This window comes from Henckelia pumila, chromosome 4, assembly GCF_033568475.1.
Source record: "Henckelia pumila isolate YLH828 chromosome 4, ASM3356847v2, whole genome shotgun sequence".
Taxonomy (NCBI): Eukaryota; Viridiplantae; Streptophyta; class Magnoliopsida; order Lamiales; family Gesneriaceae; genus Henckelia; species Henckelia pumila.
In genome coordinates, this window is record NC_133123.1 from 79,731,243 (window position 1) to 79,803,331 (window position 72,089).

Here is a 72,089-nt window from a genome sequence, read left to right on the forward strand (position 1 = left end):
GTTCACTTTATCTTATTAATATAATGATATACTGTTGCTATTTTGATAAAGATCTTGACTATACTAAAGTAAGATGAGATAGTGAATATAGAGAGATCACTGTCATGAAACACATCTTATGTTCACTGTATATTCTAAACAGTTCCTAGTCAATTGAGCCGTCCACAAATAAGGATAAGGATCGCTCGAGATTGAGACTAGCATTTGCGATGCCGAGTACCACGTTTCATTGGTATGGAACATAGAGATGTTCGAAGCATGCAAATGGATATTCATATGATGAATGATCGAACTACCCTATTCGGACTTTCCAAGTGGTTATCACTTATCGAGTGGATATAGTCCGCGGTTTTGGTTGTACACCATTAGTCCTTATTACTTGAAACATCATTGAGACTCTATATGCTAGTATTGTGCTTTGACTCGTTTACCGACTCTATTAGGGTCATCAGGTGTCGGGATTGGGTACAGTTACGACACATATAGGAGTCGATGCTTTGTTGTCAAGGATTCACCGCACACTTGCGAGTATGGATATTGTTGGAGAACGGCGATCAGATCAATCAGAATTGATACCCGGTACAGCGGAAGTTTAAAATTTTTATATGGAACGATTCCATAATGGGTATCAAAACTTTACGATTAAATTGTGTGTGTAAAAATTAAATAACAATTATAAATTTTTACCTCCAATCTCGAATCGAGATTATGGATACCAACAGATTACTCAGCTCTTGTTGTATATCCCTGGAACTGATGGACGAACTGTTCTTCAATCAGGTCCACGAACAGAGATTTAATCCCTCTGATAGATTGCACTAGAAAATCTATCAGAAGTTTCTACGAAGAGAATTAACGAATTTGATCCGTTAAACCAGACTGAAAATTCAAAATTCACAGGCTGTATTTTTCCCGAGCAGAGAGGAGGGAGGCGGCCACTTTTAGAGAGAAAATCAGCTAGGGTTTTCAAAATTGTGACCTCTGTTGTTTAATTTCTGTACTGCAATAACTTATTTATAATGTGGGCTGCTAACAGCTTAGGGCCCATTAGTCATAAGTTCAAGCTTGACAAGCAAAGCCCGCATGTTCAGAAATTAATATAAAATTCATCATGACTCCGATTGATAAACTGATTTCACCAATGTGCACAGAAACCATTTCTGCACCTTTTAAAGTCAAGATAAATTTTTCTGAATCCGAATTCAGTGATTTCCAAAAATGCCCATCCCTATGTCATTTTAGGAAATCTTACTCCTCTACTCTTAAATAAGAAGTCCCACTTCTTTGTTCATTAAATTTAACTCTTTAAATTTAACTATCTCAACAGGGATTAAAAATCCATTACTCTGTGTGGCCCTCAATGGTTCAGGGATACAGCTAGCCATGGGCTCACAACTCCTTGTGACTCGGAACAACAATTTCCGACTTGCCCATCGAATCATGGTAAGAGCGCCTAGCAACATCGCCCCATGATTCCCTAGGTATCACTGATAGTGCCTACAAGAACCAATAGATTTTGGTTAGCGTACAGTACGGTCCCTTCATCCATATATCCCGATCGAATCAACAACCATTGGTAAATCGAGAGTCGCTCGAGATTCGATAACTATGCAATACATCTTGAAGATCAAATAGTGACATCGCATGTGATACTAAGAAACCATTTCTTAAAACACATCATGTACTCTGGCCAGAGATTCGTCACACTAATATCTCCTCAGATTGCATAGGATATCCACACTCGCAAGTATGTGGTGAATCCTTGACAACAAAGCATCGACTCCTATATGTGTTGTAACTGTACCCAATCTCGATACCTGATGACCCCAATAGAGTCGGTAAACGAGTCAAAGCACAGTACTAGCATATAGAGTCTCAATGATGTTTCAAGTAGTAAGGACTAATGGTGTACAACCAAAACCGCGGACTTTATCCACTCGATAAGTGATAACCACTTGGAAAGTCCGGATAGGGTAATTCGATCATTCATCGTATGAATATCCATTTGCATGCTTCGAACATCTCTATGTTCCTTACCAATGAAACGTGGTACTCTGCATCGCAAATGCTAGTCTCAAACTCGAGCGATCCTTATCCTTATTATCGGACGGCTCAATCGACTAGGAACTGTTTAGAATATACAGTGACTATAAGATGTGTTTCATGATAGTCATCCCCATGCACTACCACATGTTACATACACTATAGTATATTCAAGGTCTTTATCAAAACAACAATAGTATATCACAATATAACAATATGAAGAAAGATAAAGTCATTGCCATTAATAAAAGTGTAAATTATATTAAACAAAAGATTGTTTATACAAAGAGTCATCAAAGCCCTTAGCCACAAGTTGGATCACCGGGCACCCACTCTTTCAATCTCCCACTTGCCCTAAAGCCAACTAGTCATACTACGTAGACCCATTGCTTCGCGATGTTTGTCAAATAATGGTCCTGGCAAGGGCTTAGTAAGTGGATCAGCGATATTGTCTGTAGAGGCCACTCTTCGACAGTGATGTCTCCTCTTTCCACAATCTCCCGGATGATGTGGTATTTCCTTAGTACGTGTTTGGATCTTTGATGAGACCTTGGTTCCTTTGCCTGAGCAATGGCACCTGTGTTGTCACAGTACATCGGGACTGGACCAACAACTTCAGGAATAACGCCCAACTCTTGGACGAAATTCCTCATCCAAACGGCCTCTTTAGCAGCAGCTGATGCTGCAATGTATTCTGCCTCAGTGGTGGAATCCGCTGTGGTGTCCTTCTTGGAACTCTTCCAAGAGACAGCACCACCATTGAGCATGAACAAAAATCCAGAGGTTGACTTCGAGTCATCCACGTCACTTTGGAAGCTAGAGTCGGTATAGCCTTCCAATTTCAGTTCTCTTCCTCCATATACCATGAACATATTCTTAGTCCTTCGTAAGTACTTAAGAATGTCCTTCACGGCTATCCAATGCATTTGACTGGGATTAGCTTGATATCTGCTCGTGACACTCAGAGCAAATGCTACATCCGGTCTAGTAGATATCATCCCATACATGATACTACCTATGGCTGACGCATATGGTACATGTGTCATTTTCTCTATCTCTTCATCAGTCTTGGGACACATAGAGTTGGATAGAGAAACTCCATGACACATAGGTAGATGTCCTCTCTTGGACCCATCCATTGAAAACTTTTTCAATATGGTGTCGATGTAGGTTTCTTGAGTGAGTCCTATCATTCTCTTAGATCTATCTCTATAGATCTGTATCCCTAGAATATAGGATGCCTCACCCAAATCCTTCATCGAGAATCTACCTGATAACCATATCTTTGTTGACTGCAACATCCCTACATCATTCCCAATGAGTAGGATGTCATCAACATAAAGTACTAAGAATGTCACAGCATCCTTAACTACTTTCTTGTACACGCACGGTTCCTCCGGGTTCTTGATGAAACCAAAATCCTTTATTGTTAAATCAAATTCTGGTTCCAACTTCTTGATGCTTGTTTTAGACCATAAATTGATCTCTGAAGCTTGCATACCTTATGCTCGCTTCCCATGGATGTGTATCCCTCAGGCTGCGTCATATAGATCTCTTCCTTAATGTTTCCATTAAGAAATGGAGTCTTCACATCCATTTGCCATATCTCATAGTCATACCAAGCAGCTATGGCAATAAGGATTCTTATGGACTTGAACATTGCAACTGGTGAAAAGGTTTCATCATAGTCAACTCCTTGTCTTTGAGTATAACCTTTCGCCACCAATCGTGCCTTGTAGGTCAATACCTTACCATCAGGCCCAAGCTTTCTCTTGTAGATCCATTTACACCCTCTTGGAACAATTCCATCAGGAGGATCTACTAAAGACCAAACTTGGTTTGTATGCATCGAATCTATTTCCGACTGCATAGCTTCAAGCCATAAATTTGAATCCGCATCAGAAATTGCTTCCTTGAAGTTTCTTGGATCACATCCAACATCGGGTTCATCTTGATCCCCTTCAAGAAGAAGACCATATCGAATGTGAGGTCTAGAAGTCCTCTTGGATCTTCTAGGTATAGGCGTGTGCATCAATGGTTCCTGAGGTGTAGGATCATTATTTTGTATTTCGGGTTCTTCTCGAATTTCTTCGAGTTCCATCATCTCGCCTTTCTTATCCAATAAGAACTCCTTCTCCAAGAAGGTGGCATTCCTTGAAACAAACACCTTTGTTTCAGCAGGATGATAGAAATAATATCCGATTGAATTCTTCGGATACCCTACAAAATAACATAAGGTGGATCGACTATCCAACTTATCTTCCACTGTCTGCTTCACGTAAGCAGGACATCCCCAAATCCTCAAGTACGAATACTTAGGAGCTTTGCCATTCCATAACTCATATGGTGTTTTGTCCACTGCTTTGGTGTGGACGTTGTTCAACAACAACACCGCCGTTTCAAGCGCGTAGCCCCAAAACGAAGGTGGAAGCTCAGTGAAGCTCATCATGGATCGAACCATGTCCAAAAAAGTTCGATTACGACGCTCCGATACACCATTCAGCTGAGGTGTCATAGGAGGAGTCCACTGAGAGAGAATCCCATTCTCTTTCAGATAGTCCAAAAACTCGGTACTTAAGTATTCTCCACCTCGATCCGATCGAAGTGCTTTAATACTTTTACCTAGCTTGTTTTCTACTTCAGCCTTGAATTCTTTGAACTTTTCAAATGCTTCAGACTTATATTTCATTAAATATAAATACCCATACCTAGAATAATCATCAGTAAAGGTAATGAAGTAGGTGTGGCCATATTGAGTACCAATTCCTAATGGACCACATACATCTGTATGGATCAAATCCAACAGATTTTGACTACGCTCAGGTTTCCCCTTAAAAGGAGATTTAGTCATTTTTCCTTTCAAGCAGGACTCACAAGTAGGTAGAGAGTTAATATCAGACATATCAAACATGCCCTCTCCCACTAGCTTGTTCATCCTCCTTGAGGAAATATGACCTAGCCTAGCATGCCAAAGGTTTGCCGGGTTTTGACTATCGATTTTCCTTTTGTTCGTTGTTACCGGTTTATCAACATAATTTATTGGAACGTCTTTCAATTTTAAGTTATATAGATCATTTTCAAGTTGTCCATTTCCAATCAAACATTCATTCTTGTAAATATTGCAAATCACATTCACAAAATTGCAAGAATAACCATCTCTATCAAGCATAGAAACAGAAATAATGTTTTTAATCAAATCTGGAACAAATAAAACATCTCTCAAAAGTAACTTAAAACCGTTCTGCAAAATTAAATAAACATCTCCTATAGCTTTGGATTTATCTCTGGAACCATTCCCGAGCCTTGACTGGGTCTCACCCATCCTTAGCCTATTACTTCTTGTCATCATTTGCAACTCATTGCAAATATGAGATCTACATCTGGTATCCAATACCCAAGAAGTAGTATTAAGAAAAACATTTATTTCAATGTAAAACATACCCTTTGTAGTTCGCAACTGCTCGAGGTATTCCTTGCAGTTACGTTTCCAATGACCGGGTTTCTTGCAGTGATGGCAAACTTGTTTAGACTTGTCCAATTTTGCATGTAACATTTGGCCTTGAGATCATGGTCCAACCATTTCTCTAGTTCGGCCAACCTTTCGGCAGTTACATCAGCCGGGGCTGTTTTCGGAGAAGCCTTTTCTAACACTTAGAAAATCTTTTCCGAACTTAGGACAATCTTAACTTATGGAATCATTCTGTATTGTTTGCGCCAGTAAGTTTGTTTTGTTGGAGAATTGAAACATGTGGATTACGAAGATTCATCATAATGATATACTGAGATGAAACAGACAATTATTGATGATTGTTTAATTAATTTACTAAGACATAAAATATGGCGAAATTTATTTTATGAATCTCACTCCCACTATTTTAACGGTTTCACTACCCTCTAGTGAAAACGGGAAACTGTTTTCCTTAGTGGGAACATGGAGTCCAATTGACAAACTATGGTCCCGAATAATATCAGCCAACCATAATTTTCAAAAGGTAGAACCCAATTGCTTCCAAAGAAACCTCCACGTTTTTACCTCATGTCCAATAAGGGCCCAATAATATGACGCCGTTTATTGTGACATGTCAAGATGACCCATCAATATTAAGTTGTGATTGACGGTCGCCATGTGGATCCCCCAATAATATGAGCCGATCCCATGGGAGTTCCACCCAACTTACAACATGTGTCGATCCAATGTACAGCTTTCCGACGAACGGGCCCCCCCAATAATATGAGCCGGACCGTATCCGCGGGTAGCATCTCATACATTGATCGTTGATGGAATGTAGGAACATTTAAACAATATTTAAATTTCCTTTATTTATCTTGATATCAATTTTAAATCATATTTAAAATGAGGGATTTTAATTTTGAAAATTTGTCTCATCATTTTAAAAATTTGTATGCTTGCGGGATTCATACAATTTTGTCTAAAACATGCATACAACTATAATATCATATATTATATAGGATGATCGATTCCATTTCTAATCGACCCGTGGTTTCCAATCACGAGTCTAAGTCCAATCCTAGGTAATATGCAGGTATGCAATGCAATCCTATTACATTGAGCTTCCAATTTACATTTCTTCAGTCTTTATTGTCTGCTGGGCCCACCTCCGTCTTCAAATCTTCATCTCCCACTAAGTCTAATGTATTTACAATAAATAACCATGACAAGTAGGGGATACATTTTAAGGGGTGGGAACGGGCCATAAACCAGACCCACTTTTATTACATATGACAATTCATATTGGGCCATAAACCAGGCCCATTAATAAATCCAACAACAATAAAAACAAATGTAAATTCCTAACATACACCTACAAAATTGGTCATGGCAATCGATCATCCTTATCCAATAACATTTAATTCAAAATTAATTTATTGGATAACATGCAATGACAATTAAATTTAAAAGGATAAAATCATATTCCATATATAAAATCTTATTTTACATACAAAATCATATTTTATCTTTTTATCAAATAAAATCATATTTTATATATAAAATCCAATTTTATACATAAAATCATATTTTACTCAATATTTCCATAAGATCATATCTTATCATCAATTGTACCAAAAATAATTAATTTCATAAAATCTGATTTAACGGATAAAATCTATAAATTTTCCAAAAATTCAAATTTATCCAAAAATCAATTTTAAAATTTTCGGACTCGAACAATTCGATCCGACGCCTCGTGGACCAATCAAAACAATTTTTGATCGGACCAAAAATAGAATTTTAACATATTAAAATTTTAATTTTAAAATTAAAATTAATTTTCGCGGGCCGCCCGGGACGCTCCCGGGCTGCCCGCGCCCCAAAAGGGCTCGGGCCGGGCAGCCCGTCGCTGCCCTGCGCAGCGCCCTGCGCTGCCCGGGGCAGTGACCCTCGCTGCCCCCCGGGCAGCGAATCGCTGCCCGTGTTTTGCCCGAAAAATTTTTAATTTTAAAAAAAAATTATTTTGTTTCAAAAACCGAGGCTTAAAAATTTTTGTACAATCGATTAATTTAATCTCTTGATCTGAGCAACCTGTCTCTGATACCACTGTTGGAGAACGGCGATCAGATCAATCAGAATTGATACCCGGTGCAGCGGAAGTTTAAAATTTTTATATGGAACGATTCCATAATGGGTATCAAAACTTTACGATTAAATTGTGTGTGTAAAAATTAAATAACAATTATAAATTTTTACCTCCAATCTCGAATCGAGATTATGGATACCAACAGATTACTCAGCTCTTGTTGTATATCTCTGGAACTGATGGACAAACTGTTCTTCAATCAGGTCCACGAACAGAGATTTAATCCCTCTGATAGATTGCACTAGAAAATCTATCAGAAGTTTCTACGAAGAGAATTAACGAATTTGATCCGTTAAACCAGACTGAAAATTCAAAATTCACAGACTGAAAATTCAAAATTCACTTTTAGAGAGAAAATCAGCTAGGGTTTTCGAAAATTGTGACCTCTGTTGTTTAATTTCTGTACTGCAATAACTTATTTATAATGTGGGCTGCTAACAGCTTAGGGCCCATTAGTCATAAGTTCAAGCCTGACAAGCAAAGCCCGCATGTTCAGAAATTAATATAAAATTCATCATGACTCCGATTGATAAACTGATTTCACCAATGTGCACAGAAACCATTTTTGCACCTTTTAAAGTCAAGATAAATTTTTCTGAATCCGAATTCAGTGATTTCCAAAAATGCCCATCGCTATGTCATTTTAGGAAATCTTACTCCTCTACTCTTAAATAAGAAGTCCCACTTCTTTGTTCATTAAATTTAACTCTTTAAATTTAACTATCTCAACGGGGATTAAAAATCCATTACTCTGTATGACCCTCAATGGTTCAGGGATATAGCTAGCCGTGGGCTCACAACTCCTTGTGACTCGGAACAACAATTTCCGACTTGCCCATCGAATCATGGTAAGAGCGCCTAGCAACATCGCCCCATGATTCCCTAGGTATCACTGATAGTGCCTACAAGAACCAATAGATTTTGGTTAGCGTACAGTACGGTCCCTTCATCCATATATCCCGATCGAATCAACAACCATTGGTAAATCGAGAGTCGCTCGAGATTCGATAACTATGCAATACATCTTGAAGATCAAATAGTGACATCGCATGTGCTACTAAGAAACCATTTCTTAAAACACATCATGTACTCTGGCCAGAGATTCGTCACACTAATATCTCCTCAGATTGCATAGGATATCCACACTCGCAAGTATGTGGTGAATCCTTGACAACAAAGCATCGACTCCTATATGTGTTGTAACTGTACCCAATCCCGACACCTGATGACCCCAATAGAGTCAGTAAACGAGTCAAAGCACAGTACTAGCATATAGAGTCTCAATGATGTTTCAAGTAGTAAGGACTAATGGTGTACAACCAAAACCGCGGACTTTATCCACTCGATAAGTGATAACCACTTGGAAAGTCCGGATAGGGTAATTCGATCATTCATCGTATGAATATCCATTTGCATGCTTCGAACATCTCTATGTTCCTTACCAATGAAACGTGGTACTCTGCATCGCAAATGCTAGTCTCAAACTCGAGCGATCCTTATCCTTATTATCGGACGGCTCAATCGACTAGGAACTGTTTAGAATATACAGTGACTATAAGATGTGTTTCATGATAGTCATCCCCATGCACTACCACATCTTACATACACTATAGTATATTCAAGGTCTTTATCAAAACAACAATAGTATATCACAATATAACAATATGAAGAAAGATAAAGTCATTGCCATTAATAAAAGTGTAAATTATATTAAACAAAAGATTGTTTATACAAAGAGTCATCAAAGCCCTTAGCCACAAGTTGGCTCACCGGGCACCCACTCTTTCAGATATCCTATGCAATCTGAGGAGATATTAGTGTGACGAATCTCTGGCCAGAGTACATGATGTGTTTAAGTTACTTGGTTTTCTAGTAGCACATGCGATGTCACTATTTGATCTTCAAGATGAATTGCATAGTTATCGAATCTCGAACGACTCTCGATTTACCAATGGTTGTTGATTCGATCGGGATATATGGATGAAGGGACCGTACTATACGCTAACCAAAATCTATTGGTTCTTGCAGGCACTATCAGTGATACCTAGGGAATCATGGGGCGATGTTGCTAGGCGCTCTTACCATGATTCGTTGGGTAAGTCAGAAATTATTGTTCCGAGTCACAAGGAGTTGTGAGCCCACGGCTAGCTGTATTCCTGAACAATTGAGGGTCACACAAGTAATAGATTTCTAATCCCTGTTGAGATAATTAAATTTAAAGAGTTAAATTTAGTGGATAAAGAAGTAGGACTTCTTATTTAAGAATAGAGGGAGTAAGATTTCCTAAATGACATAGTGATGGACATTTTTGGAAATCACTGAATTTGGATTCAGAAAATTTATCTTGACTTTAAAAGATGCAGAAATGGTTTCTGTGCACATTGGTGAAATTGGTTTATCAATCTGAGTCACGATGAATTTTATATTAATTTCTGAACATGCGGGCTTTGCTTGTCAGGCTTGAACTTATGACTAATGGGCCCTAAGCTGTTAGCAGCCCACATTATAAATAATTTATTGCAGTGCAGAAATTACACAACACAAGGCATAATTTTCGAAAACCTAGAGCCTCCTTTCTTAGGGTTTTCGGCCGCCCCTCTCCCCTACTGTGTTCGAAAATTCAGTCTGCAAATTTTTGAATTTGCAATCTGATTTAACAGATCAAATCTGTTATTTCTCTTCGTAGAAACTTCTGATAGACTTTCTAGTGCAGTCTATCAGAGGGATTAAACTTCTGTTCGTGGACCTGATTAAAGAAACGTTCGTTCATCAGTTCCTGGGATATACAACAAGAGCAGTTTAATCTGTTGGTGTCCAAAATCTCGTTTCGAGATTTTAAGGTAAAATTTACATTGTTTAAATTTTATGTTATCAATTTTAATCGTAGGAATTTGATACCCATATGGAATCGTTCCATATAAAATTTTAAAACTTTCGCTGCACCGGGTATCACTTTCTTTTTCGATCCAGAGAACGACCGTGTTCCAACATTACTCTGTTAAGTTATTTTGCTGTATTAAGTTTAATGCATGCTATTAGTTGCCAGTTAGTAGGTGATTCCATGCAGGGTCACTACATGCATAAACTTATTCAACATGCGTAATCCATACAAAGTAGTTCTACAGTTATACATTCATCCAAACTAATAGAACATGCTTCAATTCTAGGCTTACAATACCAAAATACATATTGAGTTTGAATTCAATTCAACTCCTAAAACCAAGGGCCTCACTTCTACTCTCTCATCCACCTATCCACGATGTCTCTGGCTTGATCCTGCCCCAGCTGTTGCCAAGTACACATAAAAACAAAGATAACAGCCGGATAATCCGGTGAGAATAATATTCCCAGTAAAAGAGACTAGCATACAATATCACTTAATATATAATCAAATTCCACATATACCTCAAGTAATTCATTCAATTGCAAAATTAAAATGATATGCATGACTTTAAAACTTCTGGATTATCAGACTCAGATAATCAAAAGGAATTCTTCTTTATTTCTTCGGTTTGGGATCCCAAGGTTAAAATATCCAACAATCACACCGAACTCCCCTTTCGAGGTGGATGAGGTATATTTTAATACTCTACACTCTAGGGCATTATAGTGAGTTAATCGACACTTGTAGTAAATCGCCTACCAAGGCCACTCAACTATAATCTTCAGATCATCTAATTCAAAATGAATAATCAATCGGCTCAAAATGAATGCATATGAAATCTCATGCATTCAATCATCAATTCAATCATAAATTCAAATAAGCATATAAACATGAAATATGTGATTTCTTCTAGGACACTCGAATCAATCCGGATTCAAGTTAATTGTCCTATTCCATTCCAAAGTCGTCTTATACCTCTTCTTTGTCGTTCCAAAAACTTCAATCTGTAAAACAACAAATCTCAATTCAATATCCATTCAAGTTCATCAATCGATATAGAAAGACATCGATACTATACCGGCTCAACTCTTCCGAACTGATCGAATCTGCAATCTCGCAACTCCAAGGACTTCAAATCAATCTAATAGAAGAAGTCACATGATCAATATCGATAGCAAAACCTCATCAAACTTGTTATAATAAAATCAATAGAAACGACATCTCGAAACTCAAACTGACTGCATAACGGCCATAAACTGATCAAACCAAAATTGCAGACAGCAGAATATCAATTCCAAATACTCAAACCAATCATCTAACATCATTTAAAAGTCAAACCCAACACATCTCAAAAAACTAAATTTCGAAAATCATAAGAAAAATCATATCAAATCCGATCGTCGATAAATCTCCGAACCTTCTTAGATATACTATCACAGCAACCTCAAGAACATCCTCTCCGAATATCAATCAATTCTAAAGACATCCAAAAATTCAAACCTCGTAGAAATAAGAGAAACTTACTACCAAACGGAGCACTCGATGCTGTGATCGCAGATATCTACTTCAGATCAAATTCCAACGAACGGATCAAGCTAGAATCAAAATCACAAAAGCTTGAAAGCTTTTCTCTCTCCTTCAATGGAGATAGGCGACTTGGAGGAGAAAGAGAAGCAATGAGAGACTTAGTCAACAAGTCTAAGGATATAAGAAAGCTCAATTTTGCGTGTTAGTCCCTAAAATTTCCGAAAATTGCAAAAAGATCCCTGATTAATAAAAACCGGCTCTCGAATTCTGAAATCACTTAATATCTCAAATAAGTTCAATTAAGATAAAAACGGGGCATTAAAACTCGACTGCTCATTCAAACCTTCTCTCTAAAAGCATATCCGATCTACAAAGAGATATATTCAAGGGTTACTCAGATCCAAGCTGTTGTTTGAAGAACACTAGCTTAGTGAGAGTGGTTTTCACACTATTCTAAGTAGCTCTTATTTATCTAGAAAGCTAAAATAAAAATCGGTTGAGTATACTAACATCTTCTCAATCACTTTGCATTTAAGCTGAAATTTTATAAGTGGGTATTCCTCCCCTCCCCCCTCTACACATACGTTCGATCCCCAACAAGTGGTATCAGAGATGGTTTTTTCTCTTAGCTGTTGATATTCATCATGACTTCGCTAAATAAAATCCCTATGTTCTCTAAAGAAGATTATGATGACTGGAAAATACGTATGTAGGTACATCTTTCTGATCGAGATGATGATATGTGGTACGTCATCACTGATGGACCCATGAAGATTCTCAATACTGCTATAGCCATATCAGGAGGCGGACCACAGATGGTTAAGAAGCCCAGAGCAGAATGGAGCACCGAGGACAAGAAGAAAGAAAATCTTGACAACGTCGCTAAAGACATACTGTACAAAATTCTAGACAAAACATGTTTAGAAAAATCAAGACGTGCTCAACCGCCAAGGAAATTTTGAAGAAGCTTACTCAATTGTGCGAAGGAAATGATCAAATCAAAGAAAACAAACTCATTGTAGCCATTTAGATGTTTGACAATGCCAAGATGAAACCAGGAGAAACTATGGCTGAGTTTGATGAAAGATTTAGTAATATTGTTTGTGAACTTATTGCTCTCGAAAAACTATACACTAATCATGAAATTTCTTTGAAGGTTATGCGAGCACTGCCTAGAGAATGGGATGTCAAGACCATATTCATGAGAGATTCAAAGGATCTAAACAAACTAGAGCGTCATGACTTATTTGCGGATCTCAAGGCATACGAGTTTGAACTAGGAATCAGAACAGAGGAAGATCCATCTGTCTCGAACACCACCAAGGCATTGACATCAACTATCTCACCTAAACCGACCGAAAAAGCATCAGCAAAGAAGACAGCTGAGCAGATGAGTGGCGAAGCAATGTCCCTCTTCATAAAAAGGTTTGATAAATTTATGCGTAAGAATAAAACAAAGTTTAACAAACCTTATTATAAACAAGACCATATAGAGGATGGTCCTGTGTGCTTTAACTGTGGCAAGAAAGACCATTTCATTGTAGATTGTACTAGGCCTAAGAATGATGAGAGAAAGCAGCACTATGAGAAAAAGAAAGGCAAAGAAGGAAGAAGAATATTCCGAAAGAAGAAGGAACAAAGAGTGTTAGTTGTAGACGAAAAAAAAGCAAATGGGCAGAAACGGAATCCAAATCATCCGACAGATAGCTCATCCGAATAAAGTGAGGAAGAGAAAGTACAGTGTCTTATGGCTAACTCTCAGAATGAAAAAGACGATACTGAGGTATTTAACTTTAAGTCGTCTGAATTTACATGAGAAGAACTTGTTCAAGCACTTAATGATATGGTCACTAAGTATCAGAAGATTTCTATATCATTTGAGGAAGTGAAAACAGAAAAACATGTCTTATTGATAAATCAAGGGAATCTAGCCGTTCACAGCAAAAAGAACTTGACGGTCTAAGGACTAAGCTAAATCTGTTGGTAGCTGAGAATGATGATATGAAACAAGTATTCCAAGCTACTTTATGTGAAAATCAAAAGTTGCTTAAAACTATCAACTCTTGGAATAATGCTTCTACCTCGTTGGATAAGATACATTAGAACCAGAAACAAGCAGGTGATAAAACCGATCTTGGATATGGCTCAAATGAATGTATTCTTACGAAGGAAATACTCAATCATATTCTAGTGGAAACAATCCTAATTCAATAAGACTCGTTTGATCTAGTACGATATATGAACATGATGAACCTAATTTCAATGATGGACAGTCAAGTCGCTATGAGAACAAAGGAAAACATAAAGGACTGGGATATGTGGAGCCTCAGAATCCAAGGAAAAGAGAGGTATGGAGCAAATCTAGATTGAATGAACAAATAAAGGGAAAGCAATCTAAATTCAGGCAGTCGAGGTTTGAACCAAGTCAATCCAAGTACATGAAGCATCAGGTGACACAAAACCGGTACGTCAATTGCATGCCTGTTCAAAAACGATATAGACTGGATAACAAGGATCAAAAGTTCAAACAACACACTGTAAAATCCAGACCACACACAAGCACACATCATGCACCTCGACCGACTCACTTTATAGATGCACATAAGGGTAAAACCGTTAGAGTAATTCAGGTTTGGATCCCGAAAGGACTAATCCAGTTCGGACCCAAATAGGGTACCATGGTTATATATTATTCTTGCAGGTACTATCAATAAAATCAGTCGAGAAGAATAGTCCATTAGAAAAGACAACTTGATATCTTGACAGTGGATGCTCCAGACACATGACTGGAAATAAAGAACTGCCATCCGAAATCATACAATACAAAGGACCTAAAATAATTTTTGGTGATAATTCAAAGGGTAAGACCGTGGGTAAGGGTAAGATTACTCATGGTAACATCATTATTAATGATGCATTGCTTGTTGATAACTTGCTTTAATCTGATCAGTATTAGTCAATTATGTGATAATGGTCACATTATTGAATTTCACAAACACACATGCACGATCAAATCTAGTAATGGTGAAATAATGTTAACCGAACTAAGAGAACAAAACACTTATAGGCTAAATTGGCAAAGTAAAAAACCATAAGTTCCTACCTGTTTTGTTGCTCACAATGATAAGCAGTGGTTATGGCATAAGTGACTCAATCACTTGAATTTTAAGTTCATTAAACATCTAAGCAAACATGATTTGGTTCTTGGCCTGCCTAAAGGAGATTTTAAAAGAACAGAGTTTGTTCGGCTTGTCAGCAGGGCAAACAAGTGAGAGCTACCTTTAAAACCAAAGGATGTATATCTTTTTCTAAATGCTTAGACCTGTTGCACATGGATCTGTTTGGTCCTATACTGGTCAGGAGCTTAGGTGGAATGAAATATACTTTAGTGATTGTGGACGATTACTCTCGCTTCACCCGGGTAATTTTCTTATCGTCCAAATATCAAACAGCTACTCACTTGATAAATATCTTAAAACATTTGCAAAATGAGAAACATACTGGGATAGATCGGATCAGGAGTGATAGAGGCACTGAATTTAAAAAAAACCCTTGAATCCTATCTAAATGACCAGAGAATCAAGCATGAGTTGTCTGCTGCTCAGACCCCACATCAAAATGGTGTTGCTGAAAGAAGAAATCGTATTCTCAAAGAAGCAGCTAGAACTATGATTGCTGATTCTAACGTATCTCAAAGACTCTGGGCAGAGGCAATTAATACATCATGTTATACTCAAAACAGATCTATGATTAACAGGAAACACAACAAAACACCTTATGAGATCTGGAATGCACAAAACCCAATGTTTCATATTTTAAATTATTTGGCTGTACATGCTTTATTCATGATAACGGAAAACATCGCTTAACGGCCTTTGATGAAAGTGTTAAAAAAAAAGTCACTGACAGTAGAGGAAACCATTCATGTTATTTTTTACGAAACTACTGTATGTGCAGACAAGTCTCAAATTGATATCAAAGATCTAGAAAATAGACTAGAATCAACTGTTTTACATGATGAAAGTGACAATGATGAACCCCTTGAAAGGACTGAACCAGAGGAACTGATTACTCAACCTACTGAAGGAAGAGTAGACTAAGATCATGAAGAACAGAGAATCGAGGAATAAATCATTGAACCAGATAACACAATCAGAAATGAGGAAGACATTCGAACAAAACAAAACACAAATCCCCCTGGACCAAGTCTTCGGTGGAGTATAAGTCATCCACCTGAGCTGGTCATCGATAATCCTATTTCCCCTCTACGTACACGTAATCAAATGCGGAACGAACTGTTGCATGCAACATTTATTTCACAGCTAGTGATATCAATCTTGATGTGTAAGATTAGCAAACACGATTACAATTTGAATCACACCCTCTAATCAATAAACAAAAGACCCAAAGTTTTTCTCAATCTTTGAAACAAGTAAAATTGATATGATTTTGGATTTCCACCTTTAATCGACGATACGATTAACAACAGAAATCACGACAATTGAAACCAAAGAAAACCTTCAGATAACTTGTATCTGACAATCTTCAGTGAGAAACAATCGACAAACGCTTTCAAGTAATTAAACTGAAAAAGTTTTGAAGAGCAAAGCAAAGCTTTGAATAAAATTATTGAGAGAATTTTAATAAGCTGTGTAGAAACTGAATCTGAATTATTATAAATGAAATAAACAAAAGTATTTATAGTTTACAGTCAAAAAATAAAAGATAACGCAAAATATAGCCTAAAGATATCAAAAATATCATCTAGAAAGTTTCCTAGTATAATTAAAACTCTCAAAAATAGGAAAATAACATCAAAATATTAAAAATCACGAACACACACACAACACGCCAAAGTGTGTGTAAATTCTCTGAAAATCGCGCTCGCTTGAGCGGATGTGCATGCTCGCTCGAGCGAGGAAGTCTCTGCCTCGCACTTGCCTCTGCGCTTGCTCGAGCGGATGTGGGTGCTCGCTCGAGCGAGAAACACTCTGCCCGAAAACTTTCAATGAGCTCCCTCGAGCGAGACTGGGCTTCGCTCGAGCGAGACCTCTTCTGCCTCAATGCTATTTTCTTCACTGTTTTTGTAGTAGCCCGTAACCAAAATCAGTAATTAAGGAATTAATCATAATTACTTGGGTAGAGTTCGGAAGCTCCGAAGGTGAGTTCGGAAGCTCCGATCAGGATCGGAAGCTCCGAAGGTGAGTTCGGAAGCTCCGATCAGGATCGGAAGCTCCGAACAATATCGGAAGCTCCGATCGATATTACGTCAGGCATGACGTGTGTCAATATCGGAAGCTCCGATCAGGATCGGAAGCTTCGATCACCCCTATCCGAAGTCAACAAGTGATATTTTGACACGTGGCAGATCAGGATCTTCGGAAGCTCCGATGGCAGGATCGGACGTTCCGATCGAGGTTCGGACGTTCCGATCGAGGATCGGAAGTTCCGATCGTTGTCTATAAATAGAAGGCCGAGGCTTCACTTTCATTTTCCAATTCCGAGTTTTCCTTTCCATTCTAGTCCTTTTGGAGTTGTTCTAGTCTTCTTAGGCTTGGCCCGGAGGTCGGCGAGACATTCGGGAGTCGTAGCGGAGTTGTGCCCAAGTTCTGGAGGCATCGACATCAAAGGGCTAACGACGGACGAAGGTATAGCTTTTGCTTCCTATAAATATTTAAGAGTATGCAATAACTTAGTTAAGGCTTTTAGAGCACTTTAATGATAGTAGTATCATTTGGCAGTGTAGAGCAGACTATAGGCGTGGACCTAGAGTTGGTAGAGCTTGCACTGATTTGAGGTACGGAAGTACTGTTCGAGATATCCTGACTGAGTATGCATGTATTATGTGACTGCATGGTATATATGTCATTGATTTATGCTGCATTCATTTGCATCTTGCTGTATCTCTTTCGAGATGTCTGTTAGTAGGGTTGTACCCTATCCTGTTAGTGGATGGACTTCCATCGATTTGGGTTCGGCGTATCCACGGTTATCTTGGTATGGGAGCCACCTCCTGAAGCGACGGCGCAGTGTGCTACATACCAGGGTCCGGTCTGTCTCTGTTATCTGATCCTTGACCTCGAGTTTATAGGGAGTTCACTTTGCATGCATGTATACTCATACTCTCGTACTGAGCGTTTTATGCTCACATCTCATACTCTGTGTTTCTGGACACCCTATTCCATGGGGCAGGTTTGCGATTGGACGAGGCGGGTGGATCCAGGAGGGGCTAGTCACTGGTTGGCGAGTTGGAGCTTCGCTTAGGTTTTATTACTGTTGTTTAGGTTGATACAGCTATTCGATTTGGTTGTATATTATTTGGATAAATTACAGATTCCTTTACTTGGGATTGTATAATGTTTATTGGTTTCCGCATTTTTATTCTGATATCTGTTTAATTAAGTTAATTGCATGCCTAAGTTTTGTTTAGTAGGTGATCCGGGTAAGGGTCACTACATTTATGGTATCAGAGCATGCATAGTATTCTTGGGATTTAGACTCTGCTTAAGGTAACCGTGAGGTATTTTTGTAGATGGCAAATCGTGACGATCGGAGTTCTCATGGCAGTATTGGTGGGCGTTGGGGTGATGCCGACCGGGAGCCTCGTCGAGAACGGCGTCATCGTCATCATGACGAGGAGCGTTTCACTGTGTGTCGATTCTTAGCTATGGGTCCTAAGCCCTTAGTTGGAGTTGAGTCTCCGGAGGATGCGAAGAATTGGTTAGACCGCATGGAGATGACTTTTCAGACTTTCCAATGCACCGAGGAGCAGAAGATGGAGACCCTTGGCTATCTTCTGGATGGACGTGCGCGCAGGTGGTGGAGGTTTACTTCTGCACCTTTTGTTGTGGCGAGAGGAGTGGCCACCTGGGCCGAGTTCCGCACAGCTTTCCAAAAGCGGTATTTTCCTCCTGCACTCCGTCAGTCGAAGGCAGGCGAGCTATTGAGTCTGCGACAGGGAGCCATGTCTATTGATGAGTATGAGCAGAGGTTCTTTAATCTGCTATCCTATTGCCCCGAGATTGCTGATAACTCAGAGATGAAATATAATCTGTTCCTTCAGGGCCTTAACCATGAGATCCATGACCGTGTGGCGGTTGGCGACGACATGTCCTATGAGGGTTTGGTGAGCCGTTGTCACCAGGCAGAGGACAGCATTCGGCATAACATGTCTTTCTCTCAGTCGAGACCTGCTAGTTCTTTGGGTCCCCGTGCCCAATCTTTCAAGAAGTTTGGATCTACTTCTTCTTCCTTTGGTTCTGGAGGTGTTGTCCGTTTCGGTAAGAAGGACAAGTGTGATCACTGTGGGAAGAACCATCCATCCGACAAGTGTCGTAGAGCTTCTGGATCTTGTTTCCGTTGTGGAGAGACTGGTCATATCCGGAGGGATTGTCCACTGTCTGGGGAGGCGGTTCTGGTTCTGGTTCAGGATCGGGTTCTCAAGCCACCGTTCAGCAGAGGTCGCAGGGACAGCCTGCTGGAAGTTCTCATTTGAGGCCACGAGCTTCTGGCCAGGTGTTTGCCTTGAGGCATGATCAGGCTGTGGAGGAGAATGAGAAAGTCATCGCAGGTACATTTCTGCTTTATGGTATACCTGCTCTTGTACTTATTGACACTGGTGCATCTCATTCCTTCATTTCTGCATGTTTTGTTAAGAGGCATAAGTTACCATGCATTGCACTAGACGTAGTGATGTCTGTTTCTACTCCGACGGGCCAATCTGCTTTGGCTAAGCGTCTAGTGATGGGTTGCCCTTTAGAGTTAGAAGGGAACATTCTGTTAGCGAATCTCATGGTCCTGGCGATGAACGAATTTGATTGCATTCTGGGAATAGATATGTTGACTACCTATCGAGGTTAGTGGACTGCTATCAGAGATTAGTACGCTTTCATCCGGAGGGGAGTGAGAGCTGGTTTTTCTATGGTGAGGGAGCGTGACCCCCGATGCCTTTGGTATCAGCTTTGAGAGCCTGTCGAGCTCTAGAGTCTGGCGGGGAAGGCTACCTTATCTATGCAGTTTATTTGTCCGCTGAGAGCGTTGGGATAGAGAGCATTCCTGTTGTGGATGAATTTCCAGATGTATTTCCTGATGAGATTCCGGGTTTTCCTCCTGCTAGGGAAGTCGAGTTTGGCATAGAGTTGATGCCGGGTACTTCACCTATTTCTCGAGCACTGTATCGTCTGGCTCCGTCAGAAATGCGTGAATTGAAGAATCAGCTACATGATCTTTTGGACAAGGGGTACATTCGTCCTAGTGTATCTCCTTGGGGAGCTCCTGTTCTCTTCGTGAAGAAGAAGGATGGGTCGATGCGGTTGTGCATTGACTATCGACAGCTGAATCGAGTCACTGTGAAGAACAAGTATCCATTGCCTCGTATTGATGACTTGTTTGATCAGCTGCAGGGCACGTCAGTTTACTCCAAGATTGACTTGAGATCTGGGTATCATCAGTTGAGAGTCCGTGATCAGGACGTAGCCAAGACTGCATTCCGTACTCGCTATGGGCATTACGAGTTCCTAGTAATGCCATTTTGTTTGACTAATGCACCGGCTATATTCATGGATTTGATGAACCGTGTCTTCAGGGAGTATTTAGACAAGTTTGTCATGGTCTTCATTGACGACATCTTGGTGTATTCACATAATACGGAAGAGAATGTTTCTCACTTGAGATTGGTACTACAGACTCTTCGAGATGAGCAGTTGTACGCCAAGCTGAGCAAGTGTGAGTTTTGGATGGATCGAGTGATCTTTCTTGGCCATATCATATCCAGGGAGGGGATTTCTGTTGATCCAAGCAAGATTGAAGCGGTACTTAATTGGTCGCGTCCGACGACAGTTGCTGAGATCCGTAGTTTTCTGGGTCTAGCAGGGTATTATCGTCGCTTCATTCTGAACTTCTCTCAACTAGCTCGACCTTTGACGCAGCTTACCCGCAAGGGTGTGGATTTCGAGTGGTCCTCCGAGTGTGAAGAGAATTTCTGTGAGCTTCGACGGCGGTTGACTTCTGCGCCGGTGTTGGCATTACCGTCAGGATCTGGAGGGTATGTGGTTTACACGGATGCTTCTCTTCAGGGGTTGGGTTTTGTCCTGACTCAAAATGGGCATGTGATCGCATATGGTTCTAGATAGCTGAAGCTTCACGAGGACAACTATCCAGTCCATGATTTGGAATTGGAAGCCATTGTGTTCGCTTTGAAGATCTGGTGTCATTATCTGTATGGTTAAAAATTTGAGATCTTCACCGACCATAAGAGTCTCAAGTATTTGTTCACTCAGGCGGAGTTGAACATGAGGCAGAGACGTTGGATGGACTTGCTTAAGGACTATGATTGCGAAATTAAGTACCATCCGGGAGCTGCTAATCTCACCGCTGATGCTTTGAGTCGCAAGGTGCGACTATCCGCACTTCAGACTAGTTCGATGTCTAGTGCAATCAGTGACTGTTGTACATCAGGTTATACCTTCAAGCATAAGAAAGGTATGCAGAGTATCCAGATGTTTGCGATATTATCTGAGCCAGCCTTGTATTCGCGGATCCGAGATGCTCAGATGTCTGATTTGAAGACCCAGCGTTTAGCTCGTCTAGCTAACGAGGGTAGCTCATCTGGATTTCATTATCAGTCAGATGGCCTTCTGTGTTTGTCTGGTAGGCTTGTGATTCCGCAGGATGAAGAGTTGCGAGAGGAGATTTTGTCTCAGGCACATCGCACTAAGTTGAGTATTCATGCTGGGAGCAACAAGATGTACAAGGATCTACGTACTCGTTTCTGGTGGAAGGGAATGAAACGCAGTGTTTATCAGTTTGTTTCGAGATGTTTGGTGTGTCAACAGGTCAAAGCAGAGCACCGACGACATGGAGGATTGCTTCACAGTCTGCCTATTCCTGAATGGAAATGGAAGTTTATCACAATGGACTTTGTGACCCATTTGCCGGTATCCCCGAGGAACTGTGATGCTATCTGGGTTGTAGTGGACCGACTCACCAAGTCAGCACATTTCATTGCTTATAGCCGAGAGTACTCTGTGGATCGCATGGAACGGATGTACATTCAGGAAATCGTTCGACTTCATGGAGTGCCGATGAGCATTGTCAGCGATCGGGACCCCAGGTTCACTTTTAGATTCTGGGAGAGTGTTCAGCGTGCGATGGGTACTACTCTCAGTTTGGATACTGCCTATCATCCGGAAACTCATGGTCAGTCAGAGCGCACTATCCGTACTTTGGAGGATATGCTTAGAGCGTGCGTCATGGATTTTGGTTCAGCCTGGCAGGATCATTTGCCGTTGATCGAGTTCGCGTACAACAACAGCTATCACACTAGTATGGGGATGGCTCCTTTTGAGGCGTTGTACTGGCAATGTTGTCGTACTCCACTCTTCTGGGAAGAAGTGGGGGAGAGACAGGCTGAGGGACCGGATTTTATCCAGCAGGCGATAGACATTGTTGATCAGATCAAGAAATGGATTAAGACTACACAGGATCGTCAGGCCAGCTATGCTAATATCAAGCGTAGGCCTTTGCAGTTCGATGTCGGGGAGAAAGTGTTTCTGAGAGTGTCACCTTTCCGCAAGATTCTCAGATTTGGCCTTAAGGCCAAGTTGTCTCCCAGGTTTATCGGTCCGTTTGAGATCTTGGAGAGCATTGGCGATTTGGCTTATCGACTAGCTTTACCACCGCATCTATCCAGTATTCACGACGTGTTCCACGTATCTCTGTTTGCGACGGTATGTGGCGGATGAATCTCATATTCTGCAACGGTCTGAGGTTCAGGTGAAAAAGGATTTGACCTATGTTGAGAAACCTATTCGTATCCTGGATTATAAGGATAAGGTTTTACGGAACAAAGTCATTCCTTTGGTTTTAGTTCAGTGGCAGCGCCGAGGCACTGAGGAAGCTACTTGGGAGCTTGAGGACAGGATGCATGAAGACCATCCTGAGTTGTTTTGATTTCATTCTTAAGTTGTATTCAGTTGCAAACTCTGTAAACGTTGATTTGAATAAAGAATGTTTCTGATTTCTGTATTACATTCAGTACTTAATATCTGATTTCGAGGAAGAAATATCTTAAGTGGGGGAGAATGTAGTAGCCCGTAACCAAAATCAGTAATTAAGGAATTAATCATAATTACTTGGGTAGAGTTCGGAAGCTCCGAAGGTGAGTTCGGAAGCTCCGATCAGGATCGGAAGCTCCGAACAAGATCGAAAGCTCCGATCGATATTACATCAGGCATGACGTGTGGCAAGATCGGAAGCTCCGATCAGGATCGGAAGCTCCGATCACCCCTATCCGAAGTCAACAAGTGATATTTTGACACATGGTAGATAAGGATCTTCGGAAGCTCTGATGGCAGGATTGGATGTTCCGATCGAGGTTCGGACATTCCGATCAAGGATCGAAAGTTCCGATCGTTGTCTATAAATAGAAGGTCGAGGCTTCACTTTCATTTGCCAATTCCGAGTTTACCTTTCCATTCTAGTCCTTTTGGAGTTGTTCTAGTCTTCTTAGGCTTGGCTCGGAGGTCGGCGAGACATTCGGGAGTCGTAGCGGAGTTGTGCCCAAGTTCTGGAGGCATCGACATCAAAGGGCTAACGACGGACGAAGGTATAGCTTTTGCTTCCTATAAATATTTAGGAGTATGCAATAGCTTAGTTAAGGCTTTTAGAGCACTTTAATGATAGTAGTATCATTTGGCAGTGTAGAGCAGACTATAGGCGTGGACCTAGAGTTGGTAGAGCTTGCACTGATTTGAGGTACGGAAGTACTGTTCGAGATATCTTGACTGAGTATGCATGTATTATGTGACTGCATGGTATATATGTCATTGATTTATGCTACATTCATTTGCATCTTGCTGTATCTCTTTCAAGATGTCTGTTAGTAGGGTTGTACCCTATCCTGTTAGTGGATGGACTTCCATCGATTTGGGTCCGACGTATCCACGGTTATCTCGATATGGGAGCCACCTCCTGAAGCGACGGCACAGCGTGCTACATACCAGGGCCCGGTCTGTCTCTGTTATCTGATCCTTGACCTCGAGTTTATAGGGAGTTCACTTTACATGCATGTATACTCATACTCTCGTACTGAGCATTTTATGCTCACGTCTCGTACTCTGTGTTTCTGGACACCCTATTCCATGGGGCAGGTTTGCGATTGGATGAGGCGGGTGGATCCAGGAGGGGCTAGTCAGTGGTTGGCCAGCTGGAGCTTCGCTTAGGTTTTATTACTGTTGTTTGGGTTGATACAGCTATTCGATTTGGTTGTATATTATTTGGATAAATTATAGATTCCTTTACTTTGGATTGTATAATGTTTATTGGTTTCCGCAGTTTTATTCTGATATCTGTTTAATTAAGTTAATTGCATGCCTTAGTTCTGTTTAGTAGGTGATCCGGATAAGGGTCACTACAGTTTTTGACCCCCAACACTTCAAGAACACATAGGCAACTTTCAAATTGATCTTCAAGTGCTCCAACTCCATCTTGATAATTTAACATCAACATTTGAAGCGCCGTTTTGAATTTATTAGCTCGACTCCTCGTGATTGGTCCTCGTGGCAACTCCAATGGATCTCGAACTCCCCTTGCCACTCGATCCACATGTGAGCTATCCATGATGGCATCATCCTCCCCTTCTTGAAAGTGATTTGTTCTCATATCTTGTTCGTCTCCTACATCAAACAAAGATAAGTCAGAAACATTAAATGTAGTACTCACGTTATACTCACCTGGCAAATCTAGTTTGTAGGCATTGTCGTTGATTCTCTCCATGACTTGAAAAGGACCATCCCTCGAGGTAACAACTTTGAACGTCTCTTCTCCGGAAAACGCTCTTTTCTTAGATGCAACCAAACCCAATCATCGGGTTCAAATACAACCTTCTTCCTTTCCTTATTCTCTTTCTTGGTATACTGCAAATTTTTTTTCTCTATATTCGCACGTACTTTCTCATGTAAAGTCTTCACAAACTCAGTTTTCTTCTTGTCATCCATATTAACTCTTTCACTCATAGGTAACGACATCAAATCCAATGGAGTCAATGGGTTAAAACCATACATAATTTCAAAAGGTGAATAATTCGTAGTAGAATGCACATTACGATTATAAGCAAATTCAATAAATGGCAAACAATCCTCCCAATTTTTCAAGTTCTTTTTAATAATAGAACGCAACAATGTCCCTAAAGTTCTATTAACTAACTCAGTCTGTCCATCAGTTTGTGGATGACAACTAGTAGAAAATAACAACTTAGTTCCAAGTTTACACCACAATGTTTTCCAAAAATAACTCAAAAATCGAGTATCCCGATCAGAAACAATACTTCTAGGCATGCCATGTAATCTCACAATCTCATTAAAGAACAAATCTGCAACATGCGAAGCATCATCTGATTTATGACATGCAATAAAATGTGCCATTTTTGAAAACCTATCAACCACAACATAAATAGAATCCCTCCCCTTCTTAGACCTCGTTAACCCAAGAAAAAAATCCATAGAAATGTCTACCCATGGTTCTTTAGGTACTGGAAGTGGAGTATATAACCCATGTGGTTGTGATCTAGACTTTGCTTTCTTACAAGTCACACATCGCTCACACATTCTTTCAACATCATGCTTCATATGCGGCCAATAAAAATGTTCATGAAAAATTTGATATGTCTTAGCCACACCAAAATGCCCAATTAAACCACCACTATGCGATTCCCTAACAAGTAACTCCCTAGTTGAAAACTTAGGAATGCACAGTTTATCTTCTTTAAACAAATAGCCATCATGCAAGTAAAATTTATCATTTGGACCACGCATACATGACTCATAAATCTCTACAAAATCAACATCACTCTCATACAATGCCTTCACATGCTCAAACCCCAAAAATTTAGAATCTAAAGTAGTTAAGAGCACGTACCTTCGTGACAATGCATTCGCCACTACATTCTCCTTACCTTGCTTGCACTTGATTACATAAAAAAAAGTTTCTACGAACGCTACCCATTTTGCATGTCTTTTATTCAACTTTTGCTGCCCCTTGAGATGCTTCAAAGACTCATGATCCGTATGAATCACAAATTCTTTTGGCCTCAAATAATGCTGCCATGTCTCGAGTACCCTCACCAATGCATAGAACTCCTTGTCATAGGTAGGATAATTCAAAGACGCTCCACTCAACTTCTCGCTGAAGTACGCCACTGGCTTTCCCCCTTGCATCAAAACGCCTCCAATCCCTACACCTGATGCATCACATTCAATTTCAAACATATTAGTAAAATCAGGTAAGACAAGTAAAGGAGCATTAATCAACTTTTGCTTAATGATATTAAAAGACTTCTCTTGCTCATCGCCCCAATGGAATGGAACGTTTTTCTTGATGACCGCAGTCATAGGCGCCGCCAATGTGCTAAAATCCTTCACGAATCTCCTGTAAAAACTTGCAAGACTATGAAAACTTCGAACTTGACCAATAGAAGTAGGTGTTGGCCAATCTCGAATAGCACTTACCTTTTCTTCATCAACTTTCACACCTTGTGAACTCACAAAAAAACCAAGAAACACGAGTTTTTTTGTACAAAACTCACATTTCTTCAGGTTATCATATAAATGTTCAGCACGCAATGTCATTAAAACAACTCTCAAATGTTCCACATGATCATCTAAGTTTTTGCTATATACCAATATATCATCAAAATAGACAACCACAAACTTCCCAATATATGCACGCAACACATGATTCATTAAACGCATGAAAGTACTAGGTGCATTAGTCAAACCAAAAGGCATAACCATCCATTCATACAACCCATACTTTGTTTTAAATGCAGTTTTCCACTCATCTCCCTCTCTCATCCTAATTTGATGATAACCACTTTTAAGATTAATTTTGCTAAATACACAAGCACCATGCAATTCATCTAACATATCATCAAGTCTAGGAATAGGATGCCTATACTTAATGGTAATGTTATTTATAGCTCTAAAATCAATACACATACACCAAGATCCATCCTTTTTAGGTACTAACAACACAGGTACAACACATGGTAACATCGACTCACGCACAAAACCTTTATCTAAAAGCTCACTTACCTGTCATTGCAACTCCTTAGTTTCCTCCGGATTGCTCCTATAAGCTGGATGATTCGGCAATGCACTCCCGGGAACCAAATCAATTTGGTGTTCAATTCATCTCAAAGGTGGTAATCCTTGAGGTAGCTCCTCCGGAAATAAATCATCGAATTCCTGCAATAGAGAAACAACAACGCTCGGAAGATCTCTGGCTATATCACTTGTGTTAAGGAGTAACTCCTTATAAATCATCAACACAAATGGAATTTGAGAATTCATAACATCTCTCAACTCACTCTTTTGGGCTATATATATCTTTTTTTCAGCCTCTTTTCGCTCAAATTTTTTTTCATCTTTTTTTGTATCATTCTTTTTTTCTAAGGTCATCTCACTTTTTTAATCACTCTTTTTTTCGGCCTCATCTCTCTTTTTCTTTTTCACTTGATCCTCCAACACTTGCTTTGGAGTCATAGGTAACAATACAATGAACTCTTTTTTCATTACAAACGAATATTTATTTTTAAAACCATCATAAACCACTCTCCTATCAAACTGCCATGGTATTTCCAATAAAATATGACACGCTTGCATAGGGACCACATCACACAAAACCTCATCAACATATTTGCCAATGGAAAATGGCACCATGATAGGCTCATAAGATTTATATTTTTAGTATCATATTTCTCGGGTTTTTATCTTTTGAATATGTTAATTGGTGTGTTTTTGTCATGTTTTGTAGTTGGAGGAAGTTTGATGATCTTGGCAAAAATTTGGGCTAAAAAGTTGAATTCTATCGCATTTGGAGTTGTCAAGAGAAATTTTGAGAAATTGAGCAAACTAGAAGAGGTGTTGAAGCAAGGCGTGGGCGCGCTGTGTTACTACTATGTTACTGTCTTGTGGTGAATAGAAGATTTCAGAATTTGAAAAGAAAATACCATATTTGAGGAATTATAAATATGGTATTTAAGTTATGGAAGATTTTTGAAGAGAAGATTTTTAGATAAATAAAGATAGTTGGAGATTTTTTATTTAAAATAATATCTCCACATTATCTTTTAGTTAGGCTTTATCTTTTTGTTTTTAATTTTATACTTTATATTTATCTTTTTTTTTTCTTAGTTCTCACGTTAGTTTTTTTTAGAGATCTCTACAGATTTCTGCATCTGCACGCTTGAGACGGCCAGGCGGAGAATTTTCTTCTTCTTTTCCTTTTCATAATTTCTAGGTTTGATCGTTTGTATTTTTAGGAATTATGAAGCCAACTATGCTTGGCTAAGTTTTTATTTCTAATTCAAGGGATATTTTCCTGTATTCCGATTCATCGCTGTGAGGTTATGCGTTTATATTGATGTTCTTGCTTTTTTCTAGTATTTGTTGATTTATGATTTATTTCATGAAAGTTGTAGGTCAATTAATCTGACAAATTAATTGGTTTTACGTCTTTTGAATGCTATCCATGAATTCAGTGATCCGTAATTGTCATGAATGATTGATACTTGAGTAGCGATAGATTATGTGTGTTGTGCTATCATAACATGTTTGATCTAAATAAATCAATGAAACTAGGTTTACAATTGCAGCTATCTCGATTGTTAGATTTTAGGATTAACTGTTTTCACAAATCTAAAAACTATTTTTAATCAATATGGAACGCTATCGTGCCCAGTTGGTTATTGATAAGTTTTGACTGGATGCTGGGTTTGGTCAATTAAAATAAGAAAACACAAAAATCTTAGTGGTTATCCCTATGATTTTAAGGTTAATTGCTAGAAACTGCATGAATAAATTATTTGTTAGCCGATGACTAGTGATATGATTGGAATACGGAAATTCCTTGAATCGGAATTTGGTAAAGTAATAAATTTTCTCTTTTAATTATTTGTTCATCTCATTTATTTAATTCTTGCTTATTTTTATTTTTATTTCTATTACAAATCACAAATCCCCCCTTTTTATTTGTTATTCCTCGAAAGAAATAAATATCTGTTCCCCGTGGATTCGACCCTGCTCATCACTACACTCATTTTTGTTAAGAAGTAGGTATTTTAAGTTTGTTGGCTGACGACAGGCCCATCAAATTTTGGCGCCGTTTCCGGGGAACGGTGCAAGTTTTATTTCTTTTGGGTTTTGTTATTTATTTTTTTTTATTTTTATGCCTCGTTCTTCTCGTACAGGTGAACTAGAATATATTCCGGAAATTGAGAAGACATCTAAGAGATTGAGAAAAGAAGCGCGACTACGATGTAACCAAGCATCAATTCTATCTCTTGGTTTGAACGTTGCATCAAATTCAAGTGATTCTGATAGAGAATTTGAACCCGAATTTGAGACTAAAGAAAGTGAGTATGAAGAAACAATGGCAGCGCCAGCACAAATAACCCTGAGGGAGTTAGCTAATCATAATGTTACTCAGCAGCCATTATGCATTCAATTCCCAAATGCAAATTTTGAATTAAAATCTGGTTTGATTCACTTGTTTCCAACTTTTCATGGTCTTGCAGGTGAAGATCCACACAAGCATTTAAAGGAGTTTCACATTGTCTGCACAACCATGAAACCCCAAGGAATTACAGAGGAACAAATTTTATTGCGAGCTTTTCCATTCTCTTTATCTGACAAGGCCAAGGATTGGCTCTACTATTTACCCTTTGGGACGATAACAACCTGGGATGGTATGAAGCAACAATTTCTAGAGAAGTTCTTCCCAGCTTCACAAGCAGCAAATATTAGGAAGGACATATGTGGGATCAGACAGCTGCATGGGGAAACTTTATATGAATATTGGGAGAGATTCAAGCAATTGTGTGCCATTTGTCCTCAACACCAAATTTCATAACAACTATTAGTTCCGTATTTTTATGAGGGCCTCTTGGTTTTTGATCAAAACATGATTGATGCTGCGAGCAGACGTGCATTGGTGAACAAAACACATCAAGAATCAAGGGATCTTATTTACAACATGGCTGCTGTGAGACCTCGGTTCTAAACAACTAATCTCGGGATTAAACAACAAATAGACATACAATATCCAAGATTAAAAGCAAAGAAATTTTTTTTTTGAATGAATAGTGCTCCGCTAGATCGCAGCGAACTCGTGCGATCGATCGGAGCCCAAAAGTGCCAAGTTCTGCACGGGGAAAAATAAAAGCTGCGCTCGATCGCAGTGAACTTGTGCGATCGAGCGCATGCAAAACTTCAAAGTTGCTGCCCCAGAAAAAGAAAACAGAACCAAAGGCTAGGCAATCCAATACCATTCAAGCCATTCAAGCTAATCAATGCTTCAAAATATAAACATGCATTACAACTCAAAACCTCCAACTAATACATAAAATTCTGGAGTTCAACAACTGTTCAACAGTAAAGGACAAGCAACAACAACATAACGACAAAGTTCGATATCTAAACATGTTCTAACATATCTAGGTTGACATGCTGAAATCGACTTTTAAACCGAGTCTTACTTCTACAACTTTCCCTCGAAGCTAACCATGTCTCTTCTGAATTGTTCCTGCCCCACCTGTTGCCAAGTACACATACAAAACAAAGCAACAGCCGGATAACCGGTGAGAACGACATTCCCAGTAAAAGCAACATAACAAGTAATGAATCAATAAACATGCTTTCAAGACAACACTTAATCAATATTAACGTAATAAAATGCATGTCTTTAAAACGGGATATCAATTCTGATAAACGAGGGATTGCTGCTGTGCTTTTGGGATCCCGAGGATGAGATCACGTAACGACTCACCGACTCTCCCAATCGAGGTGGTGTCACGTATCCCACTCCTCTAGACTTTGAGCAACCATAATGAGTATGCTAGCACTAGGCGAAATGACTACGACCTAGGCCACTCAATCCTAGTTCTCAAACGTCTAAACAAAAAGGGCGGTTCTGCCCGCTGAAATCAACGTAGGCTCAAGATGAATGCATAACAGACACATAAACATAAGCCACATAATAAAAAGCAAAATCAATCAACAAGACACAAGTTCCTCATGCTAGAACAAGTGTAGATGCAATATGTGATTTGAAAGGGAAACTCGAGAACCAACTGTCCCGAGTATGCTATCCCGCTACGATGACTGCTTTTACCTTTCAATGCAGTAGATCCAACTCCGGATAAGCTACAACAAAATATTGTATCAAAGACTATACCAACTAAACAACAACTACGGTTCAAGTTAATTCTCTTTACCGTTCTTCGTCCAATCTCTTGACGATCAAAAGCTGTTAACACCAGGCTTGACAACTCCAAACGAATCTGTTCAGATACAAAAATTGATCAACAACGACGATCAATACACAAGCCCAAAACAACAACTCCAACGGTTCAAAACTTCAAAAACTCAAACCGGCGGCATAACGACTAAAACTGAACAAACCGGAAATGCAGACAGCAGTTCAATACTGATATCAACTCAAGTCGGCTTGTGAACTCTGAAACCTCCGATTAACTCAAATAAACTCATTTAAGATAAAAACAGGGCATTACAATTCTCCCCCACTAAGAAGAGATTTCGTCCTCAAAATCAACGAGAACCACAACTCATAAGATAGAATAAAGAACTAAAGACAGTAAGAAGAACTCACGTCATCCGAATAACTCCGGAAATCGCTGTCTCATGTCAGATTCTGTCTCCCAAGTCGCTTCCTCGACGCCGTGATGGCTCCACTGCACTTTCACCAATGGAATCAACTTGGTTCTAAGCTGTTTCTCTTTTCGATCAAGGATCTGAATCGGTCATTCAAAGTAGCTCAGAGTCTCATCTAACTCGGCTTCGTCAGGCTGAAGGATATGAGAAGGATCTGGATGATACTTTCGCAGCATAGAGACGTGAAAAACTTCGTGAATACCAGATAAAGACGGAGGAAGTGCAAGTCTATAGGCAAGATCGCCTATCTTCTCGAGAATCTCATACGGACCGATGAATCTCGGAGATAACTTCCCTCTCTTACCGAATCTGACAGTGCCTCTGAACGAAGAAATCTTAAGGAATACACGGTCTCCCTGCTCGAAACTCAGAGGTCTACGTCTGACATTCTCATACTTCGCCTGTCTATCTTGAGCTGACTTCATTCTGGTCTGAATAATCTTAACTTGCTCTGCCATATGTCTAAGCATATCCGGTCCCTAATCAGGTGACTTGGACAAATCATCCCAAAACAACAGAGATCGGCATTTCTTACCGTACAATGCCTCAAAAGGCGCCATACCGATACTCGCTTGGAAGCTGTTGTTGTAAGAAAACTCAACAAGAGGCAAAGAATCTTGCCAACTAGTGCCAAAGTCTAGCACTACCGCTCGCAGCATATCCTCTAACGTCTGGATAGTCCGCTCTGACTGTCCATCGGTCTGAGGATGATAAGATGTACTCTGATGCAATCAAGTACCAAGTTCCCCCTGAAGACTGTGCCAGAAGTGCGAAGTGAATCTAGGGTCTCTGTCTGAAACGATCGACTTTGGCACACCATGCAATCTCACAACATTGCTAACATACAACTCAGCCATCTGATCATGACGATACGTCATTCTGTACGGAATAAAACACGCAGACTTCGTCAATCGGTCGATCACTACCCAAATAGCATCGCATCCTCGAACGGATCATGGTAGCTTCGTGACGAAATCCATAGAAATGTGATCCCATTTCCATTCAGGAACAGATAGACTGTGCAATAGACCACCTGGTCGCTTCCGCTCTGCTTTCACTTGCTGACAATTCAAACACCGAGATACAAAACTTGCTACGTCGCTCTTCATTCTCTTCCACCAGAACTGGTTCTTCAGATCGTTGTACATCTTACGACCTCCAGGATGAATACTAAACCGACTGCAATGAGCCTCTCGGAGAATACACTATCTCAACTCTGAAATATCAGGCACAACAATATGGTTATTCACAAACAAAACATCATCTCTAACCTGGAATTCAGACTGATGCCTAGATCTGACTTTCTCTACTAAAACCTGAATACTCGGCTCAGACTTTTTGTGCTTCTTTGATCGCAACAAACAACTCCGGCTTGGCTTGAATATCAAACACTCTGATAGTCTCCCTATCTGTTTCAAACTCTAAACCAGAAGTGCAACAATCATCGATTAACTGAGAAACACTGATAGTAGACAGAGATAAAGAACATAGCTTTTGGCTCAAGGCATCTGCAACTGCATTCGACTTTCTCGGATAATACTTGATTTCGCAGTCGAAATCCTTCAACAGATCTAACCATCTTCTCTGTCTCATATTCAGCTCTGCCTATGAAAACAAATACTTAAGGCTCTTATGATCAAAAAAGATCTCGAAAGACTCACCATAAAGATAGTGACGCCAGATCTTCAGAGAAAATACAATTGCAGCTAGTTCAAGATCATGGACCGGATAACGAGTCTCGTGTGGTTTCAGCTGCCTCGATGCATATGCTATCACATGCTTATGCTGCACAAGAACACAACCCAAGACTCGGTTAGAAGCATCGCAATAGACTGTAAAAACCTCCAGTACCTTTTGGAATAGAAAGAATCGGAGCACTGGTCAGTATCCTCTTCAGATCAACAAAACTAGCCTCACAATCTGAAGTCCAGACAAAAGGCGCATTCTTTTGAGTCAGCTGGGTAATAGGCTTGGCAATAGACGAGAAACCCTCGATGAATCGGCGATAATAACCAGCTAAACCCATGAAGCTTCGGATCTCAGGTACTGATATCGGTCTAGGCCAATTCATAACCGCTTCAATCTTGCTGGTATCGACAGAAATCCCATCTCCAGAAATGATGTGACCAAGGAAGACAACTCGATCCAACCAGAATTCACACTTAGACAACTTGGCAAACAACTGCTCAACTCTCAAAATCTGCAGTACGGTCCTTAAGTGCTCTGCATGGTCAGTACGGTTCTTTGAGTAGATAAGAATATCATCGATAAAGATAATGACGAACTCATCTAAATAACGCTGAAAGATACGGTTCATCAAACCCATAAAAACCGCGGGAGCATTAGTCAAACCGAACGGCATGACTATAAACTCAAAATGACCATACCTTGTTCTGAATGTGGTCTTAGGAACATCTTCCTCTCGCACTCTCAGCTGGTGATAACCTGACCTCAGATCAATTTTATAATAGACAGAATAACCCTGCAGCTGATCAAAAAGGTCATCTATTCTGGGTAAAGGATACCTGTTCTTAACTGTAGCCTGATTCAGTTGACGGTGTCAATACAGAGCCGCATAGAACCATCCTTCTTTCGAAAAAACAGAACAGGAGCGCCCCAAGGAGATACACTAGGTCTGATGTATCCCATGGCAATCAAATCCTCAAGCTTTTCCTTCAATTCTCTCAGTTCAATAGGTGTCATACGATAAGGAGCTTTGGAAATAGGTTGAGTACCTGTCACCAAATCGATGTTGAATTCAATCTCTCGAATAGACGGAAATCCAGGAACATCTTCCGGAAACACATCAGCAAAATCTCTAACCACTGGTAAATCTACCAAAGCTGGGCTAAATTTCAGTACATCAACTGCATAAACCAAAAATCCTTCCGCACCTCTCAGTAACAAATGAGTCATAGATAACACTGAAATCAAAGGAATTTTAGATCGAGAACCCTTACCAAAGAATTTCCACTCGTCTGCCATTTCAGGTCTGAACCTGACAACTTTCTGAAAACAATCGACTGTTGCCCTGTACTTGGTTAAAGCATCTATATTGACAATGCAATCAAAATCTGACAGTCCAAGTATAATACAGTCGAATTCTGACAGATTTCCTTCAAAACACAGTTCACAGTTCCTGACTAATCTGACAGAAACAATTCCTCCACCCAAAGGTGAAGTAACAGCTACTACCGAAGACAACATCTCAGTAGACAAAGCATGCAATAACACAAATTTCTCAGAGATAATGGAATGGGAAGCACCTGTATCTATCAAAACATGAGCAGAATAACCGAAAATCGAGCAGTTACCTGCTATAACATCGTCTGGTGCTGCCTGAGCTGATCCTCTGTCAAAGCAAAGGCTCGTGCTTGCTGTCTCAGAGGCTGGTTTGCACTAAAGTTACCTCCCTGTCTGTTCTGCTGCTAAGGCTGGAAAGAGTGAACTGCAGAAGACTGCCTCTCAGGCTGAACTGTAGGTCGAGATGAACTTCCACTCTGAGCTTGATCTCTGTTACGCTGAGGGCACACCTTAGAAAAGTGTCCCGATTGCTGATAGGTGTTGCAGTTACCAAAGACTCCCACACACTGATCTGGTGAGTGTCTACCTCCATACTTGCTGTAGTACAAGGATGATGATCCAGAACTCTGTCCTGAACCGAACTTCTTGGACCACTGGAACTAGAAGAACTGTTCCCCTGCCTTTTGAATTGTTTCCCTCTTGCTTTATACTGGTCCTTTCTGTTTCCCCCACTGTTTCCACCTTCATACCTCTGCTACTGGTTCTGATGCTGAGGTGGCTGATTTTGATACTGAGATGGTTGATTCTGATACTGCCTCTGTTGCTGAGGTGCCACCTGATTACCTCTCTGCCTCCACAAGCCTGCTTCTGCTCCCTTTGCATGATTCATGGCATCCGCAAAGTTGTTAGGCCTGTTGATGTTTACCAACGTGAATACATCGGGGTTCAAACCATTGATGAACTGATCGGCCTTTGCTTCTTCATCTCCGGCAATAAGCGGTGCAAAACGCAACAAACTATCAAATTTAGCCACGTACTCCTCAATGTTCAGATTCCCTTGCTTCAGATTTTCAAACTCAGCTCCCTTATCTTTACGATACGAGATAGGGAAAACCGCTTATAAAACTCAGATTTAAAAAGAGTTCAAGTAACTTTCGTACCTCTACTCTCCATTGCTTTCTTCGTCATGATCCACTAGCTTTTAGCAACCCCAAGCTGATGAATGACTAACCTGATTCGGCGGTCATCTATGTAGTCAATGGAATCGAACAACTGATCAATATCATCCAACCAACTCTCACAGTCAACTGGATTTTCTGAACCCAACAACAACGGCGGATTAAACGACTGAAACCTCTTCAGCAAGGTTTCCATGGGCATCGCTGTAGCATCCATCTCAACCGTTTCAGTACTAGTTTGCTCAGTTGTAGGAATAACTGGCGATGTGTTTCTGTTTATCACTCGACGAGGACCCATCTGAAAATCAAAGGTTAGGGCACAAGATATATCAATCGCTACAATTCGGTGCCCTTACAACCGCTTGGAATACCGGATACCCGTCGATAAAAACACAATTACATCTCAAGTAGTTCATGCTTTATTAATTAAATCACATAACTCATGTAATTCAATTAATTCTCCAATAATAAAACATGCTCGCATGGAATTAAATAATCAATAAATAACTCAAACACATGTGAGGAGTCAATACATGCGGACTCGAACTACCCCGCTCACTCTAGTTCAATCTGTTGGAGAACGGCGATCAGATCAATCAGGATTGATACCCGGTGCAGCGGAAGTTTAAAAATTTTATATGGAACGATTCCATAATGGGTATCAAAACTTTACGATTAAATTGTGTGTGTAAAAATTAAATAACAATTATAAATTTTTACCTCCAATCTCGAATCGAGATTATGGACACCAACAGATTGCTCTGCTCTTGTTGTATCTCCCAGGAACTGATGGACGAGCTGTTCTTCAATCAGGTCCACGAACAGAGATTTAATCCCTCTGATAGATTGCACTAGAAAATCTATCAGAAGTTTCTACGAAGAGAATTAACGAATTTGATCCGTTAAACCAGACTGTAATTCAAAATTCACAGGCTGGATTTTTCCCGAGCAGAGGGGAGGGGGCGGCGGCCACAGTAGGAAAAACCAGGGTTTTCGAAAAATATTTTGTGACCTCTGTTGTGTAATTTCTGTACTGCAATAACTTATTTATAATGTGGGCTGCTAACAGCTTAGGGCCCATTAGTCATAAGTTCAAGCCTGACAAGCAAAGCTCGCATGTTCAGAAATTAATATAAAATTCATCGTGACTCAGATTGATAAACCAATTTCACCAATGTGCACAGAAACCATTTCTGCATCTTTTAAAGTCAAGATAAATTTTTCTGAATCCGAATTCAGTGATTTCCAAAAATGCTCATCCCTATGTCATTTTAGGAAATCTTACTCCTCTACTCTTAAATAAGAAGTCCTACTTCTTTGTTCATTAAATTTAACTCTTTAAATTTAACTATCTCAACGGGGATTAAAAATCCATTACTCTGTGTGACCCTCAATGGTTCAGGGATACAGCTAGCCGTGGGCACACAACTCCTTGTGACTCGGAACAACAATTTCCGACTTTCCCATCGAATCATGGTAAGATCGCCTAGCAACATCGCCCCATGATTCCCTAGGTATCACTGATAGTGCCTACAAGAACCAATAGATTTTGGTTAGCGTACAGTACGGTCCCTTCATCCATATATCCCGATCGAATCAACAACCATTGGTAAATCGAGAGTCGTTCTAGATTCGATAACTATGCAACGCATCTTGAAGATAAAATAGTGACATCGCATGTGCTACTAAGAAACCATTTCTTAAAACACATCATGTACTCTGGCCAGAGATTCGTCACACTAATATCTCCTCAGATTGCATAGGATATCCACACTCGCAAGTATGTGGTGAATCCTTGACAACAAAGCATCGACTCCTATATGTGTTGTAACTGTACCCAATCCCAACACCTGATGAACCCAATAGATTCGGTAAACGAGTCAAAGCACAGTACTAGCATATAGAGTCTCAATGATGTTTCAAGTAGTAAGGACTAATGGTGTACAACCAAAACCGCGGACTTTATCCACTCGATAAGTGATAACCACTTGGAAAGTCCGGATAGGATAGTTCGATCATTCATCGTATGAATATCCATTTGCATGCTTCGAACATCTCTATGTTCCTTACCAATGAAACGTGATACTCTGCATCGCAAATGCTAGTCTCAAAATCGAGCGATCCTTATCCTTATTAACGGACGGCTCAATCGACTAGGAACGATTTAGAATATACAGTGACTATAAGATGTGTTTCATGATAGACATCCCCATGTACTACCACATCTTACATACACTATAGTATATTCAAGGTCTTTATCAAAATAACAATAGTATATCACAATATAACAATATGATGAAAGATAAAGTCATTGCCATTAATAAAAGTGTAAATTATATTAAACAAAAGATTGTTTATACAAAGAGTCATCAAAGCCCTTAGCCACAAGTTGGCTCACCGGGCACCCACTCTTTCAATCTCCCACTTGCCCTAAAGCCAACTAGTCATACTACATAGACTCATTGCTTCGCGATTTTTGTCAAATAATGGTCCTGGCAAGGGCTTAGTAAGTGGATCAGCGATATTGTCTGCAGAGGCCACTCTTTCGACAGTGATGTCTCCTCTTTCCACAATCTCCCGGATGATGTGGTATTTCCTCAGTACGTGTTTGGATCTTTGATGAGACCTTGGTTCCTTTGCCTGAGCAATGGCACCCGTGTTGTCACAGTACACCGGGACTGGACCAACAACTTCAGGAATAACGCCCAACTCTTGGACGAAATTCATCATCCAAACGGCCTCTTTAGCAGCAGCTGATGCTGCAATGTATTATGCCTCAGTGGTGGAATCCGATGTGGTGTCCTGCTTGGAACTCTTCCAAGAGACAGCACCGCCATTGAGCATGAACACAAATCCAGAGGTTGACTTCGAGTCATCTACGTCACTTTGGAAGCTAGAGTCGGTATAGCCTTCCAATTTTAGTTCTCTTCCTCCATATACCATGAACATATTCTTAGTCCTTCGTAAGTACTTAAGAATGTCCTTCACGGCTTTCCAATGCATTTGACCGGGATTAGCTTGATATCTGCTCGTGACACTCAGAGCAAATGCTACATCCGGTCTGGTAGATATCATCCCATACATGATACTACCTATGGCTGACGCATATGGTACATGTGTCATTTTCTCTATCTCTTCATCAGTCTTGGAACACATAGACTTGGATAGAGAAACTCCATGATACATAGGTAGATGTCCTCTCTTGGACCCATCCATTGAAAACCGTTTCAATATGGTGTCGATGTAGGTTGCTTGAGTGAGTTCTATCATTCTCTTAGATCTATCTCTATAGATCTGTATCCCTAGAATATAGGATGCCTCACCCAAATCCTTCATCGAGAATCTACCTGATAACCATATCTTTGTTGACTGCAACATCCCTACATCATTCCCAATGAGTAGGATGTCATCAACATAAAGTACTAAGAATGTCACAGCATCCTTAACTACTTTCTTGTACACGCATGATTCCTCCGGGTTCTTGATGAAACTAAAATCCTTTATTGTTTCATCAAATTTCTGGTTCCAACTTCTTGATGCTTGTTTGATACCATAGATCGATCTCTGAAGCTTGCATACCTTATGCTCGCTTCCCATGGATGTGTATCCCTCAGGCTGCGTTATATAGATCTCTTCCTTAATGTTTCCATTAAGAAATGCAGTCTTCACATCCATTTGCCATATCTCATAGTCATACCAAGCAGCTATGGCAATAAGGCTTCTTATGGACTTGAACATTGCAACTGGTGAAAAGGTTTCATCATAGTCAACTCCTTGTCTTTGAGTACAACCTTTCGCCACCAATCGCGCCTTGTAGGTCAATACCTTACCATCAGGCCCAAGCTTTCTCTTGTAGATCCATTTACACCCTATTGGAACAATTCCATCGGGAGGATCTACTAAAGACCAAACTTGGTTTGTATGCATCGAATCTATTTCCGACTGCATAGCTTCAAACCATAAATTTGAATCCGCATCAGAAATTGCTTCCTTGAAGTTTCTTGGATCACATCCAACATCGGGTTCATCTTGATCCCCTTCAAGAAGAAGACCATATCGAATGGGAGGTCTAGAAGTCCTCTCGGATCTTCTAGGTATAGGCGTGTGCATCAATGGTTCCTGAGGTGTAGGATCATTATTTTGTATTTCGGGTTCTTCTCGAATTTCTTCGAGTTCCATCATCTCGCCTTTCTTATCCAATAAGAACTCCTTCTCCAAGAAGGTGGCATTCCTTGAAACAAACACCTTTGTTTCAGCAGGATGATAGAAATAATATCCGATTGAATTCTTTGGATACCCTACAAAATAACATAAGGTGGATCGACTATCCAACTTATCTCCCACTGTCTGCTTCACGTAAGCAGGATATCCCCAAATCCTCAAGTACGAATACTTAGGAGCTTTGCCATCCCATAACTCGTATGGTGTTTTGTCCACTGCTTTGGTGTGGACGTTGTTCAACAACAACATCGCCGTTTCAAGCGCGTATCCCCAAAACGAAGGTGGAAGCTCAGTGAAGCTCATCATGGATCGAACCATGTCCAACAAAGTTCGATTACGACGCTCCGATACACCATTCAGCTGAGGTGTCATAGGAGGAGTCCACTGAGAGAGAATCCCATTCTCTTTCAGACAGTCCAAAAACTCGGTACTTAAGTATTCTCCACCTCCATCCGATCGAAGTGCTTTAATACTTTTACCTAGCTTGTTTTCTACTTCAGCCTTGAATTCTTTGAACTTTTCAAATGCTTCAGACTTATATTTCATTAAATATAAATACCCATACCTAGAATAATCATCAGTAAAGGTAATGAAGTAGGTGTGGCCATATTGAGTACCAATTCTAAATGGACCACAAACATCTGTATGGATCAAATCCAACAGATTTTGACTACGCTCAGGTTTCCCCTTGAAAGGAGATTTAGTCATTTTTTCTTTCAGGCAGGACTCACAAGTAGGTAGAGAGTTAATATCAGACATATCAAACATGCCCTCTCCCACTAGCTTGTTCATCCTCCTTGAGGAAATATGACCTAGCCTAGCATGCCAAAGGTTTTGACTATCGATTTTCCTTTTGTTTGTTGTTACCGGTTTATCAACATAATTTATTGGAACGTCTTTTAATTTTAAGTTATATAGATCATTTTCAAGTTGTCCATTTCCAATCAAACATTTATTCTTGTAAATATTGCAAATCTCATTCACAAAATTGCAAGAATAACCATCTCTATAAAGCATAGAAACAGAAATAATGTTTTTAATCAAATCTGGAACAAATAAAACATCTCTCAAAAGTAACTTAAAATCGTTCTGCAAAATTAAATAAACGTCTCCCACAGCTTTGGCTTCAACTCTAGAACCATTTCTGAGCCTCAGCTGGGTCTCACCCATCCTTAGCCTATTACTTCTTGTCATCATTTGCAACTCATTGCAAATATGAGATCCACATCCGGTATCCAATACCCAAGAAGTAGTGTTAAGTGAAACATTTATTTCAATATAGAACATACCCTTTGCAGTTCGCAACTGCTCGAGGTATTCCTTGCAGTTACGTTTCCAATGACCGGGTTTCTTGCAGTGATGGCAAACTTGTTTAGACTTGTCCAATTTTGCATGTAACATTTGGCCTTGAGATCATGGTCCAACCATTTCTCTAGTTTGGCCAACCTTTCGGCAGTTACATCAGCCAGGTCTGTTTTCGGAGAAGCCTTTTCTAACACTTAGAAAATCTTTTTCGAACTTAGGACAATCTTAACTTATGGAATCATTATGTATTGTTTGCGCCAGTAAGTTTGTTTTGTTGGAGAATTGAGACATGTGGATTACGAAGATTCATCATAATGATATACTGAGATGAAACAGACAATTATCGATGATTGTTTAATTAATTTACTAAGACATAAAATAGTCGAAATTTATTTTATGAATCTCACTCCCACTATTTTAACGATTTCACTACCCTCTAGTGAAAACGGAAAACTATTTTCGTTAGTGGGAACATGGAGTCCAATTGATAAACTATGGTCCCGAATAATATCAGCCAACCATAATTTTCAAAAGGTAGAGCCCAATTGCTTCCAAAGCAACTTCCACGTTTTTACCTCATGTTCAATAAGGGCCCAATAATATGATGCCGTTTATTGTGACATGTCAAGATGACCCATCAATATTAAGTTGTGATGGACGGTCGCCATGTGGATCCCCCAATAATATGAGCCGATCCCATGGGAGTTCCACCCAACTTACAACATGTGTCGATCCAATGTACAGCTTTCCGACGAACGGGCCCCCCCCAATAATATGAGCCGGACCGTATCCGCGGGTAGCATCTCATACATTGATCGTTGATGGAAGGTAGGAACATTTAAACAATATTTAAATTTCCTTTATTTATCTTGATATCAATTTTAAATCATATTTAAAATGAGGGATTTTAATTTTGAAAATTTGTCTCATCATTTTAAAATTTTGTATGCTTGCCGGATTCACACAATTTTGTCTAAAACATGCATACAACAATAATATCATATATTATATAGAATGATCGATTCCATTTCTAATCGACCCGTGGTTGCCAATCACGAGTCTTAGTCCAATCCTAGGTAATATGTAGGTATGCAATGCAATCCTATTACATTGTGCTTCCAATTTACATTTCTTCAGTCTTTATTGTCTGCTGGGCCCACCTCCGTCTTCAAATCTTCATCTCCCACTAAATCTAATGTATTTATAATAAATAACAATGACAAGTAGGGGATACATTTTAAGGGATGGGAACGGGCCATAAACCAGGCCCACTTTTATTACATATGACAATTCATATTGGTCCATAAACCAGGCCCATTAATAAATCCAACAACAATAAAAACAAATGTAAATTCCTAACATACACCTACAAAATTGGTCATGGCAATCGATCATCCTTATCCAATAATATTTAATTCAAAATTAATTTATTGGATAACATGCAATGACAATTTAAATTAAACGGATAAAATCATATTCCATATATAAAATCTTATTTTACATACAAAATCATATTTTATCTTTTTATCAAATAAAATCATATTTTACATATAAAATCCAATTTTATACATAAAATCATATTTTACTCAATATTTCCATAAGATCATATCTTATCATCAATTGTACCAAAAATAATTAATTTCATAAAATATGATTTAACGGATAAAATCTATAAATTTTCCAAAAAATCAAATTTATCCAAAAATCAATTTTAAAATTTTCGAACTCGAACAATTCGATCCGACACCTCGTGGACCAATCAAAAACAATTTTCGATCGGACCAAAAATAGAATTTTAACATATTAAAATTTTAATTTAAAAATTAAAAATTAATTTTTCGCGGGCCGCCCGGGACACTCCCGGGCTGCCCGCGCCCCAAAGGGGCTCGGGCCAGGCAGCCCGGCTGCCCCTAGGGCAGCGACTCTCGCTGCCCCCCGGGCAGCGATCCAATCGCTGCCCCTGTTTTTGCCCGAAAAATTTTTAATTTAAAAAATTTATTTTGTTTCAAAAACCGAGGCTTAAAAAGTTTTGTACAATTGATTAATTTAATCGCTTGATCTGAGCAACCTGGCTTTGATACCACTGTTGGAGAACGGTGATCAGATCAATCAGGATTGATACCCGGTGCAGCGAAAGTTTAAAAATTTTATATGGAACGATTCCATAATGGGTATCAAAACTTTACGATTAAATTGTGTGTGTAAAAATTAAATAACAATTATAAATTTTAACCTCCAATCTCGAATCGAGATTATGGACACCAACAGATTGCTCTGCTCTTGTTGTATCTCCCAGGAACTGATGGACGAACTGTTCTTCAATCAGGTCCACGAACAGAGATTTAATCCCTCTGATAGATTGCACTAGAAAATCTATCAGAAGTTTCTACGAAGAGAATTAACGAATTTGATCCGTTAAACCAGACTGTAATTCAAAATTCACAGGCTGGATTTTTCCCGAGCAGAGGGGAGGGGGCGGTGGCCACAGTAGGAAAAACCAGGGTTTTCGAAAAATATTTTGTGACCTCTGTTGTGTAATTTCTGTACTGCAATAACTTATTTATAATGTGGGCTGCTAACAGCTTAGGGCCCATTAGTCATAAGTTCAAGCCTGACAAGCAAAGCCCGCATGTTCAGAAATTAATATAAAATTCATCGTGACTCAGATTGATAAACCGATTTCACCAATGTGCACAGAAACCATTTCTGCATCTTTTAAAGTCAAGATAAATTTTTCTGAATCCGAATTCAGTGATTTCCAAAAATGTCCATCCCTATGTGATTTTAGGAAATCTTACTCCTCTACTCTTAAATAAGAAGTCCTACTTCTTTGTTCATTAAATTTAACTCTTTAAATTTAACTATCTCAACGGGGATTAAAAATCCATTACTCTGTGTGACCCTCAATGGTTCAGGGATACAGCTAGCCGTGGGCTCACAACTCCTTGTGACTCGGAACAACAATTTCCGACTTGCCCATCGAATCATGGTAAGATTGCCTAGCAACATCGCCCCATGATTCCCTAGGTATCACTAATAGTGCCTACAAGACTTAATAGATTTTGGTTAGCGTACAGTACGGTCCCTTCATCCATATATCCCGATCGAATCAACAACCATTGGTAAATCGAGAGTCGTTCTAGATTCGATAACTATGCAACGCATCTTGAAGATCAAATAGTGACATCGCATGTGCTACTAAGAAACCATTTCTTAAAACACATCATGTACTCTGGCCAGAGATTCGTCACACTAATATCTCCTCAGATTGCATAGGATATCCACACTCGCAAGTATGTGGTGAATCCTTGACAACAAAGAATCGACTCCTATATGTGTTGTAACTGTACCCAATCCCAACACCTGATGACCCCAATAGAGTCGGTAAACGAGTCAAAGCACAGTGCTAGCATATAGAGTCTCAATGATGTTTCAAGTAGTAAGGACTAATGGTGTACAACCAAAACCGCGGACTTTATCCACTCGATAAGTGATAACCACTTGGAAAGTCCGGATAGGGTAGTTCGATCATTCATCGTATGAATATCCATTTGCATGCTTCGAACATCTCTATGTTCCTTACCAATGAAATATGGTACTCTGCATCGCAAATGCTAGTCTCAAACTCGAGCGATCCTTATCCTTATTAACGGACGGCTCAATCGACTAGGAACGATTTAGAATATACAGTGAATATAAGATGTGTTTCATGATAGACATCCCCATGTACTACCACATCTTACATACACTATAGTATATTCAAGGTCTTTATCAAAATAACAATAGTATATCACAATATAACAATATGATGAAAGATAAAGTCATTGCCATTAATAAAAGTGTAAATTATATTAAACAAAAGATTGTTTATACAAAGAGTCATCAAAGCCCTTAGCCACAAGTTGGCTCACCGGGCACCCACTCTTTCACAATCCAAGAATCTTAACGCTCTGATACCACTTAATGTGAGACTTCGGTTTTAAACAACTAATCTCGGGATTAAACAACAAATAGACATACAATATCCAAGATTAAAAGCAAAGAATTTTTTTTTGAATGAATAGTGATCCGCTCGATCGCAGCGAACTCGTGCGATCGATCGGAGCCCAAAAGTGCCAAGTTCTGCCCGTGGAAAAATAAAAGCTGCGCTTGATCGCAGCGAACTCGTGCGATCGAGCGCACGCAAAACTTCAAAGTTGCTGCCCAGAAAAAGAAAACAGAACCAAAGGCTAGACAATCCAATACCATTCAAGCCATTCAAGCTAATCAATGCTTCAAAACATAAACATGCATTACAACTCAAAACCTCCAACTAATACATAAAATTCTGGAGTTCAACAACTGTTAACAGTAAAGGACAAGCAACAACAACATAACGATGAAGTTCGATATCTAAACATGTTCTAACATATCTAGGTTGACATGCTGAAATCGACTTCTAAACCGAGTCTCACTTCTACAACTTTCCCTCGAAGCTAACCATGCCTCTTCTGAATTGTTCCTGCCCCACCTGTTGCCAAGTACACATACAAAACAAAGCAACAGCCGGATAACCGGTGAGAACGACATTCCCAGTAAAAGCAACATAACAAGTAATGAATCAATAAACATGCTTTCAAGACAACACTTAATCAATATTAACGTAATGAAATGCATGTCTTTAAAATGGGATATCAATTCTGATAAAGAGGGATTGCTGCTGTGCTTTTGGGATCCCAAGGATGAGATCACGTAACAACTCACCGACTCTCCCAATCGAGGTAGTGTCACGTATCCCACTCCTCTAGACTTTGAGCAACCATAATGAGTATGCTAGCACTAGGCGAAACGACTACGACCTAGACCACTCAATCCTAGTTCTCAAACATCTAAACAAAAAGGACGGTTCTGCCCGCTGAAATCAACGTAGGCTCAAGATGAATGCATAACAGAAACATAAACATAAGCCACATAATCAAAAGCAAAATCAATCAACAAGACACAAGTTCCTCATGCTAGAACAAGTGTAGATGCAATATGTGATTTGAAAGGAAAACTCGAGAACCAACTGTCCCGAGTATGCTATCCCGCTACCGATGACTGCTTTTACCTTTCGATGCAGTAGATCTAACTCCGGATAAGCTACAACAAAAGATTGTATCAAAGACTATACCAACTAAACAACAACTACGGTTCAAGGTAATTCTCTTTACCGTTCTTCGTCCAATCTCTTGACGATCAAAAGCTGTTAACACCAAGATTGACAACTCCAAAAGAATCTGTTCAGATACAAAAATTGATCAACAACGACGATCAATACACAAGCCCAAAACAACAACTCCAACGGTTCAAAACTTCAAAAACTCAAACCGGCGGCATAACGGCTAAAACTGAACAAACCGAAAACGCAGACATCAGTTCAATACAGATATCAACTCATATCAATGCTAAAACAACAACAAAAGCTCAAACTCAATCAATCTAAAAATCCACATTTTCGAAAATGGCTTCCAAAAATCATAACAAATCCGAACATCGTTCTAATTCAAAACCGACAGATAATAAACGATCAGAACTCTGTCAAGAATGACATACTCGAATCTCGAACGATTCTAACAACATCCAAAAACTAGAATGTATCCGATCGTAGAAAAACTTACGATATAACGGAGCTCTAGCTGCAGTGATCGCTAATCTACCATCAGAAATAAATTCCAACAGCTGGATCGAGCTCGGACTGAAATCACAAGGATAGGAGAGAGCTTGGAGGCGCTACAATGGTGGATCTCGGTTTTGAGAGGAAGGAGAAGACTTTGAAAAGTCAATACAAGTGTAGATAATATATAAAATCCAATAATTGCGTTTTAGTCCCTGAAATTTCCAAAATTTGCAAAATGTACCCTGATCAAAATCAAGTCGGCTTGTGAACTCTGAAACCTCCGATTAACTCAAATAAACTCATTTAAGATAAAAATGGGGCGTTACAACTGCCAATGCACAACAATTCTAAACTAGGGAAGACAACACTCCACGACAAGTTAATGAGGTAAGTGCTAGTCCTATTGATCAAAAGTTAGATCCATTGACTTCTCTTTTGGAAAGGTTGGTTGCAGGACAATTACAGCAGGTTAAAGCTTGTGGTATATGCTCGGGTCTTGGACATCCCACTGATATTTGTCCGACAATACAAGAAGATCAAGTGCAGCAAGCTAATGCAATTGGTGGATTTCCTGGACAGCCACAACGCCGATATGATCCATATTCTAATGCCTACAATCCAGGATTGAAGGATCATCAGAATTTTAGATATGCTAATCCACAAATTAATGTGTCAATGCCTTAAGTGCCATCATATCCTCCTAGATCACAACCTCTACCAGCTTCCAATACAAGTGAGTATCTAGAAAATATTGTTAAGGATCTAGCCACTCATACTTTGCAATTTCAACAGGAAACAAGGGCCAGCATTCAAAATTTGAATACTCAAGTGGGTCAGTTGGCAACTACACTCAATAGGTTGGAAGCACAAAATTCAAGTGGTCTAAATTTTAAGACTGTGGTGAATACAAAGGAGAATCTTAGTTCAATTACATTGAACAATGATAAAGAATTTGAGGATCAAAAAAATGTGGTACCAGCACCAGCCCATCAAAACAAAGACAATGAGATAAAAGTGGAGGAAAAAGGAACTAATCAAGATGATTCATTGAAAGGTAATTTTTCGCCTCTCTTTCTGTATAAACCTGTTCCCCATTCCCCCTTGCATTGAATAGGAATTGTGAAAGTATTAAAGAGTTGAATGAAAATTTTCGTAGATGCGGGGTTAATATTCCTATATTAGATGATATTAAACCAGCACCTCGTTGTGCAAAAAATTTAAAAGAATCATGTAATACGAAAATGAGACAGAGTTTGAAGGAGTGTCAAAGGGTAAAGGTAGGAGAAAATGTGTCAGCTGTTCTGCAAAGAAATATTCCTATCAAATGCAGTGATCCAGGTATGTTTTCTATTCAATGTATAGTTGGTGATACTAAACTTGAAAATGCTATGTTGGATTTGGGTGCTTCTATCAATGTCATGCCTTATTCTGTTTATAATTATTTGAAACTTGGACCCCTGAATAAAACTGCAATTGTGATTCAGATGGCTGATAGGTCCACTATTTATCCCAGGGGTGTAATTGAAGATGTTTTGTGAAAGTTGATAATTTGGTTTTTCCTGCTGATTTTTATGTGATTGACATGAAAAACAGTGATCTAAATAGTCCAATTTTGCTAGGAAGACCATTTCTAAAAACTTCAAGATCTATCATAGATGTTAATAATGGTACTCTTACTATGAATTTTGATGGCGAGATTGTTAAGTTTAATATTTATGATACCATGAAATATCCTAGTTGTGAAAGTACTATTAATACTCTTGATATCAATGATCACTTGTCACAAGAAAATACAAAATTTTTGGATGAAAATAATTTAGAGGAGATTGGTGCAAAACCTGCTGAAAATTCTAATACTATATTTTTTATCTCTAATTTGCAGGCATCTAAAATGGAGCGAAACCTTCCTCCAAATCAACATAAGCAAATACCCATGGAAAAAGGCGGAAGTTATCAAGAGATGGAGATTTTCCAGAAATTTAAGCAGAATAAGCATAGACTGAAATTTGGGATGAAAATATTCAAATGGGTGAAGCTGGACAAAGTTTATGAACCACCATGAGCAACAAGGCAACATGGAGTCGAGCCAATGACAATAAAAAGAGGCGCTTTTGGGAGGCAACCCAACGTTCTTTAAAATTTTTTATTTGTTATGTGTTTGGTTAGTTTTTTTTTCGGAAAAAAAAATTCAGAAAATGATTTTTTACAAGGCGTGGGCACGCCCTATGAAAAATCATTTTTTGTACAAAAAAAAATCAAAATTTCTTCTTAAAAGCTTTAAAATTTCAGAAAATGATTTTCTACAAGGCGTGGGCACGCCCTATTGAAATTCATTTTCTGTTTTGGAAAAAAAAGGGTTAAGAATTTGTTTTAGTTTTTTTTAATCTTAGTTACAATAATAATAACTAAAATAAAGAGGGTTTATCGTTTAATTTTTTTTTTCTTCATATTCTCTACAGGCCGCCCCCTCTTTCTCGTTTTCTCCTCTCTCTTATAGACCGAGTTTTCTTCCCCACGTAAGCGGCAACGTTTTCCCATCAATCAGCTTTTCAAATTCTCAGTGAGCGACGCCGTCCGCTCTCACCACCATCACAGGCCGCCGCTGCTCGCCCCTCATCACCGCCTGCCGCCTGCGATCTCCAGTCCGTGCACTTACCACTTTCTCCATCATATCACCTTCGTCGTCACGGAACAGCAGCGCCGCTGCTACCCATTTTCTTCAGCCACCTTCCTTCTCTTCTCATTTCAACCACAACACCGCCTGTCTCTTTTCTCCAGCGAAGCCCATCTTCTTCAGCCTATGTTACTACTATGTTACTGTCTTGTGGTGAATAGAAGATTTCAGAATTTGAGAAAAAAATACCATATTTGAGGAATTATAAATATGGTATTTAAGTTATGGAAGATTTTTGAAGAGAAGATTTTTAGATAAATAAAGATAGTTGGAGATTTTTTATTCAAAACAATATCTCCACATTATCTTTTAGTTAGGCTTTATATTTTTGTTTTTAATTTTACACTTTATCTTTATCTTTTTTTTTCTTAGTTCTCACGTTACTTTTTTATAGAGATCTATACAGATTTCTGCATCTGCACGCTTGAGACGGCCAGGTGGAGAATTTTCTTCTTCTTTTCCTCTTCATAATTTCTAGGTTTGATCGTTTGTATTTTTAGGAATTATGAAGCCAACTATGCTTGGCTAAGTTTTTATTTCTGATTCAAGAGATATTTTCTTGTATTCCGATTCATCACTGTGAGGTTATGCATTTATATTGATGTTCTTGATTTTTTCTAGTATTTGTTGATTTATGATTTATTTCATGAAAGTTGTAGGTCAATTAATCTGACAAATTAATTGGTTTTACGTCTTTTGAATGCTATCCATGAATTCAGTGATCCGTAATTTTCATGAATGATTGGTACTTGAATAGCGATAGATTATGTGTGTTGTGCTATCATAACATGTTTGATCTAAATAAATCAATGAAACTAGGTTTAACAATTGCAGCTATCTCGATTGTTAGATTTTAGGATTAACTGTTTTCACAAATCTAAAATCTATTTTTAATCAATATGGAACGCTATCGTGCCCAGTTGGTTATTGATAAGTTTTGACTGGATGCTGGGTTTGGTCAATTAAAATAAGAAAACACAAAAATCTTAGTGGCTATCCCTATGATTTTAAGGTTAATTGCTAGAAATTGCATGAATAAATTATTTGTTAGCTGATGACCAGTGATATGATTGGAATACGGAAATTCCTTGAATCAGAATTTGGTAAAGTGATAAATTTTCTCTTTTAATTATTTGTTCATCTCATTTATTTAATTCTTGCTTATTTTTATTTTTATTTCTACTACAAATCACAAATCCCCCCTTTTTATTTGTTATTCCTCGAAAGAAATAAATATCCGTTCCCTGTGGATTCGACCCTGCTCATCACTACACTCATTTTTGTTAAGGAGTAGATATTTTAAGTTTGTTGGCTGACGACAGGCCCATCACACCACAACTCGCCTATTAACTCTCACCTCCGCACAGTCATTAAACCATTGCAACCTATATGGTTGAGGATGTTTCAAAAGAGACAACCCCAATTTTTCCACAAGTTCGCAACTCTCTACATTGGTGCAACTACCCCCATCAATAATAAGACTTTATACTTTTCCATTCACAAAACAACGAGTATGAAAAAGATTTTCTCTTTGACTCTCCTCTTTCTCTCTAGGTTGTGCATGTAACACTCTCCTACTCACCAATAACCCACCAACAACAGCATCGAACCCATCCTCATCATCAGGATCTACCAATGTAGGCATATTCTCATAATTTTCCTCCTCACTCTCCGACTCCACATTACCACAAGCATTAATAATCATCAATTTCTTATTTGGGCATTGGCTATAAATATGGCCAATACCTTGACACCTAAAACATTTAATATCTCTAGATCGAGTATTAGCAGTTTCAGATGTACCTTTAACCACTTGCTTTGGTGTCTCCAATTTGGTGTCAGATTTTGGTTTGAACACCGGCTTGTTGTCCTCCCGTTTTGCAACGTTTGGACGCCAAGAAGGCGACGATCCTCCACCTAAAGGAAATCGGCCAGCTCCTGTTCTCTTGAACTGTTGCTCCACCTTCATGGTCGTCTGCACCATCTCATCCAAATCAAAACAGTGGCGAAGTTCCACTTGGTCTTGGATTTCTCTATTCAAACCGCACAAAAATCGGGTCATTGTAGCTTCATTATCCTCCTCAATGTTCGTCCGGATAATCGTGGTCTCCAACTCCTTGTAGTAATCCTCCACGCTCCTTGGACCCTGCTTCAATGTTTGTAAACTCTTGTACATATCACGATAATAATGGTTAGGCACAAACCGCTTCTTCATGACACGCTTCATCTCCTCCCATGTCTCAATAGGCGGCTCTCCACACCTCCTTCTAGTGGTCACTAATTGATCCCACCAGATTAATGCATAGTCTACAAACTCAACCACTGCCAATCTCACTTTCTTAAGATCAGAATAGTGATGGCAATCAAACACAAACTCTACACGCTTTTCCTATTCCAGATACGTCTCCGGGTCAGATTTCCCATGAAACGCTGGAATTTTCATCTTAATGCTACTAATATTCTCATCCTCCCTACTGCCCTCCGTATATTTTCCTCGCACCGCTTCTCGCTTATGTTTACCCCCATGTACTCTTCTCTCCTCCTCCCAATTCTCATCAAAACTTTCCTCATCGTCTTCAAAATCATTCCCCTTCCTATTTTTACTTTTCGTTCCACTACCACTACTCTCCTCCAACTTAGTCATCCACTCATGAAGAGGCTCTAACTCTGACCTCATTACCCTAGTCAACTGTCCCATCAACGCATCCATTTGAACCTTGGAAATTCTTTGGTTCACACTCTCACTAACATCTTTATTGGGATTCATGGTACCTGCAAGAAAATCGTTAGTAATAAACTTTCTCACACAAATTCTCACAATTCACTCCAAACGAATCACTCAATCACTCCTTTTTTTTCACTCAAATTTATGGAGAGACTTTGCTTTGTAGAATAAAATTCAAACCTTCAAGTTTAAAACTTTTAGACGCTTGAAAATTGACCCACAAAGATTGCACAAACACAACTAGGGAATTTTATGGACAACTTGACTATAACTCGCTTCAAGGATGAATAAAGACAAAGGAATTGGCCACAAGTTACTTTTCTTTACCTTTTTTTTTCTGATTTTCGGTCCCACTATTTTTTTTGACCGCTTTTTCTTTTATCCTTTTTTTTGAATTTATAACTTATAGAACAAGACACGAGACTTGGATAATAAGTTTGAAAGAAAAAACACAGAAATTTGATAAAGAATATGAAGAACCAAGGATGAAGAATGAAGAACACGAAGAACAGAGATAGATGAAGATAGATACTTACTTGATTCAAAACCTTGGCTTTGATACCAAATGATATGAATCTTGATGTGTAAGATTGTCAAACACGATTACAATTTGAATCGCACCCTCTAATCAATAAACAAAAGACCAAAGTTTTTCCCAATCTTTGAAACAAGTAAAATTGATATGATTTTGGATTTCCACCTTTAATCGACGGTACGATTAACAACAGAAATCACGACAATTTAAACCAAAGAAAACATTCAGATAACTTGTATCTGACAATCTTCAGTGAGAAACAATCGACAAACGCTTCCAAGTAATTAAACTGAAAAAGTTTGATTTGAAGAGCAAAGCAAAGCTTTGAATAAAATTCTTGAGAGAATTTTAATAAGTTGTGTATAAACTGAATCTGAATTATTATTAATGAAATAAACAAAATTATTTATAGTTTACAGTCAAAAAATAAGAGATAACGCAAAATATAGCCTAAAATATCAAAGATATCATCTAGAAAGTTTTCTAGTATAATTAAAACTCTCAAAAATAGGAAAATAACATCAAAATATCAAAAATCACGAACACACACACAACACGCCAAAGTGTGTGTAAATTCTCGGAAAATTGCGCTCGCTCGAGCGGATGTGCATGCTCGCTCGAGCGGATGTGCACGCTCGCTCAATTTAATATCACATCATATAATCAGTGTATCGACTCAAACTCAAAGATCCCCTACCTGAGATGGATCGACAACATCAAAATCAAATCAAAACAATAAACAAGTATGTGGTTTTGGTGGGACAACTCAAGAAGCGTCATTCTCGAGCTACAAATCCCTGGCTTCCGATGTCATCTTATAACTTCGTATATATTGTTTCTGAACACTTCAAATCTGAAATATAACAATCAGAACAATCATATCAAACTTCATTCAAGATGATCAATCCAAAATCTGAGCAAACTCATCAATATAACGTCAATACAATCACTTCAAACCTCCAACAAACTTCCTCGGTTCAAAGTCGGACTTCTTGAGTTGATCGAGCTTGAAACTAATCTGAAATGTAACGATTATGATCAAGAAGTATCAGTATACAATCACAAGATCCTCAGCTCACTTATAGGCTATCAAAACGACTTCAAAACCTAAACCGGCGGCGTAACGATTGAAAATCGGTAACCGACGAAATATCGAACATTTTCCGACTTCAAATACAATTCATATGCATATCACAACAACAATAACCACTCATATAACCATATAACAGCAGCTATAACCATCTAACACAAGATGAAAATCAGGATTAAGTACAAGCAACATGAATTCTTCAACCCGGTTTCGATATCGGAATGAATAAACGTCGAAGAACATATACATAACATCAATATCTGATATCTACCAACTTTCAAGCTTCAAAACATGTCAAAATAAATTAATACTTACATCAAATCGACGCATTTGTCGTTAGGATTCCAGAACTATTTTCGAAATCGAAATCGGACGATCGGATCAAAAGTTACGGCAGTTTGAAAATCGAAAGATTAAAAAAAATAAGAAGAACTCGGTTTCTCTGTTCAAATTTCTCCAAACTTTCTGAATGCATAAGCCTTTTACACGTACACATGTTGATACAACAACTAATAATCTGATAACTTCACTTAAAATGGCAATTTAGCCCCTCAAACTTCATAAATTGCAATTCAGTCCTCGGCCCTTTATTTAATTCAATTACAATCCTAAATAATTTAAGAATATTAGAATTTAAATCAAAACTCTAAATATTCCCAAATTAAATATACTCTGATTAAAATGAAATAATCTCAGATTAAATCAAATAATCTCGGGTCTTACATTTCTCCCCCACTAAGACATGATGTGGAGACCCGGGTTGCTAATCTTCTCTTGGAACAATTAATCAAGTACTCAAAAGAAATTAAGAACCAAGAGCTAAAATTTTTTTATTTTATTTTAAAACTTCAAGAGCCTCGCTCGATCGGGGAAAAACACCCGATCGAGCGAGCCATAAAGCCCAACTCTCGGATGGAAGCAATGTTGGCCTCGCTCGATCGGGTACTTTCTACCGATCAAGCGAGCACAAAATGCTCAAGGTTCTGTTTCCAAATCAAGGGCCTCGCTCGATCGGTGATAATCACCCGATCGAGCGGGCTCAGTTTCCAGCAATTCCAACAGAATTTCATTTGCTGTCAACACATGTTCTATCATACATTTCTCATCTAACATCAACTCATACATAGCCTATACAAAAACATAAGCTAACATGGATTCTAACATGATACAAGTTGATAGAAATAGATCATCTCAAAGCCTTAAAATCAACATGATAGGCTCAAGTCTAAGAAGAATCAAGGCAATACTAAGATTCACAACATGAGTTGCAACATGCTTCTTTTCATAAACAACTCAATAGATTACATCTATACTTCATAATCCAACACTATCTAGCATTAATTGTAAGGCTCGAAAATATTAAGTTCTTAATTACGGAATTTAAGATTTAAATTCCGAATAAAAGTGAAAAGATGAATTTAAGAATATGGAAATTAGAGATTTCAATTTCGGGTCAGAAATATTTAATTTGAGGATTTTCGGATTTTAAGATTTTAATATCCAGAATTCTTAAATTAAAAGATTAAAAATTGCAATTGATATTTATGGAATTTAAGATGTGAATTCCAAGATGATAAATATCAAAGATTGAATTTGAGGATAAAATCCGAGCAAGGACCCATTTGCAAATATTGAGCAATTCAAGGACTAAAATGCGATAAGGTCCGAAATGATTTAATTTTAATTCGAGAATATTTAATTTGAGAATATTTAGAGTTAAGACTTGAATTCTAATATTCTTAAATTATTTAGGATTGAAATTAAATTAAATCGCTTGTCCGGGGACTGAATTTCAATTAGGCCAAAGTTTAGGGACCAAAATGCAAATTCCTTGCAACTTGATATGTTTATACGTGTAAAGTAAGGAATTATCAGATTGTTTCAGTCAACATTCAGAAAGTGAACGAGAGAAAGAGAAGGAAAGGTTCAAAGTTCATTTTCTTCCTTTCAACTCCGATATCTTTTGATCCGCCCGGTAGAATTTTCGATTGAATATATATTTGTGATCACAGCTCCGAGTACTTCGTTTTGACATAAGTTTTATGAAGTTCTACCATGTTTGAATTTTAAGTTGTTGGTAGAATTACGATTTGATTGTATAAACATGTTCTAGCATATACAACGATAGCATATCTAAGACGGATCGAGAAAAGATTGTCGTTTGGACATGTTTTTGATTTTTGAAAGAATTGTTGAAATTCTGAAAATATGGGGCTGTATATTTCGAAATTATCTTGTGAAATTGGTGATGATATATTGTTGAGATGGTTGTATTGATGATGCTTATGCTTTGAGAATTACCGAAATCATACCGTTACGCCACCGGTTCAAGATTTTGAATTGATATGCATTCTAAAGATCTAGAGCTCATCTTCAAGTTTATTGTAGATGAATTGAATATGAGATTGAGTTTAGAATGTAGATATAATGATATTTGAATCAAAAGATTTATCGAACTCGAATAAGTTGCGACGTCGGTTTGAATTTTGATTTTATTAGCACGATTTGAACTATATAACTTTAAAGAAACATCGATTCAGATTGGATATTGATGTTTAGATATGTTATAATCTATTTCAGATTTGAGTTAAAGATTATCGAAGTCGAATTGACGAGTTTGAGTTCGAATGACTTGAAGTGTTTGAAGTTGAATCAAAAACACGAAATGAGCAGATTTTGTATGACTGATTTGGCTAGCTTTGAGATACTCAGCATTGGCAACAGATTCAAGATATTTGAATCATGATGAAAGGTATGAGTTGACATTATTCTTGCCAGTTAGAACAACTCGAGAATGTGGTGGTTTTCGAGTTATCCTAAAATCACATACTTAGTTGTTTAAGTGCTCTTATGTGATTTACTTGCTTTTGTTGCTATGAATATTGACTTATGTGTTCAATATGTTTATCAGTATTTATTTGATTAATGCATACAGATTATGTTGCATTCATCTTGAACCCTACCTTGAATAGCACAGAGGGCAGAATGGCCTAGAGTGCATATGACGTTTGGAGAACTGTAGTTGAGTGGCATGGAATGTAGATTTACTTCCAGAGTCAGATGACTCATGGCACGGAATATAGATTTATATCCAGAGCTAGATGACTCACTATAGTTGCACTAAAGTCAGGGGAATTGAGATATTTAACACCACCTCGATTGGGAGAGTCGGTGGTTAGTTAAAGATTTTATTCCCCGGGATCCCAAGAACTAAGCTTATTGGTATCAGATTTGATAGCCTATTCCTTGGCACATGCATTGCATTTATGCATTAACCTAGAGTTTTCTATGGTTTAGATTATGCAGTTATAAATGCTAGCATATTGTAATACGCTATTCTAGATATGACTGTGTGCTATTGCTGTAGATGAATCGTTATGCTTTAAGAATTTAAGAATAGATGATGATTCTATGATCTACATGTGATTATATGTTTTATGATTTTAGATTAGTATGGCATATAGATTCCATATGCTTTCATGATGTATATGCATGTCTTTCATACTGAGATTTATTCTCACCGGAGTTATCCGGCTGTTGCTTTGTTTGTATGTGTGCATCGCATCAGGTTGGGGCATGATCAAGCTAGAGTTGGCTTGGATAGCTTGAGAAGAGAGATAACATGTGGTGATTCGGGTTTTAAGCAGATGACATGTATTTATGATTTGGTAAACATGTTAGAAAGCAAGAACCTTTGTATAGGTTGTTTTTGTCAAGTATTGATTTATACTTGAGAGTTCAGGTATTCTAGATCACTTGGTATTAATTTGAATGCATGTAAATTATTTAGAATTATGTTGAAAATATTATATGCATGTTTGAGATTTTATACACCATGATTTGTAGTTGGAAATTGTTTTTAACAGCAAATGAACTCTGCAAAATTCTGAAGCAAAGTAGCCCGCTCGATCGGGTGAACTCCACCAATCGAGCGAGGCCTGTGATTGCAAAAACAGAGTATTGAGCTTTTGGGCTCACTCGATCGGGTGAGTTCCACTGATCGAGCGAGACCAAAAGTGTTGCAGACCCGAGAACGTAGAATTTTAGCTCGCTCGATCGGCTGTGTTTGCCCGATCAAGCGAGGGGCCTTCTTTAAAAAAAAAATTTTGTTTGCTCTTGGTTTGAATATTCTTTTATTGTTCGATTAATTGTCTATTAATCGTTAATTGCCCTAATATGAGATTAGCAACCCGGGTCCCCACAACAGGTGGTATCAGAGCGAAGCGTAAAGTCTTGGAGCGTAAAGTCTTGGACTAAGCTAGAAGTTGAGCGGGGGTAGATTGAGTCGCATGCATTTATAGTATTGCATGAGTATGCTTTACTTGCTTTACAGAATTGTATGCGACTCTGATTGCTTGATTGAACACTACTTGCTTTATTGAGATAAGAATTACATGCTTATATGCTGATATGTATGCCTGATTTCTTGAATTCATTCGAATAAATGAATTCGTTGAGCATGTATTAATTGAAAAACATGAGAATTTGCAAGCAAGTGTTCTATTCAGAAGCATGAGATTATATGTATGTTATACTGCAATTGTATTTTATAATCTCTGCCATAACGATTGCTTCTGTTATTGAATAAGACAGATTATGCAGAGAGCATGAGAACCTCAGATAGAACAGAACCGCAGATAGAACAGAACAGTGTTGAGGTAAGTTTTTGAGCCTATTGCACTGAGGAGTATGTTAGTTGAACAACTCCAAAGCTATGAATCGTCAACTCAGAAAGATATAGAATATGCTATGTCTAGAAAGGATTTAATTTGAAGAGCTGGATCAGTTGTTCAAGAGAAGCATATTCAGATGAACATAGAACCAGCCTGATTTTATATCAACTCCAGGACTTAGTAAGAAGTTGGTGAAGTTGCCAGAAGAAGTACTGAAATTGTTTGGCAGGTAAGTAAATAGAATTGTTTCTTTCCGTATATGCTAAAGATGATAGAACAGTAGAGACGCATAAGTTGATTTCAAGCCAGTAATAGAAGAACGAAATCATGAACCGGTAGTACGAGGCAGAGTTGAATTTTTATTCATGCCTCTGTAATTGTGGAAACACTATGATCATCACCTCCACTACAACTTCCATAGCAGTATAGCTATGAAGCAAGAGATAGTGGCAACAGCAGCAAAGATTGAAAGGCTCAAGTTGTATCAGATAAGAATATTACAGGTAAGTGAGTTAATTCTAATTAACCGCTTATATATTGACTGCATAGTATACATTCATAGATTAGTGATTTGTTATGCTATAAGCCGTATCTGATGAGCCTTTATTCAATATATTTGCTGAGATTTTTGCCATTGAGTAGAAGAAATGCATTTGAATGATTAGACAGAGAAGATGAAATGCAGACTTGAGGAAATAAGATTGAATATGCATTATAGATATTACTGCAATAACTGAGTATCAGATAAGAATTGATTGATTCTGTGCAGTGATTAAGTTAGATCAGAAACAGCAATGAGTAGAGATCTACTTGATATGAGTTGCAGAAATAAATTTCTATTATGTCGGTACTGTTTATATCACGATGATCGTGGAAGAATGTCAGTAGAAGTCTAGTTGATATATTGAACTAGTACAGAATTAACCAAGAATTGACAGCAATGTCAGTGGTTAGACTGTACAGAAATAGTTCAATGACATATTTCTACCTTTCTACAACATGAATGCAGTTCTATATAGAGTGGTGTCTAGTACGATGGTATTATGACAACTTGTATAGAAGAGCATTACTTGAACTGAAGAACTTCAGAAACAGCTAGCAGATTGCGTAGAAAAGAGTTATGTAGTAGCGAAATGATGATTAATTCTATGACAATAAGTTACGTCGAAAAGATTATATTCGACTATTGTCAGCTAAGAATTAATAACTGAACTCATGTCAATAAAGAATAAGAAAAATCAGTTACAGTTGAGCGTTATCTTCAATTTTGCTGAAGCTATTCCATCATAGAAATCATGATTCTTAAATCTCTTGCTATCGATTCTGAGGTTTTTGTATTCGACCTCGATCGAGTTTGATGGACTCTTATTGTTTTACTAGAGTCTGATTTGATTCCTTCTTCTTGATTTTTATGATGCAAGTGATATGGTATCACTTAGCAGATTTTATCATTCAGAATATGTAATTTTGGATGATCTTGATGTGAGCAAGTTCTTTGAGCTGAGATTTGAGAATTTTGATTATTTGATGTATTTATTCAGTGTATCTTGAAGTATTTGGCTCGTAACTGATAGAAATTCAGATTCAGAATACTAGCAAGATTTATGGGTTTAGATAATTGCTTGATTGATTGAGTACAGATCTGTACTTGTTGAATGTTTATGCTTGGCAGATACTTAAACAATCAGAATTGTTGTGATCGATCCAAGCTAAACTCGAATTAGTTTGGACAGATAAAAGCAACAGATTTATTGAGAACGCTAGATTAAGATAAGAGATAAAACAGCAGAGCAGAACAGATGAATTTTTGTGGTGATTAATTGTTTGATTATGCCAGATATTCTAGATATGAAATATTAGATTCTGAAAGAGGTATATGACAGATTGAATATCCATTCAGTTGTCTAAACATGTATGACTTACATGTAGTCATTACGTGGAATCAGTATTGGAAGAAGAACTGAAAGCAGATACGACAGAATTAACAGTACCAATACGAAAATTCCAGTAAAAGAAGCAGAAGAATTCATATGGTTTATGTAACAGATTAGTTACATAAGAGTTGAAATTAGATCAACTTTTTGAACGACTTTGGTTCGAATCTACTCGAATCGTCATGATTTTGCGATTTAGAGTGTAGTAGATTTCGACAGATTCATGAATATGTTGTATTAGATATGATACAAACATAAAAAATACTGGTTATGTATTTAGCAAGATGATCAGATTACAGGAATTCTTGAAATCTATTGTCGAGATAGAGACTTTAGATATGTTTTCTAGATTGTGGCATTGATTGTCAGATGTTCTGAGTGTTTGGTTGTATGAGATTTCATTATACCATCCTCTGATTAGTGGATTATCAGATGTGATTATCCAGATTTACGAGGATATTCTCAGAACGATAGTACTATATTCGGTACTAATTGATTGATTATTTGCCACTTGATTACTATGATTCCTGTGACAGCTATTTGATAGATATAAAGACAGTATTTTGATGATTGATTGATCAGAAACACAGAATTGTCTTTATATTGAAATAAAATTTCAGAAATATCAGCTATCAGACCAGCTATGAGTCACGAAATGATAGCGAATGTGAAGATGGTTTTGAACAGAATAAGAACAGAACAGCATAGACAGAATGAGAAAATGAGTAACAGATAGAAATGTGAAGCCTGAACAGAATGATCAGTTAAGAATTTCTTTTCCGAGCATCATTAGGTTTAGAAAGAGATTTCAGAATTGATTCCTATGAGTATTTGATCTAGCTTATGGAGTCATACTCGAATTGTCAGATAGATGAATTGTTATCCATATGCATTGGCTGAAGAATATCAGCTAGAATATGTATGTGCATTCAATTCAGATACAACAGAAGTCGATAAGATTGTAAGCAAGACAAACTAACTGATGCAGAGTTAGATCACGAGAAAGAGAATCTTAGATATAAGTTGACTGAGTGATTATATGTATTGCAGAAGCAATCAGAAAGAAGATTAAGATACGATAGAAGAGAATATATCAGAATAGATATCGAAAGCTTAGAGAATTGAAGTCAGTATTACTTCAGTCAGCTATACAGTTTACGAGAATCAGCAGTCAGATTGAATGCGATTTCGAGGACGAAATCATTCCTTAGAGGGGAGGAATTGTAAGGCTCGAAAATATTAAGTTCTTAATTACGGAATTTAAGATTTAAATTCCGAATAAAAGTGAAAAGATGAATTTAAGAATATGGAAATTAGAGATTTCAATTTCGGGTCAGAAATATTTAATTTGAGGATTTTCGGATTTTAAGATTTTAATATCCAGAATTCTTAAATTAAAAGATTAAAAATTGCAATTGATATTTATGGAATTTAAGATGTGAATTCCAAGATGATAAATATCAAAGATTGAATTTGAGGATAAAATCCGAGCAAGGACCCATTTGCAAATATTGAGCAATTCAAGGACTAAAATGCGATAAGGTCCGAAATGATTTAATTTTAATTCGAGAATATTTAATTTGAGAATATTTAGAGTTAAGACTTGAATTCTAATATTCTTAAATTATTTAGGATTGAAATTAAATTAAATCGCTTGTCCGGGGACTGAATTTCAATTAGGCCAAAGTTTAGGGACCAAAATGCAAATTCCTTGCAACTTGATATGTTTATACGTGTAAAGTAAGGAATTATCAGATTGTTTCAGTCAACATTCAGAAAGTGAACGAGAGAAAGAGAAGGAAAGGTTCAAAGTTCATTTTCTTCCTTTCAACTCCGATATCTTTTGATCCGCCCGGTAGAATTTTCGATTGAATATATATTTGTGATCACAGCTCCGAGTACTTCGTTTTGACATAAGTTTTATGAAGTTCTACCATGTTTGAATTTTAAGTTGTTGGTAGAATTACGATTTGATTGTATAAACATGTTCTAGCATATACAACGATAGCATATCTAAGACGGATCGAGAAAAGATTGTCGTTTGGACATGTTTTTGATTTTTGAAAGAATTGTTGAAATTCTGAAAATATGGGGCTGTATATTTCAAAATTATCTTGTGGAATTGGTGATGATATATTGTTGAGATGGTTGTATTGATGATGCTTATGCTTTGAGAATTACCGAAATCATACCGTTACGCCATCGGTTCAAGATTTTGAATTGATATGCATTCTAAAGATCTAGAGCTCATCTTCAAGTTTATTGTAGATGAATTGAATATGAGATTGAGTTTAGAATGTAGATATAATGATATTTGAATCAAAAGATTTATCGAACTCGAATAAGTTGCGACGTCGGTTTGAATTTCGATTTTATTAGCACGATTTGAACTATATAAATTTAAAGAAACATCGATTCAGATTGGATATTGATGTTTAGATATGTTATAATCTATTTCAGATTTGAGTTAAAGATTATCGAAGTCGAATTGACGAGTTTGAGTTCGAATGACTTGAAGTGTTTGAAGTTGAATCAAAAACACGAAATGAGCAGATTTTGTATGACTGATTTGGCTAGCTTTGAGATACTCAGCATTGGCAACAGATTCAAGATATTTGAATCATGATGAAAGGTATGAGTTGACATTATTCTTGCCAGTTAGAACAACTCGAGAATGTGGTGGTTTTCGAGTTATCCTAAAATCACATACTTAGTTGTTTAAGTGCTCTTATGTGATTTACTTGCTTTTGTTGCTATGAATATTGACTTATGTGTTCAATATGTTTATCAGTATTTATTTGATTAATGCATACAGATTATGTTGCATTCATCTTGAACCCTACCTTGAATAGCACAGAGGGCAGAATGGCCTAGAGTGCATATGACGTTTGGAGAACTGTAGTTGAGTGGCATGGAATGTAGATTTACTTCCAGAGTCAGATGACTCATGGCACGGAATATAGATTTATATCCAGAGCTAGATGACTCACTATAGTTGCACTAAAGTCAGGGGAATTGAGATATTTAACACCACCTCGATTGGGAGAGTCGGTGGTTAGTTAAAGATTTTATTCCCCGGGATCCCAAGAACTAAGCTTATTGGTATCAGATTTGATAGCCTATTCCTTGGCACATGCATTGCATTTATGCATTAACCTAGAGTTTTCTATGGTTTAGATTATGCAGTTATAAATGCTAGCATATTGTAATACGCTATTCTAGATATGACTGTGTGCTATTGCTGTAGATGAATCGTTATGCTTTAAGAATTTAAGAATAGATGATGATTCTATGATCTACATGTGATTATATGTTTTATGATTTTAGATTAGTATGGCATATAGATTCCATATGATTTCATGATGTATATGCATGTCTTTCATACTGAGATTTATTCTCACCGGAGTTATCCGGCTGTTGCTTTGTTTGTATGTGTGCATCGCATCAGGTTGGGGCATGATCAAGCTAGAGTTGGCTTGGATAGCTTGAGAAGAGAGATAACATGTGGTGATTCGGGTTTTAAGCAGATGACATGTATTTATGATTTGGTAAACATGTTAGAAAGCAAGAACCTTTGTATAGGTTGTTTTTGTCAAGTATTGATTTATACTTGAGAGTTCAGGTATTCTAGATCACTTGGTATTAATTTGAATGCATGTAAATTATTTAGAATTATGTTGAAAATATTATATGCATGTTTGAGATTTTATACACCATGATTTGTAGTTGGAAATTGTTTTTAACAGCAAATGAACTCTGCAAAATTCTGAAGCAAAGTAGCCCGCTCGATCGGGTGAACTCCACCAATCGAGCGAGGCCTGTGATTGCAAAAACAGAGTATTGAGCTTTTGGACTCACTCGATCGGGTGAGTTCCACCGATCGAGCGAGACCAAAAGTGTTGCAGACCCGAGAACGTAGAATTTTAGCTCGCTCGATCGGCTGTGTTTGCCCGATCAAGCGAGGGGCCTTCTTTAAAAAAAATTTTTTGTTTGCTCTTGGTTTGAATATTCTTTTATTGTTCGATTAATTGTCTATTAATCGTTAATTGCCCTAAGATGAGATTAGCAACCCGGGTCCCCACAATCACTAACATAACTAGAATTTCATAAACTAGAGTTCATTACAACACAAGCTAAGGTCATAGCATACAAGCCAAATCCCAACTACATATCCAATTGGTACAAATTGACAGCAACTCATATCTAAACCCGGATCACCACTCTAATCTCTCTCGATCTCAGTTCTTCACGGTCTTCCCGGACTCGTTCCAGTCCCACCTATTGTCATGCACACATACAAACAAGACAATAGCCAGAGAGACTCCGGTGAGAATTTAATCCCAGTATAAAACAACATAAACATGCATAAACTCAAGTAATTCAACTTGAAGCATAATACCAATCATTCAACAAATAGGACTCAAGACAACTTAAGGCATAGTAATTCAACATGCTATTAATCAAGTTGCAAATGTTGTATTCAAGCAAGACATGCTATCAACTCTTCAAACAATCATGCAATATTTCAACTTAAACAAATAATAGAAACTCATCTATTAAAATCAAAAGCAATGCATGATTTAAAATCGGTTATCATATCGGTATCGGTTCTCGTTTTGGGATCCCTAGGAAAGAAACACATCAACCCATCCACCTACTCTCCCTTCGAGGTGATGTTGAGTGCTTATTCCCGGACTTTGGTCCACTATATTGAGCGTCAAACGGAAGGGGTAACTCAATCACCTAGCCGTCAAACGTTAGGGACAACTCAATCACCTAAACTCCTCAATATACGTCCAAACGTCCTACCATTATATCTGGGCAACTCAGCCCTTAAAACTCGAAAGAAAGTTGGCCCAATATGAATGCAACAAACTCAAACGCATCAAGTCAAGACCAACAATACGAACTAAATCAAGTAAGTAATCATATAAGCATCTATTAACAATAGAAGCACAAAGTATGTGGTTTTAGAAAGGAATACTCAATAGATTCATATTGAGTGTGCAAGCCCTTTCTTTAAAGGTTGTCTTATACCTTTCTTTTCTTGGTTTTCAAACTCTTCAACTCTTCAAAATCTTGACCCAAATCAATCCCTTGTAAAAAAATCTGCTCAACCATCCATCACTCGTCAAGTCATAAAGTGCACAAACTTTGATCAATTCTTTCTCGGTTCGACGCTGAACTTTCCAAGCTCGATGTCCCCTGTTTTCAATCTGAAAACATATCATATATATAGAAGAACATCAACAAGAACTCAAACCATGTTCAGCTCAATCAAAAAGAATCCAAAACTAGTCAATTCTTGACTTGACGGCATAACGATATAATTTCGGCAACCGTAATTCATTTCCAACCATTCTATCATTCTTATCAACTTCATATACATAATATAACAGCTGAATATCATCATATATCAGCTAATTCAGAAGCATAAATTCGAACCCAACTTCTGAAAAATCATAGCACTTGCGAACGATGCTTGTTCTTCGGTTCAACTTCGATATCGTAACATATGTATTGATCTTCCTCTCTTAGCCAACAAATATCAGTATTAAAACCATCATAACCCAGCATAATAAAAGCATACAAATCTCGAGTATAAGCTGGAAATTCATGGCAAATCCAAACGACATTCAATCGTTGAACCGGTTTCGATATAACAATGCATAGAAGCTCTAGAACATCAATACATGATCAATATGATTTCTGCCCCATATCAAAATTTTGAAATCATAATAAAACTCATCAATACTTACATCAATAGATATCCCTTATTGCAAGGAGTCCGGAACACTTTTCGGAATTGAATTCGGATAATCGGAGCAAAAGTTATTGAATTTAGAAGATGAAATCTACAAAGAAAATCTGAACCCACGTATCTTGCTGCTGGATTTTGGTAAATATGACTATGAAAATGCTTGGTACACGTTTAATCATCTAAATACAGCAAGTGTCGAAGTCAAATATCTAAAAATTGCACTTTGGCCCCTCAATTCTTCACTAATTACAAATCGGTCCTCAGCAAATCTTTTTATTTCAATTTCAATTCTAAATAATTTAAGAATATTAGAATTTAAATCAAAACTCTAAATATTCCCAAATTAAATATACTCGGATTAAAATTACATAATATTGCGGATTAAATCAATTAATCCCGGGCCTTACACATGAGTTCGTCCTCGAATTCATAAACAGTATAGATATGCAGTCGGTATACTCATAAGAAGAAAGAATAACAAAAAATTGAATAAGAACTCACATCAGTGGAATAAATAGGGAAATCTTTGCCTCATGTCATCTTCTACTTCCCACATTGCCTCTTCAACTCCGTGCCGACTCCATTGAATCTTTACCAATGGAATGGTCTTCGTTCGGAGTTGCTTTTCCTTCCGATCAAGTATCTGTATCGGTTGTTCAAAATAACTAAGAGTTTCATCCAACTCAGCTTCATCAGGACGCAAGATATGAGATTCATCAGGTTGATACTTTCGAAGCATCGAGACATAAAATACATCGTGTATACCAGATAAAGATGTAGGAAAAGCGAGTCGATAAGCAAGATTGCCTATCTTCTCGAGTATCTCGTATGGCCCAATAAATCGCGGAGATAACTTCCCTCGTTTGACAAATCTGATTGTTCCCCTGAACGGTGAAATCTTCAAGAACACTCTATCTCCCTGTTCAAAAGATAATGGCCGACGTCGAATATTCGCATATCTGATCTGTCTGTGATGCGCTGTTCTCATTCTCTGCTAAATCAACTTCACCTTCTCAGTCATCTGTCTGATCATATCCGGTCCTAACTCAGGCACATCTGATACATCATCCCAATACAATGGCGAACGACATTTCTTCCCATACAATGCTTCGAATGGAGCCATATCTATACTCGTTTGATAACGGTTGTTATAAGAGAATTCCACAAGTGGTATGGAATCTTGCCATGTAGTACCAAAATCAAGTACCACAGCTCTAAGCATATCCTCAAGAGTCTGAATGGTTCGTTCAGATTGTCCGTCAGTTTGAGGATGATAAGCGGTACTCAAATGTAAGCGCATACCTAGAGCTTCCTGTAGGCTATGCCAAAAGTGCGAAGTAAATCTAGGATCTCGATCAGATACAATCGACTTTGGCACACCGTGCAGTTTTATCACTTCTCGAATATAGAGATTTGCCATTTGATCATGACAATAAGTCATTCGGTAGGCAATAAAACACCCAGATTTCGTCAACCTGTCAATGATCACCCAAATAGCATCGCATCCTTGGGATGATCGTGGTAACTTTGTCACAAAATCCATGGAAATGTGATCCCATTTCCATTCAGGAACATATAGACTCTGTAATAAGCCACCTGGTTTCTTTCTCTCAGCCTTCACCTGTTGGCAATTCAAACATTTTGATACAAATTCAGTCACATCAGACTTCATTTGCTTCCACCAGTACTGATTCTTCAAATCGTTGTACATTTTTCTGCCTCTAGGATGAATACTAAATCGACTACAATGTGCTTCTTTCAAAATATTCTGTCTCAAATCTGAAATATCGGGAACAACGAATCGGTTATTCACATATATGATATCATCATCACTAACCTTGTATTCAGACTGATGTCCTGATCTGATCATTTCAATCGACCTCTGAACATTCAAATCATCTTTTTGTGCTTCTTTGATTCGAATCAATAGTTCTGGCTCAGCACTGATAGCACAAACTCTCATTGGCCTTCTATCTGTCTCAAATATTAATCCAGACATACAGCAATCTTCAATCAAATGAGATACACCTATAGTAGACAAGGACAAAGCACATACCTTCCTACATAGGGCATCTGCTGTTGCATTTGACTTCCCTGGATAATATTTGATTTCACAATCGAAGTCTTTCAATAAATCGAGCCATCTTCTTTGTCGCATATTCAGTTCAGATTGTGAAAACAGATACTTCAGACTTTTGTGATCAGAAAATATTTTGAATTTCTCGCCATATAAATAATGTCGCCAGATCTTCAATGCAAAGACGATTGCTGCCAATTCAAGATCATGAATTGGATATCTAACTTCATGTGGTTTCAGTTGTCGTGAGGCATACGCAACAACATGTCCTCTCTGCATCAAAACACATCCCAAACCTTGGTGAGAGGCATCACAATGAACAACAAACTCACCAGTACCTGAAGGGATTGTCAAGACTGGTGCTTTAGTCAATCTTTTCTCCAGTTCAAGAAAACTCGTTTCACACGCTTCAGACCACACAAACGGTGCATTATTTTGTGTAAGCTGCGTAATAGGCTTTGCAATAGATGAGAAGTCTCGGATAAATCGACGATAATATCCTGCCAAACCCATAAAACTTATGAATTCTGGCACAGATGTCGGTCTCTGCCAACTAATCACAGCTTCCACTTTACTCGGATCAACTGAAATACCATTTCCTGATATAATATGACCCAAAAATACCACCTGTTTCAACCAAAACTCGCATTTGGATAGCTTAGCATACAGTTTCTCCTCTCTCAATGTCTTCAGAACTGTTCTCAAGTGGTCAGCATGATCACATAAATTCTTAGAGTATATCAAAATATCATCAATAAATATGATCACGAAATCATCTAGATACTTTTGAAATACTCGATTCATCAATCCCATAAATACTGCTGGTGCATTTAAACCAAAAGGCATGACTATAAATTCGTAATGGCCATACTTGGTTCTAAATGCAGTCTTAGGGACATCTTCCTCTCTTACCCTCAATTGATGATAGCCGGATCGTAAATCAATCTTCGAGTATACTGACGAACCCTGCAATTGATCAAACAAATCATCTATACGAGGTAAAGGATAGCGATTCATTACCGTTTCTTTGTTCAATTGTCGGTAGTCAATACATAACCTCATCGATCAGTCTTTATTTCTCACAAATAATACCGGAGCGCCCCAAGGAGAAACACTTGGTCTGATATAACCTTTGGCTAATAGGTCTTCAAGTTGTTCTTTCAGTTCTTTCAATTCAATTGGTGCCATACGGTAAGGTGCTTTCGATATTGGTTGTGTACCTGACATCAATTCTATGCTGAAATCTACCTCTCGAAACGGAGGCAATCCCGGAATTTCATCAGGGAAAACATCAGCAAATTCACTAACCACTGGAAAATCAGCCAATTTCGGGCTAGTTTTCATCGTATCAACTGCGTAAATCAGAAGTCCTTCTGCCCCTTTCTGCAATAAATCAGTCATAGCAAGAACATATATCAAAGGAATTCTGGCTCGTGAACCCTTACCATAAAATTTCCACTCATCAGCCATCTCCGGTCTGAACCTCACAATTTTTTGAAAGCAATCAACTGTAGCTCTATACTTGGTTAGCATATCGATACCGATGATACAATAAAAATCAGATAAACCAAGCACAATATAGTCTAACTCAATCTCACTACCTTCGTACTGTAGCACACAATTTCTGACAGACTTTACAGATACTATACCTTTTCCCAATGGTGAAGATATAGACACTAGAGTAGCTAAGGGTTCAACAGGTAAATCATGTAACGCAACAAATTGCTCGGAAATAAAGGTGTGTGATGCACCAGTATCAAATAAGACATAGGCAAGATAACCAAAAATGAAACTGTTACCTGCAATCACATCATCTGGTGCAGCTTGTGCTTGCTCTTCAGTCAGTGCAAACACTCGAGCTTGTTTCCTCTGCGGCTGACTCCCAGCCTGACTTCCTCTAGCACGGCTCTGTGACGACGGCTGAGGTTGGAATGAATGCACTGAGGATGCTTGCCTCTCTGGCTATGTCACTGATCGAGATGATCCAGCACCCTGTGCATTTCTAGAACCTCTCTGTGGGCATACCCTTGCAAAATGACCCGGTTGTTGGCAAATGTGACAGGTGCCAAAAACTCCTCTACACTGCTCATTGGTTTGACGTCCCCCACATTTAGAGTAGTAGACATCGGAAGTATCGGATTTCTGTCCAGCTCTGAACTGTCTGGATCCACTGGAACTAGAAGAGCTACCACCAGAACGCTTAAACTGTTTGCTCTTCCCCTTAAAGAAATTTTTCTTGCTAGTGCTGCTTTCTCCAGCATCAAATCGAGGTGGTGGTGGAACCTGTGGCTGCTCTTGTGGTTGTCTCACTGGCTGTGGCACAAACTGTGCTCCTCGTTGCCTCAGTATCCCTGCTTCAGCACCCTTTGCACAATTCAGAGCATCGGCAAAGTTATTCGGTCTTCCCGAATTTACGAGAGTAAACACAACTGGGCTCAAGCCATTTATAAACTGATCAGCTTGAGCTTCATCACTCCCATCGATATGTGGAGAAAACTTCAATAGGCTAGTAAACTTTGCAACATATTCTTCAATATTCATCAGGTCTTGTTGCAAACTTGCAAACTCCGCTCCCTTATCCTTTCGATAAGAAACAGGGAAAAATCATTGATAGAAAGCAGTTTTAAAGACATCCCAAGTAATAACAGTACCTCGATGTTCAAATGCTCTCTTCGTCGCTATCCACCAACTTTTCGCAAGTCCATGTAGTTGATGAATTACTAGTCTCACACGACGATCATCTGTATAGTCGAGGGACTCAAATAACTGCTCGATGTGATCTAACCAGTTCTCACAGTCAACAGCATTCTCAGTTCCATGCAACGTTGGTGGTTTGAATGACTGGAATCGTTTCAGAAGTTTCTCCATCGGATTAGCATCACCAAACACATCAGTTGAAGTACTAATCTGTCCGGGTTCAGGTGTTGTCACTGGTATCTGTGCACCATTAGTCTCTTCAGGCTGATTTACTATCAATGTATGTCTAACTCTCGGCGCTGGTCAGGGAGGCATATCTGATAATCAAACAGATTAGTGTACAGTTCATTATCATATCAAACACATTTCTGTTTCAGGCCCTCCTCTAATTAGCATTTTCATGCATCTTCAAGAGATCGAGTTCTGATTCAGTCACAGTATAACGTGCTTCCAATCATAACAGATAACAGATAGCATGAAATTCTTAAAGCTATGAATCAATTAAGATAATAAATATACTTCAAAAATAAATAAATCAGAATAGAAGACTCGATCTACCCCGTTCATCTATGCTCAGTCCGAGAAAGTTAAGCTTTGATACCACCTGTTGTGGGGACCTCTGGTTGCTAATCTCATCTTAGGACAATTAACGATTAATAAATAATCAATCATGTATTTAAAATAATACTCAAACCAAATAAATTTTTTTAAAAAAACTTGCACCTCGCTCGATCGGTAGAATCCTACCGATCGAGCGGGCAAGGAATCTCATCTCTCGG

General features: G+C 38.3%; 1 pseudogene; it reads right to left on the reverse strand.

The window, feature by feature from the left end:
• Positions 1-16,691: 16,691 nt before the first annotated feature.
• Positions 16,692-52,585, reverse strand: LOC140861321 (uncharacterized; annotated as a pseudogene).
• Positions 52,586-72,089: the final 19,504 nt, after the last annotated feature.